General features: G+C 38.7%; 5 protein-coding genes across 5 annotated transcripts; 3 read left to right on the top strand and 2 right to left on the bottom strand.

Annotated features, from left to right (window-relative positions):
* Nucleotides 1-13,668: 13,668 nt before the first annotated feature.
* Nucleotides 13,669-20,339, bottom strand: LOC147854798 (uncharacterized). The gene is made up of 6 exons (XM_087330892.1): nucleotides 20,102-20,339; nucleotides 14,928-15,020; nucleotides 14,394-14,424; nucleotides 14,255-14,281; nucleotides 14,047-14,167; nucleotides 13,669-13,952 (listed from the first exon to the last, which is right to left on the bottom strand). The coding sequence occupies exons 1-6, from the start codon at nucleotides 20,159-20,161 to the stop codon at nucleotides 13,898-13,900; spliced, it is 387 nt and encodes a 128-aa protein (XP_087187018.1). The 5' UTR covers nucleotides 20,162-20,339; the 3' UTR covers nucleotides 13,669-13,897.
* Nucleotides 20,340-21,870: 1,531 nt separating this feature from the next.
* Nucleotides 21,871-24,146, bottom strand: LOC147854799 (large ribosomal subunit protein uL14x/uL14z/uL14y). The gene is made up of 4 exons (XM_087331032.1): nucleotides 24,042-24,146; nucleotides 22,985-23,269; nucleotides 22,497-22,538; nucleotides 21,871-22,187 (listed from the first exon to the last, which is right to left on the bottom strand). The coding sequence occupies exons 1-4, from the start codon at nucleotides 24,052-24,054 to the stop codon at nucleotides 22,105-22,107; spliced, it is 423 nt and encodes a 140-aa protein (XP_087187158.1). The 5' UTR covers nucleotides 24,055-24,146; the 3' UTR covers nucleotides 21,871-22,104.
* A 10,425-nt stretch (nucleotides 24,147-34,571) lies between these two features.
* YLMG2 (YGGT family protein) lies at nucleotides 34,572-37,112 on the top strand. The gene is made up of 3 exons (XM_087331643.1): nucleotides 34,572-34,886; nucleotides 36,193-36,410; nucleotides 36,510-37,112. The coding sequence occupies exons 1-3, from the start codon at nucleotides 34,623-34,625 to the stop codon at nucleotides 36,775-36,777; spliced, it is 750 nt and encodes a 249-aa protein (XP_087187769.1). The 5' UTR covers nucleotides 34,572-34,622; the 3' UTR covers nucleotides 36,778-37,112.
* Nucleotides 37,113-40,593: 3,481 nt separating this feature from the next.
* LOC147854801 (ribonuclease H2 subunit B) lies at nucleotides 40,594-50,232 on the top strand. Its single transcript, XM_087330989.1, has 10 exons — nucleotides 40,594-40,726; nucleotides 42,405-42,473; nucleotides 46,608-46,709; nucleotides 46,938-47,014; nucleotides 47,884-48,007; nucleotides 48,084-48,148; nucleotides 49,327-49,393; nucleotides 49,556-49,631; nucleotides 49,782-49,854; nucleotides 49,943-50,232. Exons 1-10 carry the CDS (start codon nucleotides 40,594-40,596, stop codon nucleotides 50,045-50,047), a joined length of 891 nt encoding a protein of 296 aa, XP_087187115.1. The 3' UTR covers nucleotides 50,048-50,232.
* Nucleotides 50,233-55,513: 5,281 nt separating this feature from the next.
* On the top strand, nucleotides 55,514-58,238 carry LOC147854802 (uncharacterized). Its single transcript, XM_087330990.1, has 3 exons — nucleotides 55,514-57,292; nucleotides 57,505-57,566; nucleotides 58,160-58,238. Exons 1-3 carry the CDS (start codon nucleotides 55,514-55,516, stop codon nucleotides 58,236-58,238), a joined length of 1,920 nt encoding a protein of 639 aa, XP_087187116.1.
* Nucleotides 58,239-61,416: the final 3,178 nt, after the last annotated feature.

Raw genomic sequence — 61,416 nt, forward strand, 5'->3', positions numbered from 1 at the left:
TCCTAGATGCATATGCTTGCCTTCTATGTTCTTACTCTTGTGGTTTTCTATCCTCTGTTACAAAAAAACTTGTCGCTTTAAGTACAACTTACTACTATCTAGAATCATTGCCCTTTTACGTTCATCAAGGATTGTACAAACAATAGCTTGAGATGACTTTCCCTCTAGTTGTTTTTTTCCAACCCTATGTGCGGCATATACAATAACATCTCGCATAGCAAAGTGATCTTCAAATAATTTCGTAATATTCTCTCCAATAGATAATGCATTCTCTGTTTCATTCTCTTGCATACCTCTAATGACAATATTTTTCTTTCTTCTTTCGATTTCATATAGTTGCTCCTTTGCATCTAACACATCCATGGTATTAGAATGCCTTTGCATGATTTTCGGTGTTTCTTTCAAGAGAGCACCTTTCCACCTTGTCATGATCACATCTTCCTTCCCTTCAATTGTAGATTTTATTTCGGCATTTGCCTTCACCAAAATCTCTTTTTCTACTTCAAGACTCAACATTTTTCTTTCTATTTCAGGCATTCGATTATCTTGCATTTGAATAGTCATGTTCTTCATTGCATGTAGTTCTTCACGCAAAGCTTTAATCTCTAAATTTTGCATTTCCATTGTATGTTGAAGAGTTAATTCTCTCTCTTTATAACCATACATTTCACTTTGCATATGCATCACTGTCTCTTGCAATGAGATATACATAGCTGCCATCTTTTCCATTGACAAAGTATGCATTTGATTGTTTGGGCTTTCAATCACATCATCATTGACTTTTACTCCTCTTGGCATATTTACTATTAATAATTTATGAAAGAAGAAGTAGAATGTACCTTTCAATTGATTTAGCGTTTCAAAATCTACCTTGAGTTTGAGGAACCGCGAGCGGGGTAAAGAGGGTTGTGGACGAAAATGCTCATAACTTCTCACAGCGATAACAGAATTCAACAAATAAACAATCGTTAGAAATTTCTCGGAAAGAGGTTTCCAACGAGCTATAGAATGATGGAGGGAGAGAAACCGGCGCACAGAAGAAAGAAAGGAGGAGGAAGAGAGAGAGAGAGAGAGAGAGAGAGAGAGAGAGAGAGAGTTAATGAGGCTAAAGTACACATATGATGATAGCATTTTGGTGCACATCAGTACTTTCATGGGGTTAGTAAACCAGCTAGCATCATCGAAGTTCCCATTAGATGATGTGATGCAGGCCCTATTACTACTTTGTACCCTACCGAACAGTTGGGAGAACCTAGTTGTGTCACTTAGTGTTTCTTGTCAAGAAGAGAACTTGTCTTTACAAGTAGTAAAGACAAGCATTCTGAACGAAGAGACAAGAAGAAAAGATAAGGATGACTTGTCTCAATCGGAAGCGAATGTGGCACAAAACCTTGGTAGAGGAAGTAGTAAGCATAGGAGTTGTTGTCTCTATCAACCGACACAATGAATCGAACGTCTTAATCAGTAAGTCATTTGGTCAAGATGATTGTGGTTGGAAATGTGATGTTTGCTGACCCTGATAATTACTTACTCAGAACATTACATAGATAGTGATTCACTGAGAACTTAATTAATAAGATTATGACATACAATCTTGATCGACTGATAGTTATAAATATAATCTGCGTAATAGAGAAAATGAACAAAACTTCTGACACAACAAGTACTCTAACTACCAAAATTATATTAATATAACTAAAAACAAACCAATGTTGATACAATGCTCTTTTTTATTGGCGACTTGAGAGACTTTCCCAAGATAGTACACTTGCCTGTTCGGCAAGAACCTACAGTTACCTTAACTGTTCTATTTTCTTAATTACTCTATTTTCTACTTGAAAAAAATACAATATCGACCACTTCTTTTCACACTTAGTCCGACTCCGACTCCGACTACTTTGTCAACCGTTATACTTCCGCTAGCCAACCGGCTAACACATGGCACGCCCGTGGGACACTGTCTTGCACGGTCGAACCCCACACTTAGTCTTGGTCATCCCTGTCAACATCATCAGCTTCTTGCTCCTCGTAATTCAGGTCGTCCTCACCAGTTTCTTCCGCATCATCATCTTCGTTTAGTATGTCCAGCAAAGTAGGTTCTTCGCCCTCTTGATCTTTAATGTCATCTGGAGCTAGTTGATCTTCTGCGTGTTGTGCTTGCTCCATTCTCAGAATCAACTCTGCCTCTTCCTATTTTGGGTCTTCTTGCTCCATTTGTACCCCTTGGTACGACTCATTGATACGTACTGTTTGACCAGACCCCTCCTCAGTTGATTCTTTATCTTTGTTTTCCTCCTATTCACCTTCCTTCTGGCAGCATTCCCTTTCGTAGGCTTCAAGCTCTAGCGTGAGCGTTATTTGTTGGTCGTCGTATTCCTCCAGCAACTTGTTGATTTCTTTCTTGCGGCACATTGTGAGCTCATAGATGTCGGCCGCTAGCTCGTCTTGTATCGTGGTTATGCTCGCTTCATCCATTTTAAAGAATCCTTGGCCCTTCTTTTTCCTATTCTCGTGGTCGGCCCTTAATAGTTGCAATTCCGCCGCCTGGGCCGACCACTACTGCCAGCCTTCCTCCAGGGTCTTTATGATAGTCCTAATGCATCCGTTGCTTGTGTCGGCTCAAGATGTCCTTTACCTTTTCCTCACCCATGCTAAGGTGGTATTTTAAAGCACTAATTTCGTTTTGTAGCTCTTCTTGTCGAGCTGCCTTGGAGTCATGCTCGATCATCATTTTTGCTTCGGAGACCATGACGGCATTCCGCACCTGTTCATACTTCTCGGTGAGCTATCGGTACCATTGAGTCATCTCGTCTTTGTCGGCTTCGAATGCAGTTGTGTGAATCTGATATATCTCCTGTTGTGTGTTAAGGGTTTGCTTGGAGTTCATCGATCATTCCTTCTTTCATGTTAAAATGTATTTTGATATGTGTAATTTGACCATTAAGTGGTCAATTTCCTCCTCCTTTGATCGAAACGTATCCTGGAGTTTCATCTGGTTGTTCAAAGTCAATCTTTCATGCTCTGTAATTTGGTCTCCGCCTCTTCTGTTCTCTTATTGGCTCGTTCGATTATCTCCTCCTTCTCCTATAGTTGATCCCATAACTGCATGTCGGGTACATGTGGGATCTGTGTTTCACTCTTTTGAAGACGTTCCTCCGTTACCTTTAGCTCTGATTTGACTTATTCTAGTTGGATCGTTAATTCTTCATTAGATTTCTTGGTTGTCGACCATTCTGCGTGCATGTGTTCTAATGTTGTTGTGGTACGCTTGCAAACTTCGGCTATCTCCTTTGCTTCCCGAGTTGTTTTAGCCAATTCTTGATGAGCTTCGACCAAAGTTGTATTTAGAGCAGGTATTTGAATTGCTATACCTTTATTCCTGACATCTCGTTGTCGGCCGATATGTTGTAGTTCTTGTTCTTCCTCCGGTTCGAGGACACCCAACATTGAGCGTTGGATCATCTCCTAGTCCTTGTGTTCCTACGCCAATTGATTAGAAGCAAATTGCATGCGCTTAGCTAACCAGTCTACCAGCTTGTATGATATGCCAAAACATAGTATAGTTGTAATTTCATGAGCCGTTGGTGGTATGTCTGGTATTTCGAGGACTTCATTCGGGGATATCTTTGATGCTTTACCTTTCTCCATCGTGCTTCTCAGAACGTAGTCGGCTGGTTCGACAATGGTTGTTCCTTGTTTCCGTTTTTGTTGGTCGGCCCACTACTTCTTTCCGAATTTTGTTCTTTTTGTCAGCCGACTCATTTCCTGGTTCTGTTGTTCATTGTCAGTTTGTTGTGAAGCTAACCAACTATTCTCTTTAAGATGCGGTGGTAACGCTTCCATAGTTTCTGCTTGTGGCCTACTACATTCTTGCCGCGTATGAGGAAGTTGTTCTTCATCTCTATTGGGTTGGGGTTGGGTCCTTGCTTCTTCTTGTGGTCGTTCTGTTTTTTCCTGACTTTCTTGCCACTTCTCATGTGGTTGTGTCAATATTTTCCTTCGTGCCGACTACTGCGACAATGCCCATGATGAGTGCCCCTTTTCTATTTCCAAGGTCTGACGTCCCTGCGTGGTCACTATCGTTGAGCACAATATAGTTAGCCATTGTGCAAAAATCTTTTTCATGGGTTTTCCTCTCCTAACGCCATGTAACTGTTCACAAAACGTGACTATGTACCCCCAGTCGATTGTCTGCCCTTCATATGTTGCAGTAATGAATTCGGCCCTTTGCTTGGGCATGCAGTAAGATCTAGGGCTCACACAAACAACTTCCAATAGAAATTTCGCAACATCATGAAAGAAAAGATATTTACCCCCTTGTGATCGATATGCTTTTGCTAAGGGGGAATACTCACTAAAATACGACTCAAGAACATCCATCTTGACCGCATCCATCTCATTGTAGCCTTCATTCTTGAGGTTTAAAATTCGGTGTACCTGTTTGTTTGTGATTTTATCGATGTTGATCCGTTTAATGACTTCATTCGCCTGTGAATGAGGTTAGGCGTCTGTTATCCGAAGATAACCATCCAACCCATTAGTGTTCAGCCATCTTCTTAGATGTTCAGGAATGTGGATTGACATATCTTCTTCTTGTTCTTCATCGTCTGCTACTACATTGTCTGCTTTGCAGGAATTTGAGGACCAAAGTCATCTACGTGCTTGCTTGTTGGTTGTTTCTGTTGTCGGTGTTTTCTTGTTCTTCGTTGTGCTCTGTTGCGTTGCTTGATGAGTTCTTGTTTCTCTGTCTTGTTCTACATCAGGAAAAGGGAAAGAAAGAGTTTTTTGTAAAAGAGTGGTTCATAACTCGAGATGGAACGGTGTCAAAATAGAATCTTCTATTAATGACGTCCTTTAAGAGCCACTCCTCGAAATGATTTCCATCAATCATCATGCACCTCTATAAATAATTTGAAAATGATAGTGCCAAGAAACACTTATGCCAAGATTTGTTTTTTATTTCCTTTTTCTTTTCTTTTCTTTTCTTTTCTTTTCTTTTAAGAATATTTACAACATAGCCCCTTTTACTTTATTATGGTCTTTCGACCATAATTGGGTTGGTCGGTCAACTACTTGCCTTCAGTAGAAAGGGGTTAGTCGGTGTTGGCCCGTGATATGGTTTTAGTCGAAAATCATTTACCCATTTTGGTAGTAGTTCGCTTGCCAATGTACCAAGTTGGTGTGTACCATTATTGTTGTCAACTATCCAATAGGGTCCTGTCCATCTGAATCGTAATTCCCCTGGGATAGACCCCATTTTAGTTTGAAATACTAACACTAGTTTGTCGATGTTGAAGAGCTTCTCTTTTCCCTGTTGGTGTCAATCGACAAAGGCTTTTGTTTTCCTCTGTTTATGTTCTAAATGCCACATTGACTGTAGCCAACTTTCTTCTAATGTAAGAAGTTGCACTTTTCGAATTCTCTCTGACTGTTCTTCATCCAGTCGCTCTGCCACCTGCACTCTTAGACTCGGAATCTGGAATTCAATTAGCATGACCGCCTCTAACTTGAAAGCCATCCGAAATGGGGCCGATCGAATGATCATAGTTTTGTAAGTCGTCTGATATGCCCATAATGCACTATGTAGTTTTTTATCCCAATATGTGCGATTGTTTGACAATTTTCTTTAAAATCATCTAAATCGTCTTATTGGTCGATTTTGCTAAGCCATTTTTTGTGGATAATAAGGTGTACTCCTCTTGTGCACTACTGCATAATAATTTGTTAATTCATAAATTACTTTATTAATGAAATGATTACCCTGACCGCTTACTAGTTCTATCGGAGAGCCGAATCTGCACCAAATATATTCATATAGAAATTTGGTTGTTGATGCCACCGTATTATCTCCGAGAGGCTTTGTTTCGACCCACTTGGTACAATAGTCGGCGGCGACTATAATATACCAATTTCTAGTTTTTGCTACTACTGGCTTAAATGGTCCGACAAAGTCTAGAACCCATTTTTGAAATGGTTTAAGTGGCAAGACTGGTTGATGAGGTATTCAATCTTTTTCATTTGGTTGACCGATCCTTTGACATAAATTACATTGCCAAGAGTAATTTACCGTGTCCTTCATCGTCGTAGGCCACCATAAACCAGTATATCATACCTTTCGAGCGGTTGTTTCTCCTGCATAATGTCCGCTAGCAATTCCACAATGGGCTTCGCATAAAATGGTTTGTTTTTTGAATTGTCAAACCCCTCGCCGCTAGATTCCATTTGCTCCCTTATGATACAATGTTTCCTTCGGTAGGCAGAAATTCCAACTTCGAACAACCAAGCGTTTTCTTTCATCTGGCGACATGCCTTTCGGTGGTAAGCCCATACTTAGAAATGCAATCATCTCTGTGATCCATAAATCTGCGGATTCTTCATCTACTTCTGTCGACCTTTATACTTCAGCTAGCAGACTGGCTAACAAGAGTCCACAATATCGAGACAAGTCTCATGCCATGTCAAAGTATAGAGGAAGTCTCACGTGTTTCTATTGTGGGAAACTTGGTCATTTCCAAAAGAATTGTCGACACCTTAAGAAAGCCAAAGGCATTGTTGATGATGTTGAACCTAGAAAAAATTCTTATGATAAAAAACACCGCAGCCATCGCAACCAGTGAGGAAGAACTGTTATTCATTTGTGAACAAGCTAGTGTCAATCTTACAAATGATGAGTGCTCTTGGGCAGTTGATTCTGACGCATCGTCTCACCTAAACTCGGACAAGAAAATGTTTCTCATCTTATAGAACCGGTGACTATGACTATGTACAGATGGGAAATGATGGATCATGCAAGATCATTGGTATTGGAAGTGTGTGCTTGCTAACATCAACTGGTTGTAGGTTAATATTGAAGGTGTACAACATGTCCGGATGTCAGACTTAACCTGATATCAACCGGAAGACTTGACGACAAAGGGTACAATGGTAGTTTTCAGAATGGTATTTGGAAGTTTTACAAGGGAAATCTTATAGTGGCCTGAGCACAAAAACAGGACCTACATTATGTATATGCATGCAAAATTGTGTAGAGATGAGGCCCATATGGTAGCCGGATCTCTCGAATCTTCGAGGTATGACTGGACTGATCGCATTAGGTGTCGGAGTCAAATGGTTCAAAGACGAATCATTCGGTTGTGTCGAGTCGTTGCTAAAGGATTCGGCTACCCGTGAAACCGATCTTGTATTATGGGTTGGGCCATCATGAAGGGCTGGCACATTTGAGAAGGTTACCCTTCGGACTTCAATAGGCCTTTTGGCCGTCTTGTGCAAAGCCGACTCATTGAACACTACATGCGAACTTTGGACGATCTATCTCAGCTGGGGGTCCTAGAGTCGGTATCCAATCTCTCCGTCTAGTCCATAGCCAAGGAAAATACATTTCCTAGACCTCGGTTCTAATTTTCGGCGATCGTCTATCGGTATGAGGGCGAATGCCTCGCATCCAAAAATCCTCAGCTTATCGTACTTTAGCTTCCTGCTAGTCCATAATTCCTGAGGTACTTGAAGTCCTAAAGGCTTACTTGACAACATGTTAATTATGTGTAATGTCGTAAGTAGGGCCTCTACCCAAAAAATGGATTAGATCAAGCTTGTTACGGCTCCAGTTTCGTTCGGTGGGGAATGGAAGCCAGTGTTGCTTCCCGAGTTGTCAAGCTTCACATATTTGGGCCTTTTGGCCACTGAATTTCGGCAATCCGAACACAACTTGTTTCAATTGCAAGTCTTGAAGCCTCCGGTAATTGACATGTCTGATCCGCTTGTGCCAAAGATCGATGTCTGATTCAATCTTATGTCCTTTGGCAAACATGGTGGTGTTGACGTCATTAGTGTTGAGGATGAACATCCTCCCTTCTCTACGCCCTTGCGCAATTATTCGGCCTTCTTCCTCTATGAAGCACCCGAGGTGCGTAAACCGCACCTGCATCCCCTGGTCGACGATTTGTCCAACCGACACCAAGTTCTTTGTGATAGTTGGAACGTGTAGTACGTTCATCAGCTTCCCCTTTGTCCAACATGCCTTAAAGGGACTTCTCCGACATGCACAATCAGGTGAGGGGTGTTGTCTCCGGTTTCGACAATCCTCGGTTGTTCCGGTTTTTCCAAAAAAGAGAACCACTCTTCATCGCTCGTCATGTGGTTGGACGCTCCAGAATCAACATACCATACTTCCTCCTATTTGGAAGTAGTCTTCTTCATCAAGTTAGCCTTGTGCTTCATCACGAAGGCTGGCCCCTTTCCGGTTTTCCCGGTTCCAGATCCCTCTGATCCTTCCGCGTAGTGCGAGCTTTGCCGATTTTCCTGACCGGTTTTGCCAGATCCGGATTTGTCCAAATCGGCACGCTTCTTCCAGCACTCACTTTACTTGTGGCCCTTTTTGCCACAATACCAGCATTTCGTGTCAACTTTTCCTTGTCGGCTTCCGGCGCCGCTTTGACTCCCCCTACTTGTGGAGGGTCCAGAACTGTTGTCGGCACCATCTCTGTGGCTTCTATTCTGCTCTTGCGTGCTGACCCACCTCGTCCACCACGTCCATGGGGTCGATCTATCTCTGTGTACAGCATCCGGCCATCCCATTGAGTGGTCCTCGACCCACTCGTGTGGTTTTCTTCGATCATTAGCATCTATTGCAAGTCAAAGAAAGTTGACGGCTTCTCCTGGGTGCAGATCGCTGTCCAAATTGGCTTGTACCTTTGCGCTAGACCATTGAGGCAGATTTGCACCATCTCATCCTCGTCCACCGTCATGTTGATGGACCCGAGTGTGTCACAAATCTCCTTTATCTTGGTGGTGTAGTCCATAACTGACATGTCTCTTTGTCGGATGTTGTTCAACTCTTCTATGGTACTAGTGACGAAAATCTTCCTCAGATTTCCCCTAGCCTCCTTCAACGTTTTTGCATCCTTTATGTAGTTGAGCATCTGGTCGTGCACACAGGACGCGAGGCAGTACAATACTCGACTCGTTCCTTGCTCCCAAACTGGGAAGTCATTGTGTGCCGGTTCTATCGCTACCTCGTTCGTTCCTTCCACGAAGCTCCAATATCCATGCCCCATCAAGTACTTGTGCATTTTATATGACCAAGACGCATAGTTGCTCCAGTCGGCTTCTCTATGGGAAGTGAACTCGACATACCTCTGTCCATATCTTTCTCTGTTTGTCCTTACCAAGTATTAGGGTTTGTCTTTGAAAGCGTCTATCGGCTGCAGAGTTTCTCAACCCTCGTGCTCTGATACCATGCGAATGTAAACATGCGGAAGCATTAGACATAACCGGCTCAGCCGGATAGCAACAAAGAATAAGATGAAGGTTTAATGGAGAATCTTAATACACAGAGAGTATACGTAGGAGAGACAGAGAGAGCAGAACGTAAACGTAGATTCAAAAAATGAAAATACTATGTAAGACTCTATACATACAACGTGCTAAAAAGCACTATTTATACAAGTCCATAAAGGACTGACATGTACTTCAATATTCCTACGTGCGACTGACACTAACTACGAGACAATGATTACCTAGTAGTCTAGGCTACTACTAGGCTTCCAGTTCCCGCTCGAATCCGGCTCTCCGATCCGTCTCCTCAATCTGGCCAGTTGTTTCCGGATAGCGATCCGGCTCAGGCTTATTCAGCCGATCCGGATCCGATTGAGCTTGCTCCCTCAACAAAAGTTTAAGCTAAATGTTGGTCAATGTCTGATAAGTCAAAAGGATAAGGCTAAGATGAGAAGGGTGTCATATGCCTCGGTAGTTGGGAGCTTAATGTACACTATGGTATGTACTAGGCCGAACATTGTGTTTACTGTTGGAACAGTAAGTCGTAACATGAGTAACCCTTGAAGGGAGCATTGGGCAGTTGTAAAGTGGACACTCAAATATTTGAAAGGCACTTCAAGTGTATGCCTTAGGTATGGCTCCGGGATCCCTATGCTCAAAGGTTTCACAGATTCTAACATGTCAAGGGATGTAGATTCCAGCTAATCCACATCAATATATGTGATAACTTATGCAGAGGGAGCCATATCATGGCAATCAAGATTGCAAAAGGTTGTGGCCTTGTCAACCAGAGAGGCTAAATATATGGTTGTGGTGGAGGCCGGGAAAGAATTGATTTGGATGAAGAATTTTCTCAATGGACTAGGAATGAAGCAAGAAAGCTTCCTACTTCACTGTGATAACCAAAGTGCCATACATCTATCCAAGAATGCCACCTACCACTCTCTACCAAGCACATACAGAGGAGGTATCACTAGTTACAAGAGAAAGTCGATGAAAATGAGTTTACTTTAGTGAAGATCAATACTGACAAAAATGGATTTGATATGCTTACGAAGATTTTACTTATTGAAAAACTCGGTGCTTGCCGATTGAAGACAGGTTGGGCCGACTCTCCCTTACATGAGTGAAGGGGGGGTTTGTTAGGTGTTGTGTCCCTCTTGATGGGAGAAGTCGGCGGCCAAATTCTGGTTGATCAGTCAGATCGACCAATCGGTCGATTTGGGGGTCAACCAAATTGAAGGTCATTGAGGGTTGACCGGTCAGATCAACCAGATGTTTGACTTGTGTGTGTGTGTGTGTGTGTGTGTGTGTGTGTGTGTGTGAGTGAGAGAGAGAGAGAGTTAGGGCAATAGTATTATCACCTTATGCATAGTATGAAGTTTGAACCATACGTGCATTCACGTAAGAAAAACACCTTCAAAGAATGATAATACTTTTGGATTAACTATTTATTATGAGGTAAATAAGCCTAAAAAATGAATAAAAACAAAAAAAAACACAAGAATGTTTGAATAACATTCGCATTCGTTTTCCAACATAGGAAAACGAATGTTATGCTAGACAAACACGAATTTTACATACTATGACCTTATGTGAGAGTAGAGCTAAAAATGAGCACGTAAGTGACAGAGAGCTGAGATTGCGTGGACTGTGAGAGATAGTGTGTTGAGACAGAGTGAAGGAAGTGTTGTTGTATGTGAGAGTAGAGCTAAAAGTGAGCACATAAGTGACAGAGCTGAGATAGTGTGGATTGTGTGAGAGATAGCATGTTGAGACAGAGTGAAGGAAGTGTTGAGATAGCGTGAGTGAAGAAAAAAGAGTGAAGATAGAGCAACAGTGAGAGTGTTGAGTGTTTAACAGAAATCGTGTGAGCAAGATAGAGAGAAGAGAGAAAGAAAGAAAGGGCAGGCATTGTTTTGTGGAACTTTTGGACAACAATCTGTGGTACCATACACATGAGCAGGCTTTGTCGTCCTATGCACCATTGTTCTATTGTATGCCTTTTCTCCTCTCTAGTGTTTGATATAATATTTCTTTGAGGCTTTCCCTTAGCAAGCTAGGGAATCTTGTAATGTTGAGTTGTATACTCTTGACTCATAGTGGAAAATTTACTACTCCGTGGTTTTACCTGGTTTTAGGGTTTCCACGTAAATGGTGTGTATTCTGATTTGTGTTTGTGTCTCAGAACAATTTTCTGTTTATCTCTTATTGCTAACATATCAAGGGGTATATATAGGATTCAAAATATCATGGGTTCTTGAAATTGAGGCAAGAAATTTGGCAATGGTTAATACACTTCTATTCACAATTGTCTAAGTTAGGCACCCCCTTATTTTTAGCACAAAAATGGTTGGTGAAATTTAAGCACAAATTTAGGCAATGGTTATGCACCTCCAATAGCACTCATTACTTTTAACCCAAAATGGTTGGGACTCATTTCCTTCTAATAATAATCCTCAATAGGACCTTGAAGATGTGGGTGGGGGGGGGTATCCTATACCAAGTTGCTAGTGCTTGCTCCTATTGTCTGCTAAATTTGTTTGAGATTCCTTGGCAATTATCAAGGCACATTTGCCCAATTTTCTTCACTTGGCTCATCTCTTGGTCTTATTCAGTTGCAATTCCCCTATTTTTCGACATGCAATAGCTCCAATTATCCACCATTGCACCACGTTGTTGGATGTTCCAATTTTTGCTTGAACCACGTCTTTGAAAGCCTCTACTTGGTTTCCTCCAATGAAGGTATCAACTTCCTCTTCGAGATCAATCATCATATTGTCAATGATTGGTGAGGCAATTGAGAGCCTATGAAGGAAAAAAAGTTGTCCCCCATGGGATAATTGCAGCTCAATTTCAATCATTCCAAAATGAGGTGTCTTTAGCTTAGAATAACTAGTGTTTGTGGGCTCATTTGCTTCATGGAAGGTGAGAAGAGGGTAAGTGAGGACAATATAAATGTTTGCATGTAGATAGATGTCTAAGGAAAAGGCTTGGGAAATAATGAAAAGGCATGAGGACGACAATGCTTATGATGAACTATGAGAGTTTCAATGAGATTGACTTGAGAGGCCTATATTAGAGTACCTATTGTAATGGATGAGAGGGCGAACAAAGTAATCGTCAATCCGTTTATGAACGAAAAATATGAGTTTCTATGAGATTGGCCCAAGAGACCTATACAAGAGTACCCATTGTAATGAACGAGAAAGCAAACCAATCAATCATCAATCAAGAAGTTACATTATTATTCTCTCTCGCTAATCTCTCTTTCTCTCTCTCTTCTTCTCTCTCCTCCCGATCGAGTTGAGGGTTGTGTCAATCATAAAGGTTCCACATCTCTAACACCAATCACATTCAAAATATATATATTTGTGATACTTTCTTTCAAAAACAACGAGATTACAATGGGAAGTGAGAAAAATATAACATAGAAACATACAGTATTGTTAGAATCAAGCAACATTCAAAGCCATATGAAGTTTATAATTGCACCTATCCAACACATTGCATGATCAGAAATTCAAATCCAATCAAAATAATTCTTAATATGACAAACACAATTTACAACACATTTCTTTTAGGCAAAGAGTAAGGAGGTTGAGGTGGTTGATCAATCACAAATCTATCCCATCCAACTTAGTATTCAACATGATCAAGTTCCTTGAATGAGGACTTGCATCTAAACTATTGTGTTCTCACCAATGAAATAATACACAACTCCTCCATCGATGGTATTGATATATCACCATAGAAATCACACTCCTCAAGCCCTAAAGACTTAATCAATATTGGAAGCTATTTATGAGTTAATCTCATCACAACTTCGAAGACTCCATTAAATATAAATCGTGTATCCATTGGACATGTTACTTGATGAGCTAAATGTAGTTGATATAAATTAAATTTCATATATTCTAAAAGAGCAATTAATTTTAGAACCAAAATGATAGGTCTAAATGGAAGTAATAGAAAGATTGGATGAGTGATATCAGTAGCTTGAAATCGATTTCTCAATTTTATCTTTTGAGCATATGTTTTCCTCTCCTAACACTTCTTTGTGAAGATAAGCAAGCACTAATGCAGACTTCCCAACTCAAATGTATTTGAAAAAGTAACTTAATCTGTTAAATTCGGGAAACATCAGGGAAGCAATAGATTACAACTCTTTTGTTACAATCACTAAAATGTTCATGCTAGGATTTGCAAACTCACGTACACATTTAAGATGGGTTGATCTTTTCTTTCTTTCCCCTCACTCTTCTATTCCACTCTTCTTTTCATCCCCCATGTGTGATCCTCGGATAATTTTTTTGTTAGCATCAGATATTGAGTGTAACATGTCAATGGGTAACTAAATGACGATGAGATTGGTGCATACGACAGTGGAGAATATTAATAAAAAAGTACATATCTGATTAGGTTGATGAGAAATGTGAGTGAGAATGAAACATACTTCAAAGATGATACAACATTTCAATAACACTTGCTATCTTTCTTACAAGGTGTGTTCACAAGTAATGACCCTATTATTGCAAGGTTGGGAGACCCTACTCAGAAATCATCATGACTCTGATCAATGTATATACAATTTGTAAATCACAGTAGTATTTTGACATACCCATCAAGGGAGGAATGGATTTTGAGAAAGAGAATCGCGACGGTTCTCCTTATAAGCTCTGTAAAAGATACGTAAAAGGAAAACATGGAGTGAAATCATGTAGTTAGAAACAACAAACCTGGTTCGGTTGTGGTGAATATAAGGCTACATACCTCGTAGCTTGAGCACCTCCAAGACCAATAGTACCAAAGATGATGAACAAAAAGGGCATAGCCGAACAAGCATAATGTAGTCGACTACGCCCCTTCATAATACCGTGTCCAATACCCCTTTCTGTAGAAAAAAGTAACATCTTTCAAAAACTCCATAGCATCCTACATTAAAAAAAATGGGTTTATTGTTTCTCCGTGCTCATATTACCTTTCATTGCCTGACCTGGTAATGTTGCTGTAAAATGGTAAGTTTAAGAAGTTCAATATTCGTTATTGCTCATTTCTGATTTGATTATGTGACCATGAACATGGTTAAAAATATTGTGCTTTGCAAAATATAAACTGACCAGCCTTAAGACAGATGTATGCCTCCGAAACCTGCATGAGGGAAAAAAGTAAAGTTCATGATGTCTTACAATTGCACTTGAATTATTCAAATAATGCAATTGATTCAATCAACTTCTACTTTAAGTTGTGTTATTACTTTAGTCTGTATAAATGACCAAGCACTTAAAACCAAATTTCAGAGACCAAAACTAATTATTCTGAATACTTTCCACTATATGCCAGAAGCACCAACACTTAATCATGTGTGAAAATATATGCTCAAATGATCGACTATTTCTTGCTTTCAACTTGATGTATGCAGAATCCACAAATGGCCTGATTTCCTTTAAAGCATTTCTGTACTGGCTTTTTCTATTACCATCTTAATTTATGGAAAAGACCATGACTTCTAAATTATAGTTAGATAAAATAACTTAGAAAAGAAAAAAAAGAAAAAAAAGGTAAAAATAACAAGATCCATTTCTTCCTCGATAGAAGCAATCAAGGCTCAACAATTCTTGAAGACAAAGTAAATACTGATAGATTGTACTCACTTGTTGGAACTCTGCCTCTGCACATTTCTTCATATTTGGTGGCATCCGATCAGGATGTTTTTCCAATGCCTTTTTTTTGTATGCAGCTTTCACCTTTGACAAAACTCTCTCTCTCTCTCTCTCTCTCTCTCTCTCTCTCTCTCTCTCTCTCTCTCTCTCACCCACACCTTTGCTATATGCGGATGATGTGCTTTTTGCAAACACTTTAGGAGATGCGCAAAAGCTTATGAAGGCATTGGAAAAAAATTTGCATGCATACAAAATTTTAGATGCGCAAAAGCTCTAAAACAAAGATTATGCTTGTGAAGAGCCAAAAAAGAGATAAACCATGCATTATGTACAACAATGAGCCACTTGAATGTATGGAAAGCTTCAAATATCAAGGCCTTGAAGTTCCTTCAAATCATAGATGGAATGAATGTGCTACACACCGCTTAGAAGCGGGAAAGCGAGCAATGCATTTGAGAACACATGCAATCGTGGAGATATTAAGTGTTAGGTCCTCAAGAAATACCTTTTCGACACTTTGGTGACACCAGTGCTTCTCTATGGGGTGAAAGTACTTGGAAAGAGTTTGAAAATGTCCAAAAATATTTTCTTACAAAGTTTCTACAAGTTAAGAAACAAACGCCATACATCCTCCTCCTCCTTGAGCGGGATCACTTCCCATTGAGATCTTGGCCATGGAAAGGGTTGTTGAATACATGCTTAAGGTTCAAAAAAGTCTTTCACATCAACTTCCTAAAAGCGCGTGGGAAGCAAGCAAAAAGATCCAAAAGACGCATAAAAGCAAAATTTTGTGTTCTAGTTGGATGCAAGATATGAAAAAGTGGTTCGGTAGATAGGATGCAACACATTTGTTTCACGATGCATCACTAGATTCCTCTGTAAATGAGGCCTTTTTGCAACACCAATGTATCATGACATGAGAAAAATGTGGAGGCTCACGCTTCATACATTATACTACACATGTCGCACCTAACTACAAAACCATATTCTTCGCAGAACAGGGAAACCGCACACATCAATACATGTTAGAACCCATTCCATTGGCTTCTATTCGAACCATTGCTTCCATGCGACTTAGCTCATATGCATTGCAATGTGAGACAAGGCGTTGGGGCACAAGTGATGAGAGTGGTCGACTATGCACACTTCGCCCTAAAATAGTTCAAGAGTCTAAGTATCATACTTTGATACAATGCTCTTCCTTTGATCATATTTGACCATGCTTTCCACACATTCGACCAAGCCCAATCCTTGCACAAATTTCTCTCACAACCACAATGTACACTCTCGATGCAACATTCATTGGTAAAGTTCTTGAACATCAAGAGTCACTACTCACTTTCAAACGTATCACGTGAAATGTAATTTTTTTGGTCTCATGGGTCATATTTGACCTCCGAAGACGATAATATAATTTATCTATCTATCTATCTATCTATCTATCTATCTATCTATCTATCTATTTATCTATCTCTAAGATGCAAGAGGATATACAAATGTATAGTCACTCTTATATTGATGAAAATGATCTAGATCAATTTGAGACGTTAATCCTACAAATGTGCAATAGTATGGGATCGCTTATTGCAACTACTGTATACTAACTTAACTAGCAATGGCCACGGTTTCAGCTCAAACCGAACCGAACCGTTAAGCCATGGTTTAACGGTTTATTGGTTTCAAAAAAAATTAATGGTTTGGTTTGGTTTGGATTTTTTATAAACAGTTCGGTTTCGGTTTGGTTCGGTTCTACAACTCGGGTTTATAGGTTTATAGGCTTGGTTTAAAGGTTTATAGACTTTTGGTTAACTTTGTTTTTTACCTTAATACTTTATTGATTTAATGGTTTTTTATTGATTTAATTAATTTAACTTAAATATTTATTTAATTTAATGGTTCAATTAAAGTTTCTTTTATTGATTTAATAAATTTAACTTAAATTCCTATTTAATTTAATGTATTTTTGTTTATTTGCATGTTTAATTAGTTTGACTTGAATGGTTAGGTTTAAATTTTTTATTAAATGGTTCAATTTGGTTTCCAACTTTTCGCTAAATGGTTTGGTTTCAACTTTTTTTTAAATGGTTTGGTTTAAATCCTGAGAGTTCATAAACAATTTGGTTTGGTTTGGTTTTTGCTTTAAATAAACGGTTCGGTTTCAGTTCAAGTAGTTTTCTTTGCCTTGAAACCGAATCGTGCCCATTGCTAATACTTACAACCCAACGTTAATGGTTTTATTGGTAGAAATCACAATGGAAATAGTGTGATCGATTATGTGCTACTTTCCGAAGGTGTTTTGGATTGCATATACAAATTCTCACTTGGTGAATAGACATCAAATCCAATTGTCGTGACTTTTATGTATTGACCTCATATGTATGAAAATGTTAAGAGTGTGACAGCCATGGAAGATAATAAACAATCATATTTGAGCATAAACCTTAAATGAGCATCCATGTTTTCCAAGATGGTTCAAGATATGCTACAAATGACAAAGATACAATATGGTGCCACACTAGAATGCAAATAGAAAGCTTTCAAGAAAGTTATTTTCTCATGCACAAACAAATGTTTTTCAGCCAAGCATGGGCATCAAGAAATGTATTTCAAAGAAAAATTGGTTTAGTAAGGAATGCCATGAAGCTAGAAAGTGCCTTATGAGTTTGGATGTATTTGGAGAAAATTGTGAAAAGCATTTGCATGAATACAAAAGACTTACTCAAAGAAAGATAAGAATATAGGAAGTTGCTCGACAATTTTCTCCAAACACAAGAGAAAGTACATGCATGTGTTGTATGTTGGGGAAATCTAACGAGGAAATGTGTTGAGAGTTATGGTGACTTAACTCTTATGGACTTGTCTCTGCATTGTAAGAACTTATATGAGCTATCAATTGCCAAAAAGATGATGTGTTATGGTTCTCTTTCATATATGCCTCTCTTCTTTACGATTGAAGATGTATGCATAGGGCTTAAGAAAATCAGCCTCTTGAAAGGCAAGAGATTTTCAATGTATAAAGGATGAAATTCTCAAATGGACTGGAAAGGAAGCAAATGCATAAATAAATGATACGTTTGATCATGCATTGCAACATCGCATGCCCTACGATTGGTCAATGAATTTGATCAAAACTTTAGATAAAGGTGGTGATGTAAATAATGTAAACAATTCTCAAACCATCATAGTCAGCACACTATTGGCAAAAGTATTTGGATGTATAATGGAATTATAGGCAAGTGCATGGGCTAACAAAAAACAAATGCCTATGGCAGTTTGCCCATTTATTGAATTGATCCTAAAGTTAGACTCCAAATCACCATGCTCCAAATAAAGACTCAAAACCATGGTACAAAATATAAATACTCACTCACAAGAAGTGATTTCTGGCTTGTAAACACCAATCTAGCTATAGTTTCTCTTCCATCCTCATCCTCATAGGTGGTTCATGTATGCATCAGCCTTGCAACAAAGGACCAATTGACATGATTATAAGCATTCTCCAAATCTAATAGCAGCATAACCAATTTCCCATTTCATATGCGCTTCAGCATGTTCTAACATTTCTTGATTCGTTTCCGTACCAATTTGATGATGCCAAACAACCATGCTTAAAGCATAAAATCACAATCCTAGCATCGATGACTCTCACCTTTGGTTTCTTGATGCTTTTGGAAACAATGTCGGGGTTAAAGCAAAGGTAGCCTCTACCTCCCACTTTATTCAGCTTGTCACTCAGGAAAAAGGACAAGCTTAACAGGTATTGGAAAATTGACAAATACAAACAACCACTACGGTAATGAACAACAAGGACTTTAATGACTACAACGTGTTCACAGCATAGACAATCCTATCATCGGAGTAACTATTCTACTATCAAAGGCAAAGTAACCAGAAGCATAGGTGGCAGAATTATTGAAAGAATGCCCAGAATGGAAGGGGAAAAACAAAAAAAACTCACCCATGCAGTGAAGAAACCTCTTTCCTGGGAACAACCATTGGCCTGAAGTTTATGGATTATTACAGAGGGTCGGTCTAGTAGGGCGGCTGTTTAGCCACCTGTTGTACTAAAGCAGCCAGCCTGCCCATTGTGGTCAATTTGTTTGTAGTGTCAAATGATTTGGTCTATACAGGGTGTAGAGACCTTCAACAGAAATAGTAATAGGCTTGACTTGTGATTTAATGGTAGGGGGATGTTCTTGCATTGGAGGCTAAAAGGGGATATGGAATAAAAGAAGTTCTGGAAGATAGGAAGAGCATGCCATAAAAGCATGATTGGAGGCCCATCCTGTCTTCCCAAGGCGAACCTAACAACACCATGTTGAATAACCAAACCACTTAGAAGTTCTGATTTGGTTATCCTAAGTAGCATGAAATGAGCTGCTTTCAGGTGAACTTCCAGAAAACACTTGGGTATGACGCTGCTCTATTCAAACAATGTGGGGTGCTCTTCTCACACGATGCATAATCAATGCTTACTTCCCATCATTGAGAATTTTTGTAGAGAGAGCATCTATCGATGAATGCAGAGAAAACCAAACGTATGATGGTCAAAAAGAAGCACATAGATTTTTATCCATACCTCACTTATAATAGAGAAACCATGGAAGCTGTAAGCTTTATAGAATACTTTAGCATCGAATACATACATAGTCACGATGTTGACCTCGAGATGACTCATTCGAGCAAACCTCATCTGCGCAGTCTGAGCTAATGATACGTTCGAGGATGAGGACATTTCACTCAAGTATTGATGGCCATGAAAATGCTTCCCACAGGCAGTGCCATGCACCAATTCTCTTAGCTGCATGTGTGTGTGTGCTCTACTTAACCATAGAAGAGATCGTGAAAACAATCACGGGCCGAATGTTGTCACATGCTCTTCACCAGCAGAGGAGACTATCCAATATGAAAATCATAGCTTAAATCTAATCAATGTAATAGTTCGTCGAGACAAAAAAAGATAAAAAGCAAGCATACAGATCACTACCAAATATCTACAGAGACTAAAGTCCCTTAAACAGGGGATCATTTAAGATCAGATGCATTCCACGGAGAAATCGAGATCCAATTCTTCTCGACAGGGGTGATAACCTAGCACAGATTTCGACGGTATTGGGCGGAATCACGTCGACCAAAAAGTGAAGGGTTTCAGAAAGAAGCCACACCTGAGAGAGGGAGGCATCGCTAGAGACGCCCAGCACTTCCCTGGCGACAGAGATCCGCATCAATCGGTTCAGAGAGAGTCGATGGCACAAGCAAACCACAGGAGGGGCATCACAGACAGCTTCCTTCACCCCCACAGGGAACGGCAGAGTAGTTCTTCTTCTTTGTCTATGTCTGCAGACTGCCTCTGGTATGTATGTATGTATAATGTGAGAAAAAGAGAAGGTTTTCCGTATTCACAAGAATGCCCTCCTCCTTCTGCAGCTGCTGCTCTTTTGACAATTTCTTCTTATTCACCAGAATACCCTCCATCCCACCTCCTCTATATATATGTATGTATGTATGTATGTATGTATGTATGTGTTATGTATGTATGGCCTCTCCTCCCCACCACCATTACTAGTACTAGTACTACTAGGAGTAGTACATAATAGGAGTAGAAACTACTAGTACAACTACAAGTACTAGTACTAGCAGCAGGAGCAGGAGGAGTAGCACTCACGGGGAGTTGCAACTACTAGTACATGTACTAGTAGGAGTAGAAAGAATACTATCACACTGGAGGAGTAGCACTTACTGGGAGTTGCGACTACTAGTTCCTAACTACTAGTAGGAGTGGCTGATAGGAGTAAAAAGAATGCTATCACACAGGAGGAATTGCAACTGCTAGTTCCTGACTATTAGTACAAGTACTAGTAGGAGTGGCGAATAGGAGTAGAACAAATACTACCATGTGCGATCGACTAATATGAGATGCCATGTGTAATCTCTCGACCCTAACTGGGTTCCCGCCTACACCAAACCATCTGGCAGATTTGTGTAGGAAACTGAGGGGTAAATTTCATAGACTTTTAGTTTGTGTAGGAAATTGTGGGGTAATTTCATAGAGTTTTAGTTTGTCTACAAAGCTTGAGGGGTAATTTCATAAGAGTTTTTTTACAAAACTGATTCTCTGTTTACCTCTTCCTTCTTCCTTTTTAATGACTTGTTTACAAGAGAGCTCTAAAATATCTACCCACCTTGAATGTTCTTTATTTCCCATAACACCTCTAAGGAAGTTAGGTCTTAAGATTCCATTACCATAACAGCACTCTTCTTTAGATATCACATCTCATTTCAAAGCATTTTGCTGGCAAGGTTCATTAACCAAAAGGACCAATCATTATACTATGAACCGACATAACTCAAGATGTAACACTCAAAACCTAATAATATCAAGTTTTGCCTTAACACCGTGCATCAGATCATAACATCTTATTTTGAATTCTTTTTATTAGCATCACATAACAATGGCATGCATTGCTTCCCCGACTTGGTTTATGGAAAGTGAATTCTGGCATGCATTCCTTCCATAACTAGGATCAATAATTTTGTTCTATAAATTCTTTGCAAGATTGTGGTTGACATGGGTCACAAGGACCTACTCAGGATACATTAAAATCATTTACTCTTGTATTTTCATTTTCTTTATTCTCTCTGACTGGATGGCGCAAATTTCCTTGCTGCGAGAGACTATCTCCAGAAATCCAACTCAAAAGGCGAGACTATTTCTTAAAGATTTAAAGCTCGCGTTACACATTACCATTAGGGGAGCATATACCTTTTTGCAAGCAAATTATTAGTGTAACAAATGTCAAAACTAACAAAACCGATTTGTCAAAGAGCAGAAAACCAAATCAACTGTGAGTCGTGACATAAACAATCATGGTAGAATAGAAAGGACTCTTGAACACAAGGAAAACAGCAATCATCTTTGTGAAGAAGACCAAGCTTATAGAGAAGTCCAAATTTCCTTAGATCAAAATCCTCAAACTCAAAATAATGGAAAATGGAAAGTCCAATTCCAACCGTATAACCCAAATTTAATTATCATCCTACAACTACAGAAGATTCATCAAAACATCCAAAATTTTATTCAACCATGTGAAGTGTTGAGCACATGCGAAGGCATTCGTTCCATGGAACTGTTTGCACAGCCGTGAATCCACCACACACACAATAACTTCTACACGATCGCATTTGCCGCACTTGCAATCCTAGGCCACAAATCAGCACATTCCTTTCCAATAGGGCCAGTAATCGCAGAACCTGTCATAAAAACCATTTCAATCTCTAAAACTCACCCCCCAATTTGTGAGAACCACTAAACTCCATACTTTTACAATATTAGAAATAGAATGCAGGTTCAGAGTACCATAAAATCTCTGAGATCCACATCCATTCCCAATAAAATTGAATAAAATAACACACCCATGAACTGCTTTGGACACTTCAACTCTCTTCCCATCAGTTACATATTTGATATAATGACAATATTGATAGTGCATAGAAATGCCTAGAGTTATAGGTATCTGTGAGTTTATGTTCCATTTACAGAGTGAGAAAGAGACAGTTTACCTTTCATCTCTCCTTTTGGATTCACAATCACTCCTGCATTGTCTGGCAAAGCACAGAAAAGCAAGAACGATGAGTAACCAGGCTAAAAAACATATTTGGGTTTCCTAAGGAGAAGACAATCAAAATAGTGACAATTACCAAGAGAAAAAAGCATAAAGAAGTATCAGATATAACATCGGAAACATGATCTCAAACATACGCAAAAATGAAAATACATAACCAAACAATTTTCCAAAAATACGTTGAAAACACCATCTTTGCATCAGAAGAGAACACACAAAAGAGGTAAAAGGATCAACCATTGAAATACATGAATGAAATCTTCACCTTTATAAGGAACAAGAAGACATGAAACAAAATTAGAGATATACCATCGACAAAGACGTCCATTTTTACATCAAACAGGGAGATATAAAACAAGGGCCATTTCAACCTTCAAGTATATCCTTTTTACATCAAAGGTAAAGACATGAAACGAATGGATCTACCTTCAAAATACATGAAAACTCCATCTTTTCGCCGCCATGGCTTCCTCTGGCGGACAATGACAGCTGGCATGACCTTCTTCCTCAGATCAGGCTTTCCTTTCTTCACAGTGGCCATCACCATGTCTCCCACGCAGGCAGCAGGAAGACGATTTAGACGACCTTTCACACCCTTCACGGAGATAACATACAGATTCTTCGCGCCTGTGTTGTCTGCGCAGTTCACAACTGCACCAACGGGAAGACCAAGAGACATACGGAACTTGTTACCTGAGGATCCTCCACGCCCTATTCAGAAAAGAGAAAGAAGATGAAGACAAACGTGTTAGGATTAGGATAAAGGAGAATGGATACTAGTTACAAAAGAAGCGACAAGAATCGGACAGAGGGGAGGAACATGGCCCTGTGCTAAGATTAAGAAGAAAGAAAGCTTTCATTGCAATGTTTGATTTGTCGGACTGTGCAAATTAGTGTCAGGGGTACACTCCCTGGAGGAATGAATGTGGTAGAATAATTGTTAGGGTAAAACTCCGTGGAGGAATGTAACATCGATCCCAGACTTACGAAACCCTAAGTACTCGACATTATCCTATTCGTTTAGGGTTAGCGCAAACAGAGAATCGTGTCTTGTTAGGGCATTGATGCATAAAGCTTGCTTCATATAAGACTTTGCAAACTCTAAAACCTTTAAGATGGTGGACATGGTGAGCTGAATCTCTAAATCCTTAGACGAAGACTGCGGAGCGAGGTGTGGATAAAAAATAGAGCTCATGGAGCAAGAAAGAAAGTTCGCATAGCGGAATGTAAGCTCTCGCATGACAGGCATTGCAAGCCCTAAAAAGGCTCCGAACTGGCGGGAAACTCGTGAAAGCTCCGAACTGACGAGACCTCAACACTCTGAGAGGAGGAACAGACAGAAATCTTCACAAACCCTAAACCCTAATCATCATCATCATCATCATCTTCTTCTTCTTCTTCTTCTTCTTCCTTGGTTAGGAATGGGAACAGAAGAGACAGTCGAGAACAGGGAAGGAAGGATTTCCTACGTTATTTCACTTACCTCGTTTCGACATGGCGGGCGGTGACGGAGATGTGCCACACTTCTTCTGCTTTCTGTTTCTGCTTCTGCTTCTGCTTCAGCAAACCCTAAACACAAAAACGAAAGAGAGAGACAGAGAGAGACAGTTATGGGATATTTACAGAAATGACCCCTCTAGAGAGAGAGAATTATGGGATATTTACAAAAATGACCCCCCTCTCTCTCTCTCTCCATAGCCTTCCTATATGTACATGTAACATATTTTGAGCTAAAGTGCGACACCTCCAACACCACCATACATTTCACGACTCTCCTCTATTGATTCTTCCCTGCCTTCAGAGAACCTGACTATAGAACTCGCACACATCCTTCTCTCAGCCGCGATAAGTAGCTTCCCATCCACGATTTGGGCCCATCTCTGCTCTATATGAGCAAGTCTCTGGGTGGTGCGTCAAATGCCCAAGTAGCCTCTCTGATTGCTTCACCAGCACCATTGGCGTAAAACAGGGTAGGCCCCCCTATCATCGACTCTTTTTGGGATCTACCTTCATGAGATCGCTGATTTTATTGCTCGTAAGGGAGGCAACGGAGTAGCCATTGGGGGCACGCAAGTTAGTCTCTTACTCTATGTTGACGACATATTTTTGCTCTCAGAGTCTGAACACGACCTACAAAAGCACCGTAATGCCCTAGATGACTTTTGGCACACACTGAGGATTGGTGGTGAATCTAACAAAAACTAAAGCCCTTATCTTTCACGCATCGTCTCGAGTTAGGAGTAAGTGTCACCTACTACTCTCTCATAAAGTAGTTGAGGTAGTTGGATTGTATGTATATATGGGAGTCACTTTTAGTGCTCGTTTAGGTCAATTCTCGATGACCCAAGCAACCAAATATAGGCTAATGAGAAGGTATGCATCCCTCTCACTCTTAGAGAGACAATGCCACTAGGCATACTTTCAAGAGCCACAAACTAAGGGATGGCTCTTTGACTCGTTAGTGACCCCTTCACTCATGTATGCATAAGTAGTATGGGCTCCAGGTCTACCGTCCTTCATGTGGACACAATTAGAGAGACCTTTGCTGATGATGTTATCACGTCAACTCCGAAGCAAATCGACAGTACCACGTGACATTATTAGAGCGGAGTTCAATATGCCCCCAATGTTAGTAGAAGCACTATTCCAATTGGTAGTTTTTCTTCATGGGATACATAGCCAACCGCAAAATAGGATATCCCGTTATGCTTTTGAGGCATCCCGATCCCTATATGAGTTCGGAGATAGTAGCTCTTGGTATAGAATTGTAGTGCATTGGTTACTTGCAAATGGCATAGACATTAATAACCTGCCACCCCTTAAAGTACAACCATGGGACTGATCAAACTTTAATCTCTCGTGAGGACCATAATAAAGTAATACGCCAAGAAATCAGGCAAATTTATACATGATATAAATGGATCATCCCACGAGAGCCACTCCCATCTAAAATGTTGTACTATAAGGAACACTTCATGCACTTCTCTAAGCTAGGTTTTGTTACACAACAAAAATATCTAGATACATTCTTGACTAATGCACTAAGGGTGGCCATTGGACAACTTAGGATATCATCTCACCAACTTGAGATTGAGAATGGTCGTACTAACGGAGTCCCTAGAGAGGAAAGGTTATGTAGGTTATGTTACATAGAGATAGAGGATGAGTATCACTTTACATGCAAGTGTCCAACTTATGCCGAGATAAGGGCGAAATACCAAGACATACTGGGACCCTCTCCCACCCTCTCCAAACTATTAGATACCTCGGATATAACGAGACTAGGTAGGTATATCTTAGAGCTAAAACAACATAGGGAGGAAAAACTACAAAATGTTAACCATAATCATTTTAATATTCACCAACATGTAACTAATACAATTTTTCAAGAACAAGGGGAGACGATGAATGTGGACACACCTACACCACTCGGTCTCTCTCTTCGGGAAGCAGAAATGCAAAGCACAACCAAACGCCCTCAGATGTCGAGCTTCAAAGCAACTCGACGTGGAGTAGAAACAATTAAGAAGATAAGGGAACGTGAGCTACGCCGCCTAGCAATTATGGTTGTGGTATCTTTTACATTGGGACCACGGGTCACCCCCACATTGAAACCCTTTGACCTCCCAATTCTTTTCGAGAGACTTGGATGGAAATGAAACTAGGCCTAGTATAAAGTCATTTCCTTATAGAACATGTTTTTTCATACGCTTATACCAAAGAGACGACACAAGATGTTTACATGGAAAACCCTAATAGGGCAAAACCACGGGAGCCCATAGTCTCCAACCATCACTACAAGAGGAGAGGGTACAATATGAGACTCAGAGGCAACAACCTCAAGCTCTATATCTTCGCCAACCGACGGTTACAACAGAAACTTATTCAGCTTCTCTTCCCTCTCTCTATATATATACAACAATGATACAACCACACACACACACACATATACATGGAGATTGCCCTAGGTCATATTTATACTTATATGACTTTAGGACTATTTACAAATATAGCCTTTACAGGCACACCTGAAACATATTTATAGATATGTCCCTAGATCCGGTTAACACCGGATCCATTCGGATACCTTCCGGTCCGGTCCGGTTCCTTCCTTTGGCACGTCCGATTCGGCTCCTCCAGTTCTCATCCATATCCAATCCGGAGGGACCGAATTCCCAACAAAGTCGCCCTTCACTCCGGCATAGGATTTCTCGTTAGTTCGATCTGTCTCCGACACGTGTCCAGTTTGTCGGCTGACAACACCTTGGTCAGCATATAAGACCCGTTCTTCTCCGTGTGGATCTTCGTAAGCACGAAATCTTGATCTTCTACCTTCTCTCGGAGCCAGTGATATCTTCTATGGATGTGCTTGGTCCGGGAATGGTAGGCTTGCATTCTTTGCAAGGTGGATGGCACTTTTGCTATCGCAATAGAGTCGGCATTCCTCCTGTTGGATCCTTTACTCCCCGATGAAGTTCTTCATCCAAATTACTTCCTTGCTCGCTTCCACGGCTGCCATGTACTCCGCTTCCGTTGTTGACAGTGCAACGGACTTCTGCATCCTCGACTGCCACGATACAGCTCCCCCTACATATGTCATGGCATATCCAGATGTGGATGGGTTGGTATCCACATCAGCTGACATATCCGAATCTGTAAAGCCTTCCAGTTCAGGGTTACCTGAGCTGAATCAGAGGCCCATACTCGAGGTGCCTTTCAAGTACCAGAGTATCCACTTGACCGCGGTCCAATGTTCTCTTCCCGGATTGCTCATGAACCGGCTGACCACTCTGACAACAAATTTGATATCTGGTCGGGTACACACCATTGCGTACATCAAGCTTCCAATGACAAAGGCATATGGTATCTTCATCATGTCTGATTTCTCTACCTTTGTCTTCGGACTCTGCTTTCCGAACAACTTGCAGTTTGTCGGAAGTGTCGACCCGACCGGCTTCATATCCGACATGTTGAACCGTTGGAGCACCTTTATCACGTACTTCTCTTGTGACAGCCACAATAGCTTCTTCGTCCAGTCTCGGGTTATATGCATCCCCAATATCTGTCTTGCCGGACCCAAGTCTTTCATTGAGAAGGTCTGATTCAAGGCCTTCTTCAGCATCCCGATTTTGGTTCAGTTCGGTCCGACGATCAACATGTCATCCACATACATTAGGAGTATCAGGAAGTCTCCGCCGTTGAATTTCTTCACAAACACGTAGTGATCGGCTTGCGTCTTGTGCTACCCTTGGTCGGTGATGAAGGAATCGAACTTCCGGTACCATTGCTAGGGAGCTTGCTTTAGTCCGTATAGGCTCTTCTTCAACTGGCACACCAAGTGCTCCTTCCCTTTCTTCTCAAATCCTTCCGATTGTTGCATGTAGATGTCTTCTTCGAGGTCGCCATGTAGGAATGCCATCTTCACGTCCAATTGCTTTACCTTGAGGTCCAGGCTTGCCGTAATGGTCAACACCGTCCGGATGGAGGTCATCTTTACTACCAAGGCAAAGATCTCGTTGAAATCCACTCCTTTTTTCTGTTGAAACCCCTTTGCCATGATCCGAGCGTTGTACCTTGGTGGATTTCCAGTGTCTCCCGGTTTCAACTTGTACACCCCCTTGTTCCAGAGTGCTCTCTTTCCTTTCGGCAACTCCGTCAGTTCATATGCGTGGTTCTAATGTAGGGAATCCATCTCGTCCTGCATGGCACTTAACCACTTGCAATTGTGGATGTCTTTCTTTTCTTCTTCGAAGCTTTCCGGCTCCCCTTTATCGGTTAGCAACACATGCTCTACATCTGGAAATCTCTGGGGGGCTCTTCTCTCTATGAGAGAATATCTTCTTCCTTGGTTCTCGACTACTAGTTCCTCCGTTTGTTCTTCATCCGAATCTGATTCAGGGTCTTATCCAGTTCCGGTGTCATGATCTTCTTTTTCTTCAATCTATTCGGTCTCTTGTCTGACTTTGGCCGATTCTTCGAGTGTTATCTGACTTTCGGCTGGATGGGTCTCGTTGGTCGATCCAAACTATGCTATCTTTTTCTTCGACTCCTAGTCGGCAATACTCTTGTCTTCCATGAAGACTATGTCCCGACTCTGGAACACCTTCTTATCAACCAAATCCCACACTCGGTATCCAAACTCATCATCACCGTATCCAAGGAATATGCATGGTCGGGACTCCGGATCCAACTTTGCTCTCTTGTCCTTTACAACATGCACATAGGCGAGACAACCAAAAACCTTCAGATGCTGGTAAGACACGTCTTTACTGGTCCATACCCTCTGTGGTGTGTCTCCTTCCAAGGGTGTTGAAGGTGATATGTTAATCATGTACGTCGTCGTCATCAACTCCCCAGTCCAGAACGTCTTGGACAACTTTGCATGTGCTAGTATGCTTCAAACTCTCTCCATTCTAGTCCGGTTCATTTGTTCAACCAGTCCGTTCAGTTCCGATGTCTTCAACATGGTGAATTCGAGCCGGATCCCCTTCGATTGGCAGTGCTCCTCGAACTGCCCCCAATATTCGCCTTCGTTATCTAGTCAAACTACCTTTAGCTTGCGATCGGTTTCCCTTTCCACTCTCGCATGGAAGTCCTTGAAGACGAAGAGCACTTGGTCCTTCCTCTTCAACAGTGAGACCCACAACTTCCGGTTGTGGTCGTCTATGAACGTCACGAAGTACTGCGATCCAATGTCGTGAAGATTTTCGGCAATGGTGTGAAAATCACATAAAACGTACAAAATCGAGTATGAATCACATAAAACAATAATAGTGAAGATAACATTTTAAATAAGTTTAATATCTAAGTACAAAATGATGGAGGACTTCAAGAGCTTTAGAATGCACTTTACTACACGAGAAATGGATAACTAGATGTCAAGATATGAGGGTATAAAGTTTGTGAAAGGAAAAGAGAAAACTGTGAGATATCCCACATAGGCACGACAAATACGGCTCTCATCATATATAAGGTAGAGCAAAAGCTATTATCTTTGTGTCTATGTGAGGAGCACACATGTTCCGGAGACTTGGGCAGTTCAAGCCAACGTGGCAACGTGAGACCCAAGAGATGGACGGTGGTGTTACCCATGTAGGACACTCCATTTGGAGACTTGGGCAGTTGCATTGAGAACCAACGTGGGACCCAAGAGATAGACGGTAAGAGTGATGTATGAAAAGGATCCATGTATGAACTAAGAAATTAATGAGAAGAAAAGTCATTGATGATATATCTTGTTTCTTAAATCAAGAGTTAAAATCTTAATCTCAATATCTCTCTCTTTGCCATATGAATCTTTCTCAATCTAAGTCAAGCGTTTAATCTTAATCTCTTTCTCTCTCTCAATCTATCCTAAATACTTTCTCACTAAGCTTGGTGCGAACTTCGATCCTTCCAGTCCAGAACCCCGGCGGTTCCGCCTCGCGATCCGCGCCTAGTGACGGATCTTCACGACACCGGCATGTGACTTCGTGTCCACTTGACACATATCGGTATGCACCAGCTCCAATGGTGCATTCCGTCTCATCGGTGTTCTTGACCGGAAGGAGGTTCGGTTTTGCTTGCCGGCCAAGCAATCGGTGCACTTCTCAAGATGCACATCTTTCACATCCAGAATGAGGTTATCTTCGGCAAGTCTTCTCATCCCCGTCTAGCTCATATGGCACAGTCTCTTGTGCCACAACACATCGGCAGCGTCAGACGCTATGTTCACTTCTTCCCGGCATATCCGGGCATGCATTAGGTACAATGTGTTGATCTTCCGGGCTCGAGCCACAATCAAGCTCCCTTTGTTGAACGTCATGACTCTGTTCCAGATGCTACCCGTGTAGCCTTCATCATCTAGCCGACCGGCTAATATCAGGTTCAATCAAACCTTCGGAACATGTCGAACATCCTTCAGCAAAAACTTGCATCTGGTTGATGTCGTCAACAACACATCTCCTATGCTAACAATTCGGCATGTACCTTCATTCCCCATCCGGACACAGTAGTGATCTCCGGTTGTGTAGGATGAGAAGCATTTCCAATTCGGTGTCATTGGAACGATGCTCCGGAATCGACAACCCACGTTGCCTCGTCGTTGACAAGGTTTAACTCATTCTCCTTGGTGATGAGCAACGATTCTTCTTCACTTATCGCAATCGGCGACATTCCTTTCCGATCCGGACTGACGGGAACTCAAGGCTCCTTATGTCCGACGCTCGGCCACAACCGAGATTCTTTTCATACACAGAAAACGGGAAACAAATGCACGACACAAAAGGAGAGGAAAAGTAGACAGGATGTTTACGTGGAAAACCCAAACTGAGGGAAAAACCACGGCAGCCCACAGGCTGCAAACTATCACTATATTGGAATGTACAAACAGTGAGTTCACGGAGGCAACGACCTCGTGCTCACGATCTTCGCCACAGGCGGCGGTTACAACAGAGGCAACGACCTCGTTCTCTCTCTCACTCAACCTGTACACAGTTACACGCTCTCTCTTCTTGCACCAACAAGAAAATGACAACAACAACTAAAAGTTTGCCCTAAGTCATATTTATACTAATATGACTTTTCGGCTATTTACAAATGTAGCCACGATGGACTATCAGAAACATATTTACCAATATGTCTCTTCATCCGGTTCATACCGGGTCTGCACCATCCGGCTCTCCGTAGCCGGGTACTCTTCATCCGGTTCATACCGGGTCTGCACCATCCGGCTCTCCGTAGCCGGGTACTCCACATCCGGTTCTCACCGGGTCTGCACCATCCGGCTCTCCGTAGCCGGGTACTCCTCTTCCGGTTTCGGCCTCGACCGAGATTGTTCGTCGGCACTGTTCTTCTTCCTTCCCATCCAGAGGGACCTATCTCCCAACACGGACCTCTCCGGTTCGAACCCTAAACCTTGAACTCTTCTTCGAATTGGTGGTGTTGGCCCCTTTCTCTTTCCGGAAATGCCGACAATTCTTTTGGAAGTGCCCCAACTTCCCACATTAGAAGCAAGTAGGCCTCCCCCTTGACTTTGACCTTGTCCCCGATTTGTCCCGGTTTTGGGGACTCTGATTTCGGTCTCTTCCCCAGTTATAGTCATCTTCCGTAACCAAGGCCTTCGGGTCGGTTCTGGACTCCCGGTCCTTCCGGCGAGCTTCTTCATCCAGCAAGCTTGATTTTACCCTTGTTAGGGACAACTGCTTTCCTTCCAGCCCAACGTTGCTCAAAGTGACAACTAATGTCTCCCAACTATCCGAGAGGGAACTGTGCAGGGGCAATGCAAGTACCTCGTCGTCCAGGGGTACTTCAAGCAAAGTTGTTTGATTTATGAGCCCCTAGAATGCGTTCATATGCTCCGCCATGCTGGATCCGTCATGGTAGAGGAGTCTCACTAACTTTTGGAATACCGAAACTCGATTTATGACGTTTTTACTCTCCAACATGGTGTCGATTTTCTCCTAGAGCACATGAGCCTTGCTTTCTTCATTAAAGTTGTTGTACAGGCTCATGTCGGGGAAGCCAGAGATCTTTGACCACGAGCATGTCCCTCATCTTCGACTTCCACATTGGGTAGTTGGAGCCGGTGAGCTTGAACATGCTTCCGAATGACTCTTCCATTTTCTTGTTCGCTCTGATATTAGTTTGAGAGGAATAGAGCTCGACCACAACCGAGCCTTAAACTTAATGAAAGAACAAAACAAAAATGGAGGTTCGTACGCTTACACCGAATAGACGACACATGATGTTTACATGGAAAACCCTAATAGGGCAAAACCACGGGAGCCCACAGTCTCTAACTATCACTACAAGAGGAGGGGGTACGATATGAGACTCAGAGGCAACAACCTAGAGCTCTGTATCTTCGCCAACCGGCGGTTACAACAAAAACTGATTCAACTTCTCTTCCCTCTGTCTCTCTCTTTATACAACAATGATACAACCACACACACACACACATACATGGTGATTGCCCTAGGTCATATTTATACTTGTATGACTTTAGGACTATATACAAATATAGCCTTTACAGGCACACCTGAAACATATTTACAGATATGTCCCTAGATCCGGTTAACATCGAATCCATCTGGATACCTTCCGATCCGGTCTAGTTCCTTCCTTCAACACATCCGATCCGGCTCCTCCGGAGGGACCGAAATCCCAACAATTTTTTGGTTGTTTATTGAAACACTTGGATGATAGTAGTGTGAATGTCATATTCTTCATGTCTTTAATTTTTTTTCTTCATTTCTTCCCTCTTCTTCGAGCTATGTCATACTTATTTTTGCTTCTTCATTCAAGTAGTTTTGAGCATTGCCCACCATAAATATGACATCACACGCATTGCTTGAAAGTTCCATAACCCGTTCTTAAAACTCTGTGGACCATATGCCATATATTATTGAGGAATTTCTTTGAGTTTTTTTACTTCCAAAACATGGATGGAAAATGTCCACACTCAAACCCATTGTTTTCACAACTAAAGTAGATGAAGCATTGACATTCATCGGTCCCATGCGTTCAATTATTCGTTTATGGTGAATATCATCTAAATGAACTATATGGTTGCTTATTTGCCTAGGCTTTCGACAATAACTAAGCATGACTTATGACAACCCATAAGGCTCTAAAATTGTTATGCAATATGTGTTGTGAATATTTCCATCACTAACTAAATGCAATCTCACTCATACTTTGCCTAGATTAATTAATTTGTTGAGAGTACACAGCTACATGTTTCTCTTTTGCCACTCGTCCTTATGAGTAAATGAGGCGGGGGAATCGAATGCCAACATGCTCCTCAATATACTTGGTTGTATTTGACTATGCATTGCATAAAATAAATACTTCCTTTTATACGTGGGAATGCAAATTTATATAACATGAATTGTAATTATGACTCATTGAGGTTTCTTATCTACCCACCTTTCACAACTATACATTCTAGAGACGTGGGTATGGATGAGGCTAACTCGAGCCTATCCATGTGTGATTCTTCAAAATCACCAAATGTATAATCATATTTCAATTGACAATAATCATACATGGCCTCGTCTAAACGCTAAATGCACTTTTGTGACACATATATGCCCAATCATTTTGAGCCTACTATATGTATACATTGCAATAACGCGAATGAAATTTCTAATCAGTTTTTTGTTTTGTGGATGAAACAATCAAAATGTATGAGAAAATAAGAATTTGGTAGAAAAATCAGTTAGTTTGTGTTAAACTGTGTACCACACTTGATAAATTTTCTCATCGCTCTCTCCTACAAGTGTATTTTGTATAGTCTTTGTTGCACTTCCAAATTCAATAGTTGTGCAATACTTACAAACTAATATGAAGAAAGCACAATATTGAGGGTGTGACTAGGAAGAGCACAAGGGTTGTCTCAACACGCGCATCATGAACTCATACCTCTTACCTTTGGCTCTTTATCAACATCCCGCATTCTACCAATTTCCTACGCAAGCCAATTAGGCCTCACTCCTTGGTGTTGTAGCTTGTAATATGTCAAGAAAGGACTTTGACCATTCCTTTTGTTTCATTGTCATGAATTTTAGTAGTTGGATTATCACAATGCCCACTCTCTCCCTCTCAATATTAAGTGGTATAAAAGGCAAAAAGAATGCAATAGAGATAATGTATTATCGATGATAGCGAATGAAATAGAGATCATGTATTATAGATCACGTATTTAATAGCTAAATGTCTTTCCAGTAGATGCTCCTTCTTTCTATTACAATGGTCAATATTTACATATTTTTGGTGATGGGATGGCATCGTGTCCTAGCGGTGGTGACATTTGGATGTATTTAGTGGGGAGTAGTTGCTTCTGCCTCCTTCTTTGGGCAAGGCTGGGCAGCACATAAAACAGCCTTTGCTAAGAAAAGGATAATATATGTATATATACACACACACATACATGTATGTATGTAATAATGTATGTATACATACATTTATGTACATATATATGTATGTATGTATGTATATATAATAAAACAGAGCTTTTGTTAAGAAAGGAGAACCTCCTCCTCTTGCCTGCCTTATCTCTCTGAAGGAAGAAGAGGCAGCAGCCATGGAGGAGCCACATCGACCGAGCCAGAGAGAAGAGAAAGCAGGTCTCTCTGTGAGACCTTCTTTCCCATTCATTCTTCCTAGGTTCCCTCCTCTCCCTCCCCTTAACAAGTGCCACGAGAACTGGCAGCAAAAGCACCAGTTGCTGGTGACAGAGCTGCAAGGGTGTGTGCAAAGGCTCTGTTTGGCTTTGGAGGAGTGCAAGAGCTCTCTCCTCTCTAGATTCCATGTATTTCTCCTTTCCATCGATTCACATCCTCAACAGGTAAGCATCTAAGGCATGTATGTATATGTATGTGTGTGTGTGTATTTATGTATGTCTGTGTGTGTGTATATATATTTATGTATGTATGTATGTATGTATGTATGTATGTATGTGTGTGTGTGTGTGTGTGTATTTATGTATGTATGTATGTATGCATGCATGTATCCTTTCCATAGATTCACATTCTCAACAAGTAAGCATGCAATGCATGTAACCATTGGTTTTAGTCATGTGTATGCAGATGTTGCATTCCGATGAATTAGTTCTAATATAATTTTACCATTCAATTGCTATGAATCGCCACACACGATTGGCTCATTGATGTCCGGAAATTTATCAGACATAACATTTAAGTAGAGTACATGGGTGCATTTGTATACATGACCACAGATATTAGTTATTTTGGCACAGAATCATAATTCAAACCGCATGTATGTATATGTATCCTTGTGAATCACCATATACCAATGTTTGGTTGATGGCCTAAAAATGTGCCTACATATGTAGGTTTCAGTAGGTAATTCAAATAGATGCATTCCTACAAATGAACACAATTGCTGTTGATACAAAATTATAAATTAAATTACATGTTCTTTTCACCTTCCGCACATACCATTAATCGATTGATGGCTATATGTAGGTAATTTGTATGGTTTTTTTCATAGCTTATTGCACTTGTGCATGTCGATAAATGTCTTCCGCAAATCTCACGTGCATAATGCATGACACATCATGAGGAATGCGATAATTGACAATGGGTGAGAGTGCATCTTATCTATTCTGATATGCAGAGGGGACAGGATAGATTTGTCATGTGTACATTGTTGTAGAATACTCAGCATAAAATACGTGTAGAATATGTATGATAAGTATTCTAACTTTTTTTAAAAAATAATTAGAATACATATTTTATAGATAAAATATGTTAAATACTTTGAATATGTGTAGAATACTTTAAATACATAGACTACTTGTAAAATACATTAAATACTTCTCAAAATTTGAAGTTTTTTTTCAAGGAAAAATAATTTAAAAAATTGTAAAACTTTTTTGAAGTGATAAATACTTGTTAAATGCGTAGAATATGTCAAAATTTTAGAATACGTGAAATTTTGAAAAATGGCAGGTCTAAGATGTAGAATACGTGTAGAATACCTCAGAGTATTCTAAAACGTATTCTAAATGCAGAATACGCGTTTTTTCACAACTATGCATGTGTATAACGTATACAATGTTCAGTGTATCATGTGGAGTGTGACATTCATTGACAAGGGTGAGTGTCTATCTATCTATTTCTTGATATCAGAGATGGTGGGCGCTGGAGTTGCCACGCCCTCATTCTCACCGTAGACATGAATTATCAAACTACAACTTTGCAGCCATTTTGCCTGGCGATTCGGTCGCAGGTCTGGTTGCTGCGAATGGGGTGCTCAACTTCCTCAACATCTACAACACTTTGTTAGTTGTGAGACTCATCTTAACTTGGTTTCCGCAACCTCCTCAAATCATAGCAAACCCTCTAAGGTGCCTTATACATATTTTCTCATTTGGCGAAAACTGTTTCTTTTGTTGTCTTAGTCTATACATATGGCGGTAATCTCACCATCTTAACTCTTTTTGTAGCACAATTTGCGATCCATACTTGAACATATTCCGAGGTATAATTCCACCGTTGGGGGGGACCATTGATCTTTCACCTATTTTGGCTTTCCTAGTCCTCAATGCCTTCACGAACGCTGCAACTGCACTACCGGCAGAGCTTCCCGGTACTACTTCAACACCAGAAGCAATGGCAGCAAACAGGCAGCAACAATTAGGGTTTCCAAGCTTAACGGGCATCCAAAAGGCATGGCTTAAGAGGCAAGGGGTTTTAACAACTAAAAAAGCATAAGTCTCCCACTGTACTTGTTTTTTTAGAAGTTACTTATTTGGATTTTAATGACACCACTACAAGTATCTCCTCATTCTAGGATGTGGATGATTGAGAAGCAACAAAAATAGGATAAAATTCAAATATTAGTAACAAAACATAATGTACATCCACAAACAATATATATTTATCATCAAGCTCAGAGGGCACATCGGCTATTCTTGTTGTACACTTGTCGTACAAACATTAAAGGCATTTTCTTATGCAAGGAGGTGCTGTAGTTATGAGATTTGGCCATTGTTGTACACTTCAGACATTTATGTATAGGTATTATATGATAATGTTTTTTGGCTCAAGTTTTGCGTGCCATAACCACTTTGGCTTTCCTTGTTACAATATAAAGTGCTTCCACCATTAGTGTCTTCATTTTGACTTCATATTCTCTGAGAAATTCTCATTAAAAACATTTCTCACCTCTAACTTGTATGTAGGTTGATGTGCTTTGTAGATTTTGGTAAGAAGGCAAAAAGTGTAGGGTTTTCTTTCTGTGTTGAAATGGGGCATTAGAGTAATTAGATCTTGGAGATATCGAATATACAATAGACATGCATTACAATTAAGTATCCTATGAATTGTTTTTGTCATTCTCATATGTTATATGTTAGTTTCTTGATCATAATTGAATATGGGGAGAATTCGTCCCTCATGCATATTTGAATACATTCATCGAAATGATATCCATGTCACATGACTTGTAGACATTAAGATAAATGGTAATTATGAATTTAATGATGTCTAATTCATGAGACTTGGTGCAAGTGGTCAAATAAGTTTGAATCAAAATGCAAAGGAAAGCATAAGTACTTCAAGTCATGAATGTCCATATAAATAAAGTCAAACAAAGAGTGTACTTAAAACCTTATCGAATTGGCCTAAGGTTTAAGGTTTTTCTTAAGATTAACGGTTGGTATATTGAGTATTGCCATTATTGCATGTGGATGAGAACGTAGAAGAGCATATGAGGAGATTGCTTGGCTTTCTTCTATAGAATTGTCATTATATTGTATCAATTATCTAAAAGAGAAGAGAGCCATGAGCTCATAACACCTAATTGTATGTAAGAGCCACATTTAAATGTTTTGGCTAGATTCATGTGAACTTGTAAATGAAAAGAAGGAAGGTTTAAGATGGGTTTTAAGGCTTTGGAATCATGGATGCCTTCGTGTGAATAATGTAGTCATAGGATTATATGTATACTCATAGCAACTAATTTGACACGATTGACTCATTTCATACTTGATATGACCAAACCATGCTTATAGATTAACACATTGTTGCCAATCCTTGGTCGATCAACTCCAAAGTTAATGTGCATGTTCAAAAAGCCTAATGTGATGTAGGATACTTATACGAGGCATGACACAAGTTTCATGTGAATAATGTTGTCATAGGATTATATGTATGCTAATAGCAACTAATTTGACACGATTGACTCATTTCATACTTGATATGACCAAACCATGCCTATAGATGAACACATTGTTGCCAATCCTTGGTCGATCAACTCTAAAGTTAATGTGCATGTTCAAAAAGCCTAATGTGATGTAGGATACTTATATGAGGCATGACACAAGTTTCATTGCTCATTGAGAGACCCAAGATCAATGGTTATGGCTCCACAATTCGAATGTCTTTATACAAGAACTCAACTTTATGAAGAGTAATTTGAGATGCTAATATACTCTATCTCAAGCTAATGTAGTTATATGCTGATTTAAAAATATATAGAAAGAAAGCAGCTAGATCTAGGAGGTTAGGTTAGTTTATCCACTATGAGATAATTTCGTAGTCATTCCTTGCAAGATTCCTTCCTTTGAAATGTTTGATCATCCATAAATATGAAATGTTTGTCTAATGTGTCCTCTACATTTTTTGTAATATTTGATCCCCTTTGTTTTCAGTAATAGTTGATCCTGTTCGTTTTTTGATCCTCTTGCAGTTTCTACAATGTCTAACTAACTTGTGTCCTCTTTGCCCAATCTCTATGTTCCTAGTTTTTACATTGTTCCTGTTGCCCTTTGCATTTTTCCGACCAAACACTCTACTCGCTTTCTAACTATAGGACACCATGGATTCTGAATGGACAACAATTGAAGATATGGATTTCAACACCCATGAAGATGGTCTAAATCCATGGAAAACCCCAAGAATATATCATAGAAGAAAAGGACAAGATAGACGCACCCCAAGTAGCGCAATATTATGCAAGAGATCTTATGAGAGATGATATATAAATAATATGAAGAGAGGAAATAAAAAAGGAGAAAGAAACATAGTTATATGCCTCTCTCAATGATGAGTTATTAGAAGACATGTGAAAATACATCACGAGCCTTTTAAACAAATCAAACTTAGAGCTCAAGGATGACATGACGCAATGCCTTAAGGATGAAATATCTTGATATAAGGTTGAATTAGCAACTGTAAAAGTTGATTTAGAAAAATGACAAGTAGTGGGAAAATGCTTCTCCACTATTAAAGGCACGTAAGTAAGGAAATGCAAATATGGGTAGATGTAGCCAAATATGCCAAAGTTCAAGTTGAGCTTGCTCAAAAGGAAATTAACGCAAATGCTCCCTGGATAGAAGTAGTGAAAAAGCAAAAAGGAACATTAGTGGATAAGATGCAAATGATCAATGCAACATTAAAAGAAGCCATGCGCATTACATGAATGAGTGGTTGGGCTAAAAAAGGAATCCCACAAGAAGATGCCAAGAATCTAAGAAATAAAGGTTGGGGCAATAGGATATTCCATTTGCTTTAGCACGGAGGGTGGGAAGACGTGCATCAAGGGTGACAAAATATATTTAGATGACGATCTCACTTCCTAATGGTTTGTATATAGAGATGGTAAGGTCGTTATTAAGGGGAAGAGAGCCTTCCTAATGGTGTATGGCCTATGAGACCTTACATACATATTACTATATGGAATTGTGATGGCACTATAAGGATAAATGCTGGGTACTTTGAAGATACCTTTAGGAACACAAATATTGCTATCTATACAACGATACACCAATACATGGCTAGTAAACTACTTGATGTACAAGGATATAGATGGGAGTCAATATATTGTTCCCACCACGAACACTAGGAAGCACTAAAGGGTCTGGAGGAGTGGTTGTGTTGTACAAATAAGAGCTTGTTGTGCGTAAGGATGTAGATGCACGTTATATGTGGATATGAATCAAAAGAGTGGATCTTATGAAACTATTTAATGCAACATACACTCAGGGTTTGCACAAACTTGACGTAGGCCTCAGGCCCGTGGACAATGATCTCACCACCCTTGTCATCGACAAGTAAAGGCCATTATCTCCCGTCATCATAGGTGCTTCCCTTGCCTTCAAAGACTTGTCCATTCCGGGTCGATCTATACTAATATGGTAGAGATGTCTCGAAGACAAAAAAGAAAAGTACAATATATATAACTTAAGAAAATCTTACATGTGCCGATACCAAGATTCTTTAGTCTCATTTTTTATCTTGTTTACACAGTTAGTAAACATTTATTTTATTTTGATTTGTTGTTCCGAGAGATGAGAGACAACAACATTTAAGATGTAAAAATCTCTTGTTTTATGTGTTACTAGGCCATTTGGGCGTCCTTAATAGACAAGTAACAATCGGCAACGGTTCGAGAGGGTCAAAACCGAACCGTTTAAAAATTTTGAAAACCTGAACCGAACCGAACCGAACCGAACCATGAAACCGTTAAACCGAACCATTAATCCCTCGCTCTCTCTCTAAAACAGAGACAGACAGACACAGAGCACCATGTGTTCAAAGAATCAGCGTGCTTTCCCGCCATTTCCTTCTTCAGCTCCTCTGATGATCCGCAGAAGCATGGTGGCCACCGCAGCTTCGAATCCTCACTCTCAGCTGCAGGCTCGTGTCATGATCGCCCATGGTAGTCCCCATTCTCTTTCTTTCTTCTCTCTCTTTTCTCTCACTTATCTGTATGTGTGTATCTCATTGAAGATAATTAAATAATGCACCGTGAATTTGATCAGGTCGCACCATTCTATGCCTTTGCAGCGCTAAATGAATGTTTTTTTTTTCCCCTGTGTTTGGAATGGTCGTGTTAGACCTTCAGGAGTTTATCTAGCAAGTAGCACTTAATGTGTGTATTACATTCTTCAAAGTAGAGTTAAACAAGTATGCTTTTTCCGTATGGTTTGTGGTAAGGTCTTGTGTCAATGTTTTCGATTGTATCCAGAAGGATGCTATCCTGCTATCTAGAAACTAGCCAACTTTGCGAAATGATGGCTCCAGATGGACCAATCTGTTTTTTTATTGTAGTGGTTTGTGACGATCATGCATTGGTTTGCATATACAAATGACGAGTTCAATGGATAGATATCTTCTGTTTTGGGTTTCGGTAAAAGCATGAGTTTTTCTTAGCTTCCATCAGCCAAGATATGGTGCTGTTATCCATCCAGGGAAAAGCATCGCAAATGATGACATTAACAAAAATTTGCAAATAATGGGTTCATATGGGAATTAAACATACCTTACATGTAGCAGGATTTGATGTTGCAACCTATGCAAATGATGGGTAAGGAAATTCAATGAATACATAAGGTACCTTACATCAAGCATGATATGATGTTGCAATACATGCAAATCATGGGTTCCATGGACACGTAATATGACATACATTTAACAGGATATGATGTTGCAACCTATGCAAATGATGGGTACACAACTTTAATGGATACATAACATGGCTTGCATCTAGCAGGATATGATGTTACAATCCACATAAATGATATGACACATAACTTTAAATCTAACAGGATACGATGTTGCAACCCAAAGGAACTCATGGTTTCAATGGACAGATTACATGGCTTAAATCTAGCAGGATACAGTTTTGCAATTCATCATCAAGCAAACATGGCAAATGATGGGTTCAAAAGACAACTTAGGAAGGGCTGTTAATTTTCATCTTCTTATTTTCCAGGTATATTCAAATGAGGGAAGGTGTGAACTGAAGAAAAAAATGTTGGTCATTGAGTTTGGGATTTCGCATGGGCTATTTATAAGGACAATGTTTTTGTTTAAATTTCTCTAAAAAACATTGCATGTATCTATGGATATGGTTATTCGTGCATGTTTGATTATATGCATGCACTTATTCGTATGACAGATATCCACCACTTAATAGTTAAGCATAATGTAAATCTTAATTCAAATCTAGGGAAACTTGAAATCCCACCCATATTTCAGGCCATTGCAAAATAATAGTGCCTTGAAAGTTGAAATCAAATTTGTTCTCCTCTTTACCCCATTCACATACCAAAACTGGATACATTGGAAGGCCTGAAAATTTCAAAAAACAACCTGAAATGTCTTTTGCTGGAATTCTTTTCCCAGTTTTTATGTACAGCTTTGGTGCTTAAGCTCAAATTCTTGATAATTTAAATCTCGCTAAAAATTTATTTTTGCTTCTTCTTCCTATATAACAAGTAAATCAACATTGTTGGCAAAGGGAAAATGGAATGACATGCATAAAAAAGGGTATTTTGAATTTTTGATGCATTTATCTCACTGTTGCTTTTATTTTTATTGTGTTTCCTGAACAGTCCCATCTCAAGCCAAATGTGGCATCGATTCTCAAGGTTGTTTACTTCAGTTAAAGCATCCAAAGACAGGTATTCATCTCTCTTCACAATAAATCATTTTGGTTCGATAAAATAAATAAAAGCCACAAAATCTCCTCAAGGAAGGGCTGATTAGTTGTTAAAGATAGAGTAATGATTAAGCAAGTAATAAATAATTAAATAATGAAATGGATAAAGGCCACCTATCCTCCGAATCACCCCTGAGCAAAGGAATTGAGACCGATCTTAAACATCATCTGCATCCCATACCACTGAATATTGCCTAAGATTGTACCTTGGATGAAAATCCACAAAGCACTATTGTTAACAAGAGTCTTGCCACACTACATTTGTCTCAACAGTGTTCTGCAAAATATATTCCACCCCCAGGTCCTTAGGACACCACATGTACTTGCTATGTCTCATGACCTAATGCAAGTTGCCTCAATTCAAGGTACCCTTAAAATGCTTAGCATTTTGCCCCTTTAAGGTTGTGCACATAACATTACTCCCCTCCTTTAGAAAATTGTACTCTTGCAATGAAAATGTAAGAAAGTGTGTTTTTGAAGTTGTCTCTTTCTCCCAAATGGCATTATCAATAGTTCGATCCAGCCATTTAATCCTAAATTCTGGCATTGATTTAGAAGGTAGAGTTTTCGTTTTGGAATCGAGAATGCATTTTGGCACATGAGGTTTATAAGCTAAATCCTTGAGAGTAACCAAGTCGTTAACAAATACCATGTTGTCATTAGAAACCAAGAGTTCTTTTAAATGACTAACATGAAAAATTGGATGATTATGAACACCATCGAGAAGATGTAGATGATAGGCAAATGAACCAATATATTGAAGAATTGAAAATGGTCGACAATAACATGTTGCTAATTTGTGCACTTGCCCACATATAATGTTTTAGAATCATGAGGCAAATGCAAAAAGTCTTTTTGACCAGGGACAAATACCTGAGGATTTTGATGATGGTCAACATAAAGTGTCTCTATCTTGAGTAATTTTAACTTTATTTAGTGCAATATGCAACATTTCTTGTATATACCCCAATATTTGGTGTGTGCTTTCTAATTTGTTGCGATTTATATTAACATCAATTGGAGTGCGTGGCTGGGAGCCATACATCAACATAAAAGATGTTTAGAGCTAATTTAAGCAAACCCTAAAATAGGTAGATATTGTTTCCATAAGGAAGGTTTTTTAGAAACATAACCCCAAAGCAGATCCTCAATTTTGATTAATTTGTTCAGTATGTCCATCTGATTGTGGATGATTTGAAAAACTCATGCTTAATTTAGTTCTAGCTTTCTAAAGACTTGTTTCCAAAATGTGCTAATGAACTTAGAATCTCGATTGCTCACAATATCGATCTGTAAGCCATTAAAGTGGAATAATGTGTCCGCACGTTGACAATTTTAATCTATCAAGCTTAGGATACATCTCAAAATGAAATTCCCAATGCCGTAACCAAGTGCAAATTGCTTCCTTCTTATATGGTGTCATGACAAATGAAGGTTCACCTTGTAGATTCCCTTCATTTTCTGAATCCTCATAGACATTATCGAAGCAGGATTCAAGATTTGTTGGAAGGTCATATTGAGGGCATTTTATAATTCAGTTAAGTATGCCTCCAATGAAAAATTAAATGAAGTGCTAGGTTGGACCAATTGCAGTTGGGATGGTTTGGTATCCTCATCCATGTGTGTGGCCATTTATTTAACACTGACAATCTAAACTAAAATATTACATGCAACAACTGATCTCAAAGAAAATTGTGTTTGAATAATTGATGGCAAGAAAGAATAACCTAGAAATCATTTCATGTTTTACCCCTCTAGACATATGAGATGGTTTTCAAAGATCAGATAATTGTGGTAACACTATTGGTGTTTTAAAAACCATAGAGGTGACATACAAGTTAATGCTTTCATTGATCCCTAGCTAAATTATTCATGGTGGCAGGCTCAACTACGGTTTTTACCCCTCTAGACATATGAGATGGTTTTCGAAGATCAAGTAACTGTGGTAACACTATGGTGTTTTAAAAACCACGGAGGTGACATATAAGTTAATGCTTTCCCTGATCCCTATCTAAATTATTCATGGTGGCTCCTCGAGGCGCAACCACAGTTTATTACCATGAATGACACACACACACATCAAACAAGATTAAGAAATGCTTTGTTTGTAGCCACATGAGTGTTGTCGACTCTTTAATTCCCATAATGGAACCCTGACTTCCCCACACAAACTAAAACATTATGTCAAGCATTCGTGCATTAAGCATCCTAAAAGAAGTGCCATTTGGGCATGTCATAAAGTGGGTAACCTTTGGTTATCCAAATATGTAACTTGTATGTTGGGTATGTCGAAGGATGGGTGCATTTGGGATAACCCAAGAGGCCAAAATGAATATCAACGGTAAAGAAAGTGACTACTATGGTTTGTAAGGACCCCTAATGGCCATGTCATCTGTGCCCTTAGATTCAAATCACAAATCAACCTACTCGTAAGTGCTAACTCTTTTTATTTGTATGTAAGAAAATGCATGCACATTTCTGATGTGTAATGCATCAATTCTCCAATGATTTTTGTTTTGTGCTTTTAAGCAACACTAATTTTAGTACTAAAATTATGTGTTTGTAATAAGGCGCATAATATTCTAAAACTTAATATGCACGTTACTATTAAGATTTGAAAAATTCTATTATGTATTAATGCATTATAGTCACTAATGTATTTAAACGTTAATGTTCTTAATAACATATTATAAAGAAGTTATCATAATAATAAATCATTATTATTGATGATTAAATGGATTAATTCATAACTATTAAACATTTAAATTTCATGATATAAAATAATAATCAATTGAATAAATTGTAAGATTAAATTGAAACAATTAAAGATAACGTAAGAAATCGCCATGGAATCAATGTAACAATAAAATAAAATAAAAATTAATTTCCATGCTAGTGTTTAGAATAGGAGAATTAGCCAAAAAAAGAAAGAAAAGAAAGAACTCGGTTTTTGCTCTTTTGCTTTCCTAAATCACGACATGAAACCTTATAGCTCACCCATGATAATATCAATAACAAAGGAGAAAACAAATTATCAGCCTCGTTCTGATACCAAACGTCAAAGATAAGCTAATGATTAAGCAAACAACAAAAAATTAAAGAAATTGAGATGGATCTTAAACATCATCAGCATCCCATACGACTAAACTGAATATTGCCTAAGACTGTACATGTACATTGGATGCAAATCCACTAAGCGCTATTGTTTGAACAACATTCCAACAGAAATATTGGTCTTCTCCTAATGAGGTTAGCTACTCATTTTATACTTGCACCCTAGGTTCTCAGTACACTGCATGTACTTGCCCTTAAAACACTGGATTTTGCCCTTTCAAGGTTGTGCACGTAACATTAATGCTTCAAATTATTCATATTCTCACAGATCATGTGTTTTTGTTAGCAAAGTCTGTACATCATCTCCCCAATATTTATCATCAAGTTCTAGTCCTTGGGGAGAGAATGATTTAGAATCGACATCAAGATCTCGCTCTCGCATACCTTGAGTACTTTCTATGAACCCTGAATTGGTGCATGGAAACGAATCCTCTTCTAATTATTCATGATTCCTGATTACATTTGAAGCCATTTAGTTTTGGAAGCTTGCGTGGAACTTAATTTTCTTTTCTTTTCTTACTCGCAGATGATGAGTTTACATATACAGTTATAATCTTTGTCAGCTCTCACAGGCCATTATGATCTGCTAGAGACATTAAATATCCATGCACTTTCTGCAATCAAATAGAGTATTTAAACAGTTAAACTGAAGTTTAGTGATGGACTAACCTAAAACTTCTAAATGCAGTAGCTCTTCATTTGTGAATCCTAAGTACATAGTTATTCTTTTTTTGGCAATTGCCACTATATTGCATATTTTCTGTCTCAAACACGCAACATTGAGAATTAGGATACGTATAGTTATAAGAATTGGATTCTTGGAATACAAGATTCTCTTCAGAAGAATAGTCTCTTGAAGAGTAGCCTTAGTTTTGCCTTGGTCATGCTTCTATTGATTGCATTTTGTATTGGTTTATGTCCTAGGAAATTGTAATGACATGCTAAAAGTTCTGCTAATCATGTGAAATTCCTTTCATTGCAGGTTCAAAGTCATGCTATATGTTGATAGATGAAACACTTCAAGAAATTCATTGGTTCAAGGAGCAGTTTAGTTCTTGGTTTATTGGTGATTATGCATTGGAAGGTATGCATGTTTTCACTTTTATTATACATCTCACTTTCCATCCTTAATGCGTGATTGTCTTATCATACATAAAGCTATAAATGTTGGTAAAGAGAAGATAGCTTTATGAACGCTAATTATCATTGCATGATATCTATTATGCATACAGAAAAACTTAATTATATCTTTATCTATAGCTTGGATTGCTCATTTTTCTCTTTAAAATTTCATCTTATCCTGTTTTGACAGATGGCAGCCTTTATATGTCTACACCAATAGATCCAATCTTTTTACTTCTACCGATCCTTGATGAAGCTCGAATGAAGGTTTTCAATCGTAACATCCATATTTATTTCCATGTGTATTTTCCACATGTTCAAAGTGCTCTACATACTGTATAAATTTCAACAACCTTATGGCACTGATTTTCTCAGGATCATGTTTGTTGGTTTTGATTTCCCTATTTAGGGTTTGTGCATTTGGTGTAATGAAAAGTGAAAGAATGCACTATCTTCCTGCCTTGTAAAGTTGTATCCTCAAAAGAAACTCTATTTATTTGTTTTTTTCCTCTTCGATGTTTTTTTATTATTATCTTGAATCTTTAGAAGTCTGCTTCAAAAGCATCTTCTTAACTAGGAGTCTGCATGCTCTTCAAAAACAAAAAAAAATTGTAAACCTCACTCACTAAGGCCATTATTCATCAGCATTATCGCCAGCCATCGTATGATGCAATAAACTAGATCATCCAACATGAATAGATTGGAAGACTCACAACTTGTATCATCACTCTGGTCACTTTTCTTCTTCACTATTGTGTGCATTTGTTTCATCTGTCCAAGCCAATTCCCACAAGCTATCTTATTTGTTTGCTCTGTCCAAGAGAAACACCAAAAATATTCCCTTCACAAGTGGTATAAACGCTCTTTAGGATTTCTCTTTGGATAAAGCTCAAAAATGCAATGCAATAAGATATGATCCATCTGAAAAGCATATGCGGCACACTACTTTGATTTGTTTGCAAATCTTTCTTTAAATTACAACTTTTTCTCACTATCATTTGCTTGGGCCTTTTTCCATCTCCCATATCCATATCTGTTCTCATCTCTCATCCAAGTGCACTGTTCATTCACTTCTTGATTTTGGGGAGCTTGATAGGGCTAATAAGCTGTACTATTCCTATTGTTTCTTTCTTTAGAAAGCGGATGACCTTGGAAAATTTAGGGCATTGGAGGAAATTTTGTATGTCGATGGTTATCCTGGGTATTTAAGTCTTTCGCAGCTCCCACCTACTTTTCTTGATGTGGTCTGTGAAGTAAAAGGTACATGGATCTTTCTAGAAAATCATTTATATTTCTCGATTAGATTTTATGCTCAGAATCAATCTGTTTTTTGCAGAAGTTGGATCTTCAAAGTATTATAGGCTTGATGATACTAAAGTTCTGTCTTGGCTTTGTTGTAAGGTGTGTCCATTCTAACATCTTCCTATTTATTTATTTTTTCAAAATTTTAAAAATCTGGAAAAAAGATGTCCATTTTTGCAAGAAAAAATATTAAGGACTCACTGCATGATAATAATCACATTACGCTATGAAATCCTTAAATCTTTTGCGACCAAGATTTCTCACAAATTCTGGCTATTTCATTTTTTCGTTGCATTATAGAGCTCTAATTGTTTCTAGATAAGGAGGTAACGAATTGTATTTTTTCTATCAATTCATTTGAATGGTTGGAGCCTCTTAAACTGAATTAATTTGAATGGTTGTATTTTGTAAGACATTTTTTTTGCTCTTCTTGCTGGTTTACTGAAAGAAAAATCAAGCAAATCTTCTATACTTTCTATTGCAACTTCAAAAAAATGCATTATGCCTTGGAATCCTCAAACCTGTTATGACCAATATTTCTCGCAAATTCTAGTTATCTCATTCTTTTGTTCTGTTTTTGAGCTGTAATTGTTTTCTTCTAGGTAAGCCGATAATGGAATGTATTTTTACTAACAATTCATTTGAATGCTTGGATGAGGAATTCATAGCATGAAACTCTTCAAGTTTAGAAAGTAGGGTTAATTTTTCAAAAATTTCCCAACATTGCATAGCTAATTTTTGGTAGATATTGGTTTTATTTATGTAATTTAATGTAAAATTGGGTGTATTACTAAAAAGTTGTATAAATTGCTAAAATTTCTAAATATCCTTACAAAAATAGCCATTGGGTTATAACTAGCCGTTAATGGTTTCACTGGTAACAACTTTCTTTCTCACATGGTGTAAACTACAAGTTCAAGACACAAGGTTTTCTATTGAGAGAAGTTTTGAGAGTCTTGTTTATTATATCATGAGGTGCTAGAACAATAATGTGAAAAGACTCTTGACAAAGACATTCTGTCACATCTGATTTTGTTAGATCGGCTGAATCCAAAAGAAATTGGCAGTCAGATCCTTCTTAATATTTTTCTTTTTTGTGCGTGCCTTTGTTTGATGGCTTTTGTTAATGTCCTCAAAGATGAATTATGGTCAACGTTTAAATCTTGTCTTTTCATTGAACCCTTTCAATTACGGTATCTTGTTTTTTGCTTAATATGTTACTTGTTGCATGGTTACAATGATTGATTCTTCATATGATTTAATTTTTTTCACCTCAGGTGAAGCTTACTATGCATGGTTTGGATGCATTGGAGGGTTATAGTAGCATGTTGGAAGGAGCAAAGGGTAATAAGGCACAAGTATTTAGCTTATAAGAATATTTTCAAATGTTTAAAAGAAAAAGTTGCAATAATGAACTTCTTTGGCTCTCGTATGATTTTCTTTTTGTTATAACGTTACACTGTTGAAGTTGCAATGACACCATATATATACATATTCTTTTTTCAGAGGCTCATGCCATAGGATTGATCGGAGATTATTTAAAAGAATCACCATGGCTAGAGATGCTCTATAAACACTTTGGGTATTGCATACACCTAATTTAGTTCTATGTCTGTGTAATTTGAATATTCCATTTTCTTATTGACTATAGTACCTCTCAGTGTCTAGCTTTCATATGTATGAAAGAGATCAATGATGGTCATGTGCCTTTTTCTTTCCTTTTTTTTGCCAGTGTGGATTTACAAACATTGAAGAAATCATTTCCTGTTGATGCCAGTGATAGTTTTGATCCCAAGCCCAATATTGTAAGTATGGTAATTTCAAACAATTTCCATCTCATCGCCTGGCTTGATTTTGATTATATACACACTAAGGATAATTATGCTCATGTAGATGAGAAAAGATGGAAATGTTGTGGCTGCGAAAACAAAGATGGCCAAAAAAGGAAATACAGTTGGTCTAAGGAAAGTTACTCAATTCTTTGCTCGTGAGCGCTGATTATTTTATTTCTTCCTCCTTGTTCATGGTGCGTGAACCAATGGATGTAAAATATAAATTTTGATGAACCAGACCGAAACATTTTCACATGAGCATTTTGATTCAAGAAAACGGGGTACATTTTCAAATGAGAACAAAGGTGTTTCATGTGCAATTCAGACTGACTACAAATGATTTGTACTGTCTTTTCTTGGTCAGCATTTCTTAGCGAGTGCGTTTTTTATGATTTATGCAAGAGTGACAAATTAGCACTACATCATAAAATCAGTGCTTACATGAGTTAAATGATGAAGTATTTGTAGGGTTACGATGAAAAGGGTTTAGAAAGAAAAATGCTTCAGAAGAAAAAATTAGCCATGTGGGGTTTTAAATATGGTAATTTATGAGATATTGCAAAAATGGAAGATGCCTATTAAAAACATGGTGTGGCCTTTACAATTCTGAATCGAAATTGATTAAAAGATACACATTACAGACATTTTATGAAATCTTTCTACTAAATCGAATTTCATTTCATCATTGGTGATAAAATATGGATAACACTGTTTTTACAAAATGCAGACAATTGGAATGCCAATCAATTTAGAGCAAGATAGGGTGAATGTAATTTGTAGAGAGGAGCTTGGTGCAAGCAGCATAATCATGTTCTTGTGAAAGTTTAACCAGAAAAATACCCTTGAGTAGACATTATGTGTAGTTAAATAAATGGAGAGTTTATTAACATAATTGAATGAAAAGCTAACATGGAATTGTAGACAACTATTTTATTTATGCTCTTCAATAACTAGTAACAATTGTCAATGGTTTGATTCGAGCGTGTCAAACTCAAGCCATTTAAAAATAATGAAACTTAAACTGAACTGAACCGTTTTAAACCATTAAGTTGTTATGCGGTGGTTTTGCAGTTCGGTTTGATTTGTTGCCGGTTGCTAAGAACTAGTGCCATGCTTGTAATATTTGAAAACATTATGTCCAATAATACATGATTCTTAGTGGAGTCTCTTAGAAAACACCATATTTAAGCTAATAAGGGAATGTTATCATGCCTAGATTTGTCATCATGTTAAGACAAGGATGAAGCAACCACAATAGGGAGAATTTGCACTAAGTTACACAATTGTGATGAGTTTTTGTATAAGACATTGGATAATTGCCACACCTTCCTCGAGGTGTGAACAACCAAAGTTTCTCCTTTGTTTTCAATTATAATGATGTGTAGGGTATCTTCAAAGTAATCATACAATAATTGGTCTTTATTAGATGGAATAAAAGTCAGAAAGAGTTTTTAACATAAAACAAGAAGGTTTTGCACAATTGTGCACTTTTCTTTGCTTGTGTATCCAAATGCAATCTCCACATTGTATTTTGAAAGCGTTTTCTTGTCTTCTCTTTGCTTGATCAATCTTGCTCACCAATTCTCATGGGAAGATCAGGTGGCACTATGAGCATAAACCATGGTACCATGTCCACCCTATTTCTTTTTGTCTTGGGAGTGTCTTGGCACATCTTATTGGCTTTCTCAAGTTTGATCCTTGCCATGGGCTAGGCCCCATACCAAAGATCACCATTAGTATCTTGTGGGATGCTAAAAAGATATCTATCTCAATTGCTTGTGCTTGATGAGCTTCCCCTTATGCCTCCTCTAATGGTCTTCCTTGTGCATTGGGCTTCCTTTAGGCTTTGGTTATGCTAGGTTTTAGGCTTTAGCCCTTCCTTTTCCCCTCCTTGCTTGGTTTTAGATTCATTCTTGCTTTGAAATGGCATTGGTCCATAATCTTTCTTGTGTTTCCTTCTTGATGGCTTGGTTCATGTGCATTGTCATAACAAATTTACTAAACATGCACACCATCTTTCTCTATTTACTAGCATTTAAGTTTTATCCAAAACTTGCATTCCCATAAGGAAACATTGTAACCTAAAATTTATCCTTAAGTTTTCAAAACAATTAATAAACTACTTAAAATTTCCTATAAACTATCATCTATAGAGTGATGATTTAGTAGTATATTAGATGTTTGTAGTACCTTCATTATTAATTTACCACTAAATAGATACTTGGGTTGACTTGCATTTTGTGAAGTTTGTTGTCAACAATTCGATACATTATGCTACCTTGCAAACTCTATTATTCCCAAACAACACACTCTAGTATTTGTTAGATGTAGTTAATGATCCACCTCAACCCAAGTTGTTATTTTTAGAGTGCACATTTTGTGATAGCTTTCCAAACGAGGGTAGCTATTGTGCCAACCCAATCATAGGGGTCGATGAGGTGTCAATGTGGGAGACTGTATATGAGTTGGCCATAATGTATTTAGGAAAGGGGAAAGTAGGGTAACCCGATTGACTAGTAATGCCGACTAGAAGAATATTATTTGCTGGTAGGTGAAGATTGTACTTAGTGTTGACATAAAAATCATATGGTTTGATGAGGTGTCAATGTGGGAAACTGTAGAGGAGTAAGATATAATGTATTTAGGAAAGAGGAAGTAGGGCAATCCAATTAACTAGAAGAATACTTTTTGCTGGCAGGTTAAGACGTACTTAGTCTTGACATATATGCTAGTGACTTTAAGATTATCGAACACTAACTTGAATTTAGGAAGGTAGATAATATTAAATGATAAGTCAATTGACAAAAAAGGAATATCCCCACTATTGTCAACTGCCTCGCCAATAAGAGAAAACACAAAATATCTACCCTATTTGAACTTTCTCTTACACTTAATTGTTGTGACAATTATATGTGTAAACTAAGTTTAGAGATCGGATTCCATGTAAGCTCCAATTAGGTGTGAGCGCACACGAGGACTACCATTGTGAGCTACACTCATACGTAATAGAAAGTTTGTATTTAGACAAAGACATCTATGTGAGTTTAACTCTATATGCACATTGCCTACCTAGTCGATTCTCAATATTCATAACAATATTCTTCTTATACATAGGTCATCATCCTTGTTAGACTACTATCAACTGGAAGCTATTCAAATTGAGGTTTTCCACCATTCTTCACTAGAGGTAATTAAGTTTTGCGTTAGTGATAATGTTTGTGCAAAGCTAGGGGTAGTACATGTAGAAAAGTTATAGTATCACAAAGCCTTTCTCATTCAATGCTAAATTTGGCTAATGCATTCAAAACCAATCTTGTACTTATTGTATATAAATAGAGATTTTTTTGTATTTGTTATTCAATATTATGCTTCTCCCGCCACACAATATTTTATGTATTTAGGGTTCTATGGAAAATTTTTGCAAAATTACCTTTGGACCATCTTGAGATGAACTCTATGATATACATCACCCACCTTTGTCTTAAGATCCAACTATGTCTTAACATGACAATGACTTTGAATGTTTATGACAATGACTTTGAATGTTTTCTGTGCAAGGAGGGCAATGAGGTATCTTGAGCCAAGACCTCGGGCAAATGTTTAGGTAAAAGTTTTCCATATGATTTATGTTTGCATATCAATATGAAATGATGCCCTATGATGACGATCCATGCCATGAAATAGTACGTAAAAGGCTATGCCTCCATTATTATCATACACACCTCATGTGTAAAACAAACATCCAAGAGGCATGGATATTAAATGAGAGGATACTACTCAATTAACAATGTGGAAGTTGTAGTAATGTGGTAATGGACACCACAAAGAAACATTACATGTTGTGATATCATAGAAATGGTTATAAACTTATACCTAAAACACATATTCCATGGATCCAATCTTAGACTTGTGTAAAAAGGAGATGAATACATAAGGCATAATAAGTAGGCAAAGAAAAAGCAAAATGTATACATGTATGTTTTATAAGCTCTTGAACCAAGGGTGTCAATGAGACAATTATATATAACATGGAGAGGACGCCTTACCTGACCAAAAGCAGTTGGCTGGCAGCCTCGTAAGGGTGGTTTGATGCCTTGAGCATCGTGAGCAAGATAGATAAGAGCACTACTTTGATTCCAAGGTGGGTCTAATGGACACTTGGGATGGTACCTACCATTCATCATGGTGACATTCATTATAGATTTGCCTATATGTACACACACACACACACACACACACACATGTATGTAGAGGACGCCTTACCTGACCAGAAGTAGTTGGATGGTGGCCTAGTAAGGGTGGTTTGATGCCTTGAGCATAGTAAGCTAGATTGATAAGAGCACTACTTTGATTCCAAGGTGGGTCTAGTGGACACTTGGGATGGTGGTGGTGATGGTACCTACCATTCATCATGGTGACATTCATTATAGATTTGCCTATATGTATACACACACACACACACACATGTATATATGTATGTATTATGACATTTGTATGGCAAGAAGCTACTAATATGCGTATTAATAACAGTGATGATGATTATAGAACATTGGGCAACAACATTTTATGTACAAGCACATGTATATATATGTATGTATGTGTGATTTGAATTTTGGTAGCTAATAGACACGTCGGTATGTATGTATGTGTGTGTGTATATGTTTGTATGTATGTATGTATCTAGTATGTATGTATGTATGTATGTATGTGTGTGTGTGTATATGTATGTACGTACGTGTGCATGCATGCATTGCTAAAGTGATGATGATTACATACTTATTATGTATTTCTCTATTATTTCTTTTTGTTTTTCAGTAAATAAATCCTTCCCTGATATTATTTATATTCGGGTGTTTAAATTAATTTTCTAATTTGTTTATTATTTTTATTTTCTAGCATTATGCGCAGTGGTGGGACCGATCGCCACCCCACCTGCGATGACGTCATTGCGCGGCCTTGCTGGCGTCATGCCATCATTACGGAATCAAAAGCATCGTTTGGTTAGAAGATTCCGAAGGTGATTAACGTTTAATCACCTGCTCTTAATCGCGGGATCAGCATGTGATTAGCGCCTAATCACCTCGTCATAATCATGCCAACTGCACGTGATTAGCGCTGATATACTGTCACAAATTTCCTTGCAAAGAAGAAAGTGCCAGCTGGCGCCATACATAGCAGCAGCAGCAGAAGAAGAAGAAGAAGAAGAAGAAGAAGAAGCAGAAGAAGAAAGAAGCAAGGAACGTGAAGGCCAGCTATGGCGGGGCTTCTGATCAACGCGCTACTGATCCATCGTAATTAGCTTCTTCTTCCTTCTTCCTTCTTCTTCTTCTTCTTTTCTGTTTCCAGGATTCCATCGCAGAACTTCCCTCGACTGATAACGCCAAAAACTGCGATCTTCTTTCCGATCCAAAGAACGCAAAGAAGCAGCAGAACGTAAAAGAAAGACGCAGAAGCCACGGCTGCTTAGCTGTGGAAAGTTCGAGCACAAAGTTCCATGGTTTTTATATATCCGTATAAGTAGCTTCTTCTTCTGCAGTTAAATTAGTGTCAGCTGAAGTTGCAAAATAATATCTTATATACGCCATAGCTGATCAGCATTAGTAACTTCAGGAACGCAAGGATTCCTTCCGCTATGTCTACTTATTATAATCAGGTAGGTGCACACGAATATTGTAGCGCTACTGTTGCTGCCGCAGAAGATCTGCTGCAATTAGCTGCAGCTGGTGAAGGAGAAGTAAAAGAGCAGGAATCTATGAAAATAATGGAAGGTCATGACAGTCCTACTGATGGAGATAATACAGCGCAACAGATAGTGGAGAGCAAGCCAATCGATCACACAATTCCTGGTCAGAGAGTTCCTTCATTAGGTTTCATGAATAATACTATATTAAGGTGGCCATTAATAAATTCTCGTACTGTTTCAGCCTCTACCAAACACTGCAGGCGCAAACGATCCCCGACCTTCGAATTAGGTACAGCTGAAGGCTCGCCATTACAGCTAACTTCTGCACCAAATGAACTCAAATTACATAAACAGAATCGGGTTCTAATGCAGCAGGCGATACTGCAAGAAGTTAATATACAGCAGGAGAAAGAATTTGTAGGTGATAAGACTGGCCATGAATGTTCGGCCTTAAACCTCGGCCATAACGAACAAAATAGCATTAAATTGAGAGAGGAATTGGGACTTATGACATCCTTAGTTTCGTCTGGATGTCGTGGAATCAAGAAAAGGGTTAGCTATAATGTTGGAAATCCTGGATCTGAAACTCTTCCTGCTCGACCTCGTCCTCTTCGGGCCACTATTCTTAACCCCGTTGATCCGTCTGCAACTCCTCCCTCCGAAACTTCTCCCTCTGTTCTCAAGCTCCTCTTTGATCGTGAGTATGAGTCGCTCCTGTTGTGGCAGACAAGCGGATTCCAAGCTTTCACAGAAGAGATTCAGGAAACATTAGGAGGCATCTTGAAGCACTACGTCAGAGAATACAAGCAAGAACTTTTAAAGCTTAAGCATCGCTTAAATCATGCTGGTGCAGATCAACGTATAAATAGTTTATCAACGCCAACTAGGACACATTCAACAGCAGCATGTGATCATTCAGCCTCCAATAATGAGAAAAGCAGAATAATTTGTAATTCTGAGCGTTCTCCTGCTACTTGCTCCAAATCTAGCTACACGCCCTGTAGTGATGTAATTACATCTGCAATCAGAGGTAATTATAATGATGATGGTACTCCATATTCGACCGATCATCTTCGTGCAGGTGACAATAGGTCTAATCGTCTGGTTCAAGACGTAATGACCACTGATAGTGACCTAGCCCTCTTATGCACGAGAAGCTTATGTGCAGTCATGGCTAATTCATCAGGGGGTGAAAGTCTGGTTATAAATAGCAACAGTATTTTAGAATCTTCTACTCTTTTGCATAATATGAAGGAACAAAGCTTAGGAAATAGATTGGTGCAGTTGCTCGGTAAGGCCGTGGAAGCTGTGGTGAGTGTGCGTGAAGCTGCACAGAGAATCGAGAATCATCGCTCCTGGATGAATGATGAGTTGAATCTAGCTCGCTTGGAGCTCATGAAGCTTCGCTTCTCTGGTAATTATTGTATGAATTCCGATATGTCCACCACTGGTAATTTGGACAACGTCGATTCTAAGAATCACCATGAGAGGGGCAATGCGATGTTTATTAAATCATGTAATATCATGAAGGACGTAAATCTTATTACGAGTAACCATGAGGTCCACCATCGTGGTGTTCTGAGAGAAGCGATGGAGCTTTCGGATGCTGTGCGTGCGTTCATCTTGGAGCTTTCTTCTGCTCTCGCACAGAACGAGCATGGCGTTCCATGGCCCCTCTCTCGCATAGCAGACTGTTCAGATGTGACTCCACACTTCATCGAGAAACTGGTACGTAAGTAGCTCGTTGTTGCTTCAATTAAGCTGGATTTCTCCATATTAGTACACCCTAGTTCATCGATAGGATAATGAACATTTTTTATCCGTAAATCTTACTTCATCCTTCTCTGAGTGAGTATGCAACAGAATTTATGTAGATATTTAAGACAGCATCTCCCGTTTCTTTAAATTTATCTGATTCCCTGCAAAAATTAAGCTGTCAGATTATTGATCATGTGGTATCCGTCTTTCTCCATCTTAAATCATCTGATTCTCCATACTATCTGTAGTTACGACTGCAGCTAACGAATTTCCTGCTAGTTCTTGTGACGTTACTTCCATGATAAGTCTGAATGTCTCTCGAATGGAACCAGTGAATCCGACCTTAATTAACGAATCAATAACATCTTCTTCTCAAAGTTACTGAATGATTCCATTATAATCAAAATCTGTATAGCTTCTTGCTCCATTTTGTCTATTTTCTTGTTTTATTTCGTCTAGTTGAGTTTGTCTAGCTATTGCTCCAATTTCTCTAACGGCTTTGTTTAACTTCTCGATCCATTTCCTCTAATGATTTTGTCTAACTTCCTGATCAATTTCGTTTAATGATTTTGTATAACTTCCTGGCCAATTTCCTCGAATGATTTGTTCTAACTTCTTGTTCAATTTTTTGTCTAATCTATTATGTGCAGTCTCCCATACATCAAGTTTTGTAATCAGTAATCTTGATTTCATTATAATATCCGAATTATACAGTGTTTATTATTCATCAGATGTTTAGATGAGTTAAATTTAAATCCGATAAATTTGGAGACTAAATTTATTGATCTATGTCTACTAAACTGAAGTTTTTTTAATCAAAATTTTCTGATTATACAGGCTGGATGCGTATGGACGTCCCGGGCTCCGTAATCACATCAATACTATGCGAGGGCAAGGTGCAACAGACTCAGATTAAATCATTTGATTTAACTACAAATTTAAATAATAGAATGATCGACACCTCAATGATATATGTGTGTGCCGATAGATGTTAATCTCTGTCAAATCATATACAATTCTTTTCATTGATTCTGTACTGATTACAATAAACGGTTGTACTGCAGAATTTACAAGTAGCAGTTGTCGTTACATGTTATTTTATGACGATGATGTTGAGAATAATGTCAACCTTGGGTTGATTTAACTATAATGGTTCTAAGATCAATATCCGGTTTCACGTCTCACAGCTACCTGGTAAAAACTGATCAGTAATCATTCTACCCAATTGCCTTCAGCACCAAAAATTAATCACAGAACCAGATTAAAACTAACATAAAAATTTGTGCGATCCATTTAAATAATAATTAGGAAATGTTTCTGATGGAAAAGCTAGTTAGCTTGCGCAGACTTAATCCACTGGTTAGGAGTTCAAATCCTCTAATTTGAAATTCTAATTGGAATGTAATGAAATGTCTTTTCAATTTGGAGGAGGGATTAAAAAGCATAACTTTAATAGTTTTCTTGCGTCCAATCGAAAATCTTAAATTTGTTGATTATCTAACACTTGTTTCATTATCATCATGCCACCCAATTCTTCTTCCATAACGTCCTCAACCATTCTAGTTACAATATGAATCATCCTATCGATCGCATTGCTAATCAATTAGGTGTTATAGTAGCTACTTCATTCTTTACTAAGGTGCAATTAAGCTTGTCAATTAGCTAATTGCAGTATAGCACACAGTAGTCTCCCTATTAATTGATTGAGTTTTGTGGAACCCACAACTAAGCATTTCCTAATGAAATGGTATCAAACTCCAATGTGCTTGGTCTTCACATGATACACCAGATTTTTAGCCAGCGCAATGGTACTCTAACTCTTAAGTATCACAAAACAATCTGGGTACAAGGTGAGGTATGCCCATGTCACAGGCTAGTCTTTCCCTATAACTTCCTTCCATGCCTCACTAGTTGCAACATACCTTCCTTCTGCAGTAGGGAGAGCAACCCATTCTTGGAGGCAAGATCTCCAAGATATGGTACCTCCCATAAACTAAAAAAGTGTACCTCTAAGTAGACTTTCTACTCTCAGAACAACCAACATAATCAGATTCGATATATCCAATAATAGAAACATAGACACTTATTTGTAGTGCCACTTAGATATCCTAGTATCATCTTAACTGCTTCCTAGTGTTTCTGAAGAGGATTTGATAAAAACCTACTCATAAATCCCATTGTAAATTATATAATATTTGGCCTAGTCACTATCATATCGTACATGAGGTTACCAACAATAGATTGATAAGGAATTTTGCTCATGGACTCCTTTTCATCATCAGATTTGGGACACTCAAATAATAGTGTGTTGGTTTCCGCTTAAATAGTTTGGCCCTCACCAAACCAAAGTGGTTAACCCAAGCTGATTAAAGCCTTAACCGATTTGGAAATGGTTTGGCCAAAATCGGTTATGTTTGGCTTGAGCCATCCCAAACCAAACTCAAACCGGTTAAGGAAGCTCAAGCCTAAATTGAACCGCCAAACCATTGAAAAATGGTTTTAACGGTTCAATTCAGGCTTGAGTTTAGCTGTTGCCAATTCGTAAGTGTGTGCAAATGTTTTGCACTCTCCATATTAAACTTCATGAATATTTAGGATACATATTACATACTTAGATTGAGACAAGCAAAACATCCATTACTCTTATAATCATTGATACATATGCCAAGGAAGTGTTTTGAATTTCCCAAAATTTTCATATCAAATGTTTGACTCAAAATTTTCTTTAGCGTAGACATCTCATCCTTGTTTTTACCAACAATGAACATATAATCTACATAGAGTTAAAATCACATGTGCCATCTAGACATTTCTTTATATGTAGAAGCAAGTATTCATTGCACCTATTATAACCTTGGGACATAATGTAAGCATCAAATTTTTTATACCACTTCGACAAGATTGCTTAAGACCATACAAACTTTTCTTAAGCTTGCACACCAAATGCATTTTTCCATGAACCTCAGAACCCTTCAGATGTTCCATATAGATCTCCTCATTGGATATCCATGCAAAAAAGTTGTTTGTACATCCATTTGAAATAACTCAAAGTCGTTATTAGCAACCTTGAATGTGAACCTCATGCATAATGTAGTCATCATGTGGAACATTTTTAGCACTATCGGTTGGCTATTTATACTTATATACCCATTTACATGGCAATGTTTTCCTACCTTTTGGCAAAGGCACTATTATGAATAATACTATCCAATTCACTCTACATTGCATGCATCCACTTAGCATGATCATGGAGTGATATGGCTTCATGATAACAAGAAGGTAACTGGCATCTGTTAGCATTACAAAATCCGTAAATCTACTAGGCGGTTTGGGGACACGTGTACATCTCCCCAAGGATTCCTGAGCCTGAATACCATGATAAGGTTGTGCATGGGAAACATCATTTTGAACACATCATGCTAAACATCATCATTCTGAATATCATCATGTTAAGCATCATCATCAACCTGGTTAACAACATTTTTAAGTGGTTGACCACATGTAGGAGGATCAACATTAGTGGAAATCTTGTTTTACGGTAACATAAGGTATAACATCCTTAAATACCACTTTTCTCACTTCTACCTCCTTAATGGGTCGCTTATGCATCTTGCTTTCATTAAAAACATCATCGCTACTTCTAACAATAGTATGAGACTAAGTATCCCATCAGCGATATCCAAACTACCCATCGATTCCATAACAAAAAAAAATACATTTCCTACATTTATAATCCAGTTTCTACGTTAATTTATTCAAAATATGCACATATGAGTCATAGTGCAGTGTCTTGCTGATCGACAACTCTCGTGCTACTTTCAGGCTTATGATTGCGTTTGGTGATAGATTAACATGAATTGTTGTTAAAAATAGCTTTTCCCAAAAAATTATGAGAGTTTTGCATAATGTAGCATAGAGACAACACAATCCTGAATAGTTTTATTCTTGATAGGGGTGTAAGGAGCCATAAACTCTTTCTAAATGCCTCTAGAGACTTATAAAAGTGACTAAATTCGTGAGAGGTATACACATCTCCATTGTCTGAAGTAAAGCCTTAAGCATTGTGCCCTATTCCCTTAATTGGATAGACCCAA

Source organism: Azolla caroliniana, unplaced genomic scaffold, assembly GCF_043228905.1.
Source record: "Azolla caroliniana isolate FFs.n. ecotype wild unplaced genomic scaffold, voAzoCaro1.0.p SCAF_15, whole genome shotgun sequence".
Taxonomy (NCBI): domain Eukaryota; kingdom Viridiplantae; phylum Streptophyta; class Polypodiopsida; order Salviniales; family Salviniaceae; genus Azolla; species Azolla caroliniana.

Coding starts and splice junctions, on each gene's coding strand:
- LOC147854798 (XM_087330892.1), bottom strand. CDS start 20,161: ATGCGGATCTCTGTCGCCAGGGAAGTGCTGGGCGTCTCTAGCGATGCC. Junction 15,021..20,101: donor GCGATGCCTCCCTCTCTCAG/GTGTGGCTTCTT, acceptor GTTTTGTCAAAG/GTGAAAGCTGCATACAAAAA. Junction 14,282..14,393: donor ATACATCTGTCTTAAGGCTG/GTCAGTTTATAT, acceptor ACCATTTTACAG/CAACATTACCAGGTCAGGCA.
- LOC147854799 (XM_087331032.1), bottom strand. Junction 22,539..22,984: donor AGTTTTCATGTATTTTGAAG/GTAGATCCATTC, acceptor GTGCTTTGCCAG/ACAATGCAGGAGTGATTGTG. Junction 22,188..22,496: donor TCCAAAAGGAGAGATGAAAG/GTAAACTGTCTC, acceptor TTTTTATGACAG/GTTCTGCGATTACTGGCCCT.
- YLMG2 (XM_087331643.1), top strand. CDS start 34,623: ATGGAGGAGCCACATCGACCGAGCCAGAGAGAAGAGAAAGCAGGTCTC. Junction 34,887..36,192: donor TCGATTCACATCCTCAACAG/GTAAGCATCTAA, acceptor TCTTGATATCAG/AGATGGTGGGCGCTGGAGTT. Junction 36,411..36,509: donor ATCATAGCAAACCCTCTAAG/GTGCCTTATACA, acceptor CTCTTTTTGTAG/CACAATTTGCGATCCATACT.
- LOC147854801 (XM_087330989.1), top strand. CDS start 40,594: ATGTGTTCAAAGAATCAGCGTGCTTTCCCGCCATTTCCTTCTTCAGCT. Junction 46,710..46,937: donor TGGTGATTATGCATTGGAAG/GTATGCATGTTT, acceptor CTGTTTTGACAG/ATGGCAGCCTTTATATGTCT. Junction 47,015..47,883: donor TTGATGAAGCTCGAATGAAG/GTTTTCAATCGT, acceptor TTCTTTCTTTAG/AAAGCGGATGACCTTGGAAA.
- LOC147854802 (XM_087330990.1), top strand. CDS start 55,514: ATGTCTACTTATTATAATCAGGTAGGTGCACACGAATATTGTAGCGCT. Junction 57,293..57,504: donor CACACTTCATCGAGAAACTG/GTACGTAAGTAG, acceptor TTAAGCTGTCAG/ATTATTGATCATGTGGTATC. Junction 57,567..58,159: donor TCTGATTCTCCATACTATCT/GTAGTTACGACT, acceptor CTGATTATACAG/GCTGGATGCGTATGGACGTC.